Source organism: Mercenaria mercenaria, chromosome 12 (assembly GCF_021730395.1).
Source record: "Mercenaria mercenaria strain notata chromosome 12, MADL_Memer_1, whole genome shotgun sequence".
In the NCBI taxonomy this organism is placed as follows: Eukaryota; Metazoa; Mollusca; class Bivalvia; order Venerida; family Veneridae; genus Mercenaria; species Mercenaria mercenaria.
Window position 1 is genome coordinate 34,654,221 of NC_069372.1, and position 70,348 is coordinate 34,724,568.

Sequence of the window (70,348 nt, forward strand, 5' to 3'; positions counted from 1 at the left end):
ATGCTAAATAATGAACTATTGCATTCTATCAGAGAAATAAATTCCATATCAGTCACTGGTTATCACTCACACTGTGGGTGATATAGCTCCGCCCCTTTTGCCACCGAATAAGTAAAAAAAAAATGTGTTTTTGTTTTGAATGGATATTGTATCTCTATACCGTATCCACTCGAAACAAACAAATATCCTCTATTTATTTAGGGAGAATCTAGAGTATGCAAGGCGCACTTAAAAAGTCAGCATCCTCTCATAACATTGCTGATGAAGCTGCAATTGTTGCAGGAGACTCGAGATATACAGTTTCCCAAATAGTTGCATCTGTGGGCATTCCATCTGGAAGTGTTCATGAAATTCTGACTAAACACTTGTTGTAGTTATTACAGGTGTTTGCAAGGTTGGCAAAACGCCAAAAGGGTTCATTGTTGCAAAAAAGCATTTGAATGAACCTCTCACAGGGAAAAGACATGGGTATATCATTTCGAACATATATCAAGGGCGGATAAACAACAAAGAGCGGTTTAGGAAAGGGTAGGAAAGACTAAGTATCGCGAAACAAACTCAAAGATGCAAACGGTGCTTTTACGCAATTTTCTTCAATTCCAAAAGCCCTATTGTACAAATTCAAGTTGCATATCTATTACTGGAAAGGTTCACAGGTTAAACGTCGCCCACAGACTGCATGTTTAGTGTTCAACCCGTTTACAGTTGGACACTACGCTTCCCTCTTTGATTGTGTCTGACGGAAGAGGGGGAGGACTCTATGATAAGCAGTTTTTAAATCCTACCAGGACTGAACTGTTTTGATATCTGTCTTCTGGCCTGTTTCGTCGGGCCCTTAAGGGTGTTTTCTTGTTGCTCTGTCTTCTGAAAAGGCATTGAGTACATACGTTTTTTGGTTCTAAAGGTTTGCTTTTTATATTTTTATACACGAGCATTTTTGTGTTTTACATGCCATGCCTTTTGTTTCCATTACGTGTGTAAGAGATTCACCTGGAGGGGATTATTTTTATTTACACTGTCCCGTGTCTTTGGAACATGGTGGGGGGTAAGAGTGAGGTTGGGTGCGCACCATAAACCGGTTTAAGCTCCCCAGTGGTGTTTTTGCCACTGACCGTTCCAAGGCGGTGCCCCACTCTGTTCCTTTGTTTGTTCGTTTTGTCCTCTTGTGTGGGCTTTGTGTGTGTGCGCGTGTATGTGTGTGTGTTCCTTTGTTTGTTCGTTTTGTCCTCGTGTGTTGGCTTTGTGTGTGTGCGCGTGTATGTGTGTGTGTTTGTAGTGTGCACGTCTGCGTGCTGTGGGTTTCGTTTTGGGGAGGCTGCAATTTTGGTACGTGGCGTTCCCTGTTTGATATTTGTCTTTGTTTGTTAATGGGGCATATTCCTTATTCATGAAAATGTATCTGTTTACAAGAGCTATATTGTACAGCAGTGTAGCAGTATTTACAGGACCAGATGGTCAGTCAATTGTCGCACCCTCCTTACTTGCCCGACCTAAGTCACTGTATTTTTTCTCTCTTTCATTAGCTGAAAAACAAAATGCTGGCTGCGCGTCACTACAATTCCTGAAGCGCCCTTGATAGCGTAGTATATCAGTGTCTACACAGTATACCAAGGGCAGACTAGTCTGTGGCTTTCAGGTCATGAATAGCCTGGATGAAAATGTGCGTTTCTGTTAAGGCTAAATATTATTAGGGACTGGTGTAAGCAATATGCTAAGAGTTACCTTCCGTAGAACTACATACATTTACACCTTTTCAGACTATGCAAAAAGCAATTGTTAGATTTAAATTCAATTTTATTATTTTGTATTCGCTTATTTTTCATGGAGTATCCAAACCTATTTTAGAAAATGAAATTAAGTATGGTATTTCAATATCGCAGGGTCATGCCATCGTAGCCCATCGTATACCAACGCAGGCTATTTAGATTGCTTTGACGATGTGTAAAACATAGATGATAGTTGTTTGTTTCAGTTTAAGATTGAACTATCCTTTACAAGTGAACAACATCAGATGCAATATTTACACTAGTTGCATACCAACGAGAGAAAATATAAGATATGTTGTTCGAGAGTGAAGCTATTTTGATCTAATATGTAAAACAAACATATTTTCGTTTTATTTCATGTTTTTACTAAATTTACCCATGTGAAAATTCCAGATATATTTCACTCTAAACTTTCGATAATTCACATATAAAAACTTTATTCCCATCGGTGAATATGTAGGGATAAATCCTGGATTTAGGTCTAAAATAGCCATGTCGGATAAAAGCACCAAACATTCCATAATAGTACTGATGCACTGTAGCTAAGTTTTAAATGGATCCCTAGAAGTCTATATGGACAATAGACGATAGTATATGTACTTAAAACAGTTCAACCTAGGTGAGTGAAAAAGAAACGAAACAAAAGAATAACATACAACCATACAACTGTCATGATACTGAAACTATATTTATTAACGGAAACTTACCACTTAACATCAGCTAAACTTAAAATAAATAATGGATATTCAAGAGTTCAGAAAGTAATCGAAACAACGGCACATTTTAAAGTTACGGAAACACGAGCTACTACTTTATTTAGTCTTCTTTTTTTTTTTTTTTTTTTTTGCAGTTTTTGTCTCGTTTACTTCTTGGTTGTAGAAACACTATTCACATAAATGTACTTCACTCGTATCAGAACAATAAAATGAATGTACATAGCATCTCTCACATTGGTTTTCAAGTAATTATTAGAAGTTTCAAACTTTCCAGCAAAAACAGCACCCATATAAGCAAATCCGAACATACTGTCGAAATTTAGTTTCTGTTTGAACCGTTTCGCGTTTTCGTCTGACAATCATTCTGTATCTCGTCATTTGATCCTATATCTTTCCAATATGGTATTACACGACACAATATAGTCTTATCTTTGTTCAAGTGTATTTACATAATATCATCACATTAAAGAATGAGATATATGAAATTTATCAATAAGTTAAGATCTTACTTTCACCTAATGTATTCCACAAAGTCACACAGAAATAGAATTGTTTCTCTGAGTAAGAGATTTACAATGTCATCTAAAAGTATATCAGACAATTGTTTATCTTTTTTTATAACTTGTGTGTAAATCATCACTGATTACTCTAAGCTGATTAGAAACTCGTCGGTGTAAATGCTGAGGTTGAACTTCGTCTTCAATAGCGTCGTCAACATCTGAATCTTCCATGGTTACAGAAACTTGTATATTAAGTTAAATCAAAGTCAACAAAACATCACGTATCCAAGTTTGATCCGGGTATCATAGTTAGTTAACGGTTGTGTAAATATTTTCTCTCCAGTTTCGGTTTAATTCTTATTTTAGGACTTATCATCATTTAATAACTTTTACATAATAACTTAATTATACTGATCTATCTACACTGAACTGAACCTTTACTTCCTTTTCACATAAAATGCGCCTTGTTGTGGGGTAGCTTTCAATTACCACATTCAACATAGAAAGAAATGTTAATCTCATCTATATCTCTCGGTATACACGCCTTTGCCGAAATTGAAATTGGATGGTCGTCCATTTATTATTCTAATGAACTCGTATCGATCGTTTACTGCATGCGTTATATATTTTTTCTGCATATTTTACGGACAGAGACTACGCTTCTTACATATGAAAGAACTTTTAATTTTTTTTGAAAAATTGCCATGAAGTTGGAGCTGTATCCCTATAAATTCAGTACATTTTCGCGGATAAGATTATGCTGTTTAAATTTATGTGAATTATAGTGTCCAAAAGCTATATATACTAAGTAACGTAGTAATACAAAAGACAAAATACTATTAATTTGTAGTATATTCCAAATAAACAGCAAATTTAACAAATTGAATGTTAGGCACATTTTATTACTATCTCACACTTTATTGTATATTATTGATTCGCAATTGATGTTAGATTCAGTTTTGTTACAACTTTAGAGATGATGATTTATCAAAACCATGTTGCAACATTTAACGAGGACAAAACTGTATATGACTAAAGAGAACTTATGCAGTCTCCAGCTAGTGACCAATTATTCGTCTAATAGAAATGATCTTCATTATCTTTTAATATGATGCTTATGAAACTGATATATGTGACCAGTGAATTCATAATGATATGAAATAAGAGTTATACACTACAATTTCTTAATCATATACAAATGCGTACGAGCAGGTGATGTCAGAGGTGTTCTCCTTTCAATATTGGGCAGCCAATATGCCTTGCCTCTCCTCTCCTTTTAAGACAATTGTTTAAATTTGTGTTTTTGGTTAGTAGCAATTAGACTTAGTCATACATTATCCTTAAAAAACTTACTCGTATTCAACATTTCAGCTATTAAGTTTTTAAAAACATTAAAAATATCCATGGAATTGTTTTCATACCAAAATATAACAATTGCCAAATCATATAAAGTGTGTGCTTAAATACGATATCCGAGCTAACAGCCTTTGCAAAAAAAGTCATTGTGAGTCTGATTAACATTTCTTAAAGGCTCCTATTGCCTTTATCAAAATGTGACTGTTACATTTTCAGTCATGAACATAAAATACATAATGAGCAGTCTGGTCTGGATCCATGCTGGTCGCAAACTCACTATGTTGGTTTTCTCATGGCGCGGCTCAAATGCTTGTTAAATCCTACCTATGATAATTGCTTTCGTTAACATTTGTCAACGGTTTGAATATTGATTCATATACTAGAATGTTTTATTAAATATATTGTTGTTACAAGTTAAAGCATACCAAAAGCTCCTTCTAGGGCACATCTATATAAATATAAAATGTCCATCTTGTAAAATTTTGGTTGCAATGTCTGTTTTATACTGCCAAAAAAATACCAGGTAAGTATTTACGCTAGTTATTTAACAAAAATTGTTAAATCTAACAACAAATTAAATCTGTTACCTCTTTCAGTAGAGTGAATACGGCAATAAGACATTGACCCGGTTCATGTATTATGATTCGATGTGTGAATTCTTGCACAACATTAGAGGGTCACAATGGGGTTTGTTTTCACATATTAACCATGCACTTGAAGGTAACGATAATATTTGGTTGTTTACATTTAAATTTGCTGATATATGTCTATCTAGTGAATGTACATATGTTATGTTTAGGAGGAAATAAAAGAATCAATTAATCATCCTCGGGTTTAGTATTGTGTAAGTCGCCTTAATTGAGAAAGAATAGTTTAACGTCAGAGGCTATTTCTAAGGTCACGGAGTTTCATTGGCCAGCTTGTAATTACAACAGCTTTCGGTATCAGTAGCTCAGTCAAGTGTGACTTGTTGAACTATAATATTCCTTCTCAAGAGAAGGAATAATTACCGCCATTTATGGCTCTAACTATAACAGTTCATGTGTTTTTCTTTCCATGTAATTACGCACAACATCTATTTGGAAAGTTGATTGTTTTGTTTTTAAGATAAAAATAAAGCATAATAGACCTTTAACAATAAGTGGTTGAATGCGACAGTGTGTTTAAAGTACGCAGCACACGAAGAATTTTAAGTATACCTACCGATTTATCATTCATATATGTGTCTGTGGCATGTTTTAAGCAAAATATTAACCCTTACCCTGCTAAATTTCTATAATGAACTTGTCCATCTTTCAGTTTGGACAGTATCATTAACTGTTAAAAGGGGTGCTTACCAAAAAGTTACTGACTGAATGACGAACAGTGCACGGATGTGCAGGCTGATCATGATCTGCACTGGTCGCAAAGACAGATCACGCTTTAGACTAATCAAACAGTGAAATTAACGTTAAGCATGACGTTTGCAATATCTGAATATGACAATAGTACAATGTACTTTTTGTCAAGATTACCTAGCTCTATTTTTATATGTTATCTGATAACACATTAAAATGAAAATACAATTCATGAGTCATAACATTCGAACAAAGAATAACATAATGATATCTGATACAGCAATTTATCAAATACCACTGTTGTATCACATTACAGATCAACATATACTTAAAACGGTCTGATAAACACGCTTGAAAGTTGTTAGATAATCAGAGGATTTCCAAAGGTGTTTCCCTCAGTTTTCTTCTTACGTTTAAAAGTTATTGCTTGAAAACAGAAAAAAGTACTATAAACCACGACCACAAGGAATGGAATATTAAAAATGTACGGATAACTATTAACAACATGACTTCATACGTATGGCTGATATGAACGACGAGGTATTTGACACTGACATAAAAGTGAATATTCAACAAAAACTCAGACAACGTCGTGTTTCCTGTCAACTACAACCTGTCAGTGATGACATACAACAAACATACGACAGACAAAAAGAAGTGAAAGGTTTGCCAACACTTAGAGCTATATTGGAGGAGACTTTAAAATTCATTAGAAAGGGACTTGTAATCCTGTATAACTACAAAAGCAGTCTGGAATGAAACTCAATATAGGTGATCTGATATCATTCGCAACTGCTGATAGCAAGTTCAGTGTAGCTGAAATCTAAACTAACGTTTGGACAATGACAGAGAAAGATGTTAAAACTAGGAGTTATATGTGTTTAAAAGGACTTCTGTGATTTAACAAGTAGCTGTTACACGCTAAAGGTAAGATTGTGAATACGGATAAGAGAACATCAACGTTGATGCCGCCGGTGTAATGAAATATTTCGACCCCCATAGAATAATGACCCCCCGGTCCTTATTCTATAGAAAAAGTGACCCCCGGTCATAGTATTATGACCTCCAGATCATAGTACTATGACTCCCCCACGTGAAGTAAACTGAACCTCACGAAGAATATTGACTCCCATAAAAAAAACGACCCCCGGTCATTTGGTCATTTGGTCAAATTTAGTGATAACTCATGTATCTAAGGCCTAATTGCTGCATTTTATGCCCCCACTCGGGGGAGGGGGGCATATAGATTTGCCCTTGTCCGTCCGTCCGTCCGTCCGTCTTCCGTTTGACCATTAGCCCCAGATACCATCACTTGACACAGAAATCAGAGCATTCCGCAACGGGGAAAGGGATTCTGTTTCTAGACGCTATATCTTGGTGTATATATTTTTTTCAGGAAAATAACAATTCACAATACGTTCACAAAACACACAAACAATAATCCCTGCAAACTTCGGTATGAAGTAATTCTTCAGAAGAAAACTGCACAAGAAACTGCAAGCATAGAACGTAGTATTAATAGAAGTTGCAATACTTAGCAGTGGCAGTAAAGTACGGTAGCGGCAAAAATAGAAAGTAGTAGTAGTAGTAGTAGTGGTAGTAGTAGTAGTAGTAGTAGCAGCAGCAGTGGCAGTGGTAGTGGCAGTTGCAGTAGCAGCAGCAGCAGCAGCAGCAGCAGAGGAATAAGTGACAGCAACAACAGCAGCAGGAGAAGAAGAGGTAGATGTACAAGACGTATTAGTGGAAGCAGGTATAGTAGTATCAGTAGTAGCAGTTGTTGTAGTAGTAGTAGAAGTAGTAGTAGTAGAAGAAGAAGAAGTACATGTAGTATTAGCAATAGAAGTAGCGGCACCAGTAGTAGTAGTACAATCAAAATGTAAACTATTGGCAATGGAGGGTATTAGAGTTGTAGATCTAGTAAAATTGTCCGTTAGGTTTGGTGGGGACCACTTTTTAATAGATATTATCGTCGAAAGTCTTTTTAGGAGCCGGTGTTTTACATGGAAAGAGTAACTTTTTTAAATAGAATAATGTCCGGGAATAGATATTGTATGAGAGTTCGAATGTTGTTATTTCGGCAGTGAGTATTTTACATGGAAGGAGTCACTTTTTTTATAGAATAATAACCGGGGTTGTTATTCTATGAGATTCGAAGGGAGTCATCTTTAGGGAGTCAGTATTTTACTTGGAGGGGTCAGTTTTTCTATAGAATAATGACCGGGGGGCCGTTATTCTATAGAGTTTTCAAAGGGAGTCAGTATTTTACAGGAAAGGATTCACATTTTCTATAGAATAATGACCGGGGGGTCGTTATTCTATGGGGGTCGAAATACTTCATTACACCGGCAATCAAACCCAATTATTGTAACAAACAGTTGTCCATTTTGAGATCGGTATATTTCATATAGATTGATATTCAAATGACACAAAACCAATGAGAGCAATTACCTTGGAAAATATCCAAATATCTTAGTATAAATAAAAGGTACGTATGCAAACTGTAAACATATTTATGTAGTTTGTATTTTGTAGTACTTGTGCACTTTTGCAAAATGTAAGAATTTAACTGTACAGTAATTTAACTTTACTGTATTATATATATTTAGATATAAATGTATTTAAAGTTACTATTGCCATGAGTACTTTTCTAGTGGGAAATTATTGTTGATTTGCGAAATAAAAAGTCACATTTATATAGAATTATCCTCTGATCCACAAACTTCGTGATACTAAGGCAATATTTAGATCTAACACATACACAAGGATATAAATATATTAAAATTACTTCTTGCATGTAAAATCCAATCAATTTTAATCCTAATCATGCAGAAATATTCCACACAACAACACATGAATAGTCAATAAATACATTTTTATGTACCACTGCTACGTAATGTCCGCCATCTTGATATTCCAAACTTCGTGACGTCATAAAAGGTGCCTTCTACTTAAGGCCAGGCATATTAAACACAATAAAACTATCGGGTCTTGACATAAAAGAGTGAATATAAATTAACAACTTATGAACAGTAACGTCGTTTAAACAACTAACAGTTACAACAGTACAGTGTATCTGACAACAGTTTATTCCCCTGAAGGTGCAACACAGTGTGGGTAGTAAAATTTATCGTCTTACAAAGCGGACACTTCTACAATATTTCAATGAGTCCAGTGCTCACAATGTTTACTATTTTCTACCCCATCACATATAGCCAATTTAACAAGTTCATCTACCTCTTTCCTAACCAACTCTTCTGCTTCAAAGGTTGTATGCCAGCCTAAAAGAACAGAAAAATTCACTAAGTGTTTTGAAGAAATGACCTAAGGATATGGGTAACATCAGTCAAGTAATAAAAATACGCTTGGCCTCAAAACGCATCACTGACGACCTTGACCTTTTGGCAGAATGTAAGCAGTGCAGACGAAGAAGTATTTGGAATGATTTAACTATATTTAGGGGTCAAATTAGGGGTTTCTCGAACAGAATCATTTGGGAATAGCAGAATCAACCAAAATATAGAAGTATCACAAACCGACAAACGGGCCTCATTGTATCTGTAGTTTAAATGCAGGTATTGCATAATCGTTTTGTAAATTTTTGAGTTATTGAGGTAAATGTCTGATTTTACGCATAAAATACCTCTTATGTTTTTCTGTATTTCATAACTTAGATTTCCATGTAAATTTTAAAAAGTTGATATTCTACATGATTGTATTAACTTCATTAATTCATGTTTTTATCCCAAAAACCACTATAACGGGCCTTTAATTTCAATTTCAATCCGCGCCAAAGCAGTAAGAAAATGCAAATAGTCAGAGTACACGACTATTGCGTGAGTCCCATGAAATTTAGTATTCGGCGGGCCATTACCCTACAAATAGACTGGACTAGATATGCCTAGTGCACACCACTTTCGACATTAGATGAAGTTACGTCAAATTGATTTTTCTTGGTAGAAATTTATGCTCGATCGAGGTAAGAAGTTTATTTGTTAAATATTTGTATAATTTTTGAATTACGATTTTTATTTAGTAAATTTTTGTTCATTCTACAGAATTTTGTAACACGTTTACTTTTCGGCAAGAGATTAGCTAGTTTCGTAATTTATTAAATTTTTCAGACTTTTGTAAATTATTTCGAAAGAGGAATCTAAAATGTTTCGTTTATATAAGCTGTAAGATTTGTACTGAAATTTGTGTATCATGATAATTGTAAAGTACTCTTTGTCATAAACATATGCCAAACATTTTGTTGTTAATTATGGAACGCCGATACTGCATTGAATTGTAATGTTAAATCTATGTGGCAAGTCTAGTACCGTGTATGCAATATGCTATTGTAATTTGAAATTGTGTGCCAGTCTATAGCATATACATACAGTGTCCGTTTGTTTGAATGGAAATTGGTACTACACATTGCATTGTGTTAATTTGTAGTTGTAAATAATAGCCGCAGTTTATCATTTCCTTATCTATAATTTTTCATCATAAACTTTTCATATCTTTTCCATACTTTAACTTTAGACTTGTAAGTAATTAATTTCAGAAATTATGGAAGTAATAAGTGACGTATTTTAACCACGTGACGTAAGAACTTAGTAGCCCTTATATTTAAGTAGCACGTATTATTTATGGGAGCCTACGGAGGTATGGTGTACCCAAAGGAGCAGTTTTATGCCCTTACTTATTTGTTTTACTATGGTGCTTACCATATGTTATATATTTTAGCTTCTTCCACCAGACGACTTTTACCTGGTGATGATATCACAAGTACAATGCTCACGGTTCACTTGTCTTCACTCGCCTGGATATGATTTTCCCAGCGCTGAGCTTTCGTCACATGGTTGTGACGTAACCCGCAAAGACGATGATTTTGTGATCCACTGAAGTCAGCTCAGGGATGCAATCACCTACCATCATAGGGAGCCAAATTGGAGTCAACGTTTTCACGGTTTAGAGGGACTTTACTTGAAGATCTGTAGTTTATTTTTTGTGCTACTTAAAGTTCAAAGTTAACGGAAACATCTGCGTCATGGAACTGTCAGTGTTAGAACTTTATACTTGTTAAAAAGAGATACTGGGATCAGAATGTTTTTCTTTCTTTTTTTACAATAAGATTTTTTTCTCACTTTTCGTTTATTCATTGTAGATAATCATATTTTGTAAATAAATTTGTAAATATTGTAACTGGTGTTGATTTGTTCTGGTAGTTATTGTCCCCGGTACGTCTATCCTGTCACAAGAGGTATGGTATTTTTATGCCCACCATGAGTGGTGGGGGGCATATAGATTTGGTCTTGTCCGTGCGTGCGTCCGTCCGTGCGTGTGTGCGTCCGTCCGTCCGTCCGAAGTTCGTTACGCGCCTAGCTCAAAAAGTATTAGTCTTTGTCATGATATGAACTTGCGCACGTTCTATTTTTTGTCTGGTTCCGCCCCCTATTTTTAGAGTTATGGCCCCTGAAATAGTCAAAAATGCACATTTTCACCTTGTGACACGCCTGGCTCAAAAAGTATTTGATATAGATTCATAAACCTTGCATGAGTCTTAATCATGATGTGAACTTGCGCACCTCATATTTTTTATTTGGGTCCGCCCCTCCTTTTAGAGTTATGGCCCCTAAAATAGTCAAAAATGCACATTTTCACCTTGTGACACGCCTAGCTTAAAAAGTATTTGATACAGATTCATAAAACCTTGCATGAGTCTTAATCATGATATGAACTTGCGCACCTCACATTTTTCAGTTGGATCCGCCCCTTATTTTTAGAGTTATGGCCCCTGAAATAGTCAAAACTGCACATTTACACCTTGTGACACGCCTAGCTCAAAAAGTAGTTGATATAGATTCATGAAACCTTGCATGACTCCTAATCATGATGTGAACTTGTGCACCTTCTATTTTTCATTTGGGTCCACCCCCTATTATCAGAGTTATGACCCTTGAAATAGTCAAAATGCAAATTTTCACCTTGTGACACGCCTAGCTCAAAAAGTATTTGATATGGATTCATGAAACCTTGCAAGAGTCTTAATCATGATGTGAACTTGCGCACCTCTTATTTTTCGTCTGGCTCTGCTCCCCTGTTTTTAGAGTTGTGGCCCCTAAAATAGTCAAAAATGCACATTTTCACCTTGGAACGCGCCTAGCTCGAAAGTATGTCATATAAATTGATAAAACCTTGCATGAGTCTTTATCATGATATGAACTTGCGCACTTCCTATTTTTCGTCTAAGTCTGCCCCTTATTTTCAGAGTTATAGTCCCTGAAATAGTCAAAAATGCACATTTTCACCTTGTGACACAACTAGCACGAAAAGCATTTAATATAAATGGTTGAAAACTTGCATAAGTCTTTATCATGATATAAACTTGCACATCTCTTATTTTCTTGGCTGGCTCTACCTCCTATTTTTAAAGTTATGGCTCCTGAAATTGTAAAAAATGCACAATTTTACCTAATTATGTGCCCAGCTCAAAAAATTAGTTGATGTAAATTCATAAAACCTTGCTGGAGTCTTTATCATGATGTGACCTTGCACACTTGGCATTCTTCTTGAGAATCTTAGTGCTAGTTACAGAGTTGTAGCCATTGAAATAGCCAAAATAGTGGATATTTTGTTTGTGATGCGCATAGCTCAAAACGTATATGGCCTAGAATGACGAATCCTTTTCATAAAATGTTTGTTGAGGCTATACCCCATTAAGACTGCAAACATTTGAATTATTGTCCCTTATTTGTGACAACGGTACCGGTGGGGGCACACCCTGTGTCCTATAGACACATTCTAGTTCTAGTTGATTTACCTGCTTAAATGGCATTTTTTCACACGAAGTGAGCGTTTCTGTTTACATCACGTTTCCGTCGAAATCTCGCAACAAAATCTTGCGATAACCGGAAATGATGCGTTTGATGCTGCGATGTTAAACAGGTGCACGAAGTTAGAGGTATCACGAAGTTAGCGGGCCGACGATAGATAAAATGTTATTCAAAAAATTGTCTAACTGTGCCATTGTTCCTGGAGTCAACTGTTTTACATTCCAAGGCTAGTTATTTACTTTTACGTGCAACTAGTTAAAGGTAATACTGAAATTCAATTATATTAATGGTATCCTCGTGACTAGAGATAGTTGCTGCACTTCATTGTTTGACAATGATATATTATAGTCTACAGTTTAGATATATTTCATAAACAATATAATTACATGATTACAATACATATGTCCTATTAAAATCACTCTAAAACGTGCATTATCTTACAGTTATGCATTTTATCTTTCAGATGAGAGAATAATTAGGGCTTTTCTTCCCGTCAAACAATGTCATACGATTTCACCGCTTGCAGATGTATACTTCTATATTACCTTTAACACAGTATAATATTGCATGTGTATCTTATATTTAATATCGTGTTTTTGAGATTGATCTATATCAATGTCTATATATATTTTTGCAGGAAAGATATCCACATAACTTAACTAAGTAATTTCAAAAGTACATTTAATGACAGTGTTCCACCAAAATGAACGATCAGTAGATTGGAAAAGCTGTAGCACATTACCGTGATACTGAGGCAACTGTCTTGTAAAATTATAGAAATCCCAAAAGTTTAGAAATATTATAGCAAAATAAAATTAAATTCTCATGCCATAAAAATTAATTGAAACTGGCCGCTATAGAAATATAGAAAGGAAACAACAAATATGTTCTTTATTCAACTTAAATGTTTTGGAAGATAAGTTTCACTTTATGTTAGAATGTCAACTGCACACTAAGATAAGAAATAAGTATATTCCAAGGTTCTATACGAGTCGCCCTAATATGTACAAATTTGTATCTTTGTTAAACTCGAAAACAAAATGTTTGTTGACTAAACTGGCACTGTATTTTATTAAACTCAGAAATGATATGTATTATTTAAAGGGAATTCCTATAGTTTTTTATGCGCGTCTTTCTGCGCAGCCGACACTATCTATGGAAAATTGAAGTGAGGTCAACATTTGTTGAAACATGTGACAGATAATCTTAAATATGAAAAAAAAAGTTTTATTAGTTATCAAATGTTGATACTGGTTTCTGTTGTATTGACATATATCATGCCTGACATGTATCATGCAACTTGCCATTTTGGCTGTGTTTTTGACAGCGCATTTTAGTACAAAGACAGTACTGTTTATATAATGTTAGACAATTAACTTTGTATTGATAAGACAATATCTCCTTTCAGATCAGATTATTCAGTATTCAATTATAGAAAAAAAAAGATTTTTTTTTTTAATTTTGATTTTTTTTTTTTGATTCTAGAAGATATAATCAATTTGGTCAGATTCGCGCCATTTTTCGTCCGAACAGATGTTGTATTCAAGCGGTCATAATATAAAATTGAGCCTGGTGACCCATACATTTTTGGCCATTTTTATGTTCACAATACAATTATCTATACATAGGAAAAACAGGAAAAATATCTATGAAACAGATTTTTGTTTCAAAATTTAAAAACATATTCTTCACTTTGGGTATTTTTCGTCGAAAAAAGTTCACAAAAGTGAATATGGAATATATATGGAATATGGAAGATATTTTCATTTGTAACCATTATTGCAATGATATAGTATTACAAATATGACTATGATATCAAATAAGTATATAATAAAATCTGTAAAACGAATAAACCTTATTGTGCTGTCTTGATTCATATTTTGGTTGGTATTTATAAAAAAGCAGAAAATTATAAAAATGTTGAAAAATCGCTAGCAGTTTCAGCAACAGTGGGTGTGCTCAAAACAATTATTCACGAAAACAAGCCTTGTGACCCATTAGTTTTATTTGTTCATTTTTTTTCACCATAAATTTTCCTATCATATATTAGAATTTGAAAAACAATCTATGAAAGGAAAAAAAACTATAGGAATTCTCTTTAACGCTATTTTGAATGAGAATGTATATATTACCTGTATGTATCATTTATACATGATTTGTTGTGACTGTCTTATTGATATAAAGATGATGAGCTTGTATGCTTAAATCAATAAATTTTGTTCTGTTCTGTTGAAACCATTCTGTTTTTCAAATTCCTCTGATCGAACTCATAAAAAGCCTTACGACAGAATCTATGTTAATAAAATTACGCTGAAAGTTAAATTCAGACACTGTTTACTAAAGGACATGTATTGAAACAAAAATTCCTTAACAAAGTATTTGAAGTTAGCTTAGCAATATTATCATCAGTAAAAGTGTAACTTTAAAAGAAATGTCAAGTACTGTCATCTTCAATGAGTTAACACATTTGAATAGTCACTTAGTAACCAACGGAGGCTGTCATTTCAATAATTGTATATGTACGCGAACGTTTAGTAATTTCTATTACGTTATATTACTAAAAAGTGTCATATGTTGCTCATGTAATATGCACGTCGAGAACTTAAAATATACTAGTTAAATCTAGTTCACATTGAACATATATGTCTAATTATAGAATTATTGTTATCGTCTTAATTTTGCACCCAAAGACTTTAACTGAAATAAGACTGAAATCAAAGCTATTACACGTGTGTAATCTCAACTTCTTAGAAAACATTCAATCATCTCATGAAGTTCAAAGTCCTAGGCCAAAACATTTCCCAGTTATTGATTGGAAACTTTTCAGCATCGAGGTCACTGCGACCTTGACCTTTGATCTACCAATCCCCAACATATAAGCGGTCATCCACTGACCACAGACAATCATGCTTAAAGTTTGCCAATCTTAAGCCAACAATTGCCCAGATATTGACTTAAAACCGTTTTCATTATCGAGTGAACTGTGACCTTTATTATTGTTTTATTGACTCTCAAACAACAGAGATCTACTGACCATCAACATTCATTATATGAACTTAAATCACTGTAAGCCTTAATACCCGGAAACGGTTCTAGTTTCAATGGCATTGTGGCTAATCTACTAATTCCGAAAATGATACAGGTCATCTAGTGACCACGTGCAATCATCCTTTGAACTTCGGCTAAAGTGTTGTCTAGTTATTAATTGGAAACAAACCAAAAAAGAACCGAATGACCAACAAAACAGTATACACCCCCTCTAGTCTTCGTATGGGATGAGCAATAAATATTAATAAGTTACCGCCGATGATGTCATCGGATAAATCAGTCTTAAATTTATTATGTGTGTTATCACAACTTTTAGAATATCAACAAGTTTACATGTGTATATATTTACATATCATACGTATTTGTTATAATGTTATTTTTAAATTGGTATATAATCATGAAGTGTGTGGCGATATCTATTCAACTTTAACTGTTGAATGTTAATTACATTTAATTTCTGCTTTACACACGGCCATATCTGATTTTAGAAGTGAACTGAAGAAAAGAAATCACACGGTAGCACTAGTGACCTTAACTAAACAAAAAATGCAAACAAAGAAAAAGGCTGATTTGATCCTACTTCTGCGATATCTCTTAGGCCTCACTGCAATAATCTGTTTTCAATCCGAAATTATTATACCGTCCATTTGCAACGGAAGCTTATATCTTTTTATACTGACTTGTTTGAAATTGGTAAAACGCGGATGATATAAACCAGAACAAAAATTTTGCACAAGATTTGCTAATTGATAAATTCAAAACATTAGTAAACAATATCCGACAATACAAATACATGGTAGTTATCGTGTTTTACAATTCTGTCTTGATAATACTTTACCCAACTTTAAGAGACTTTTAACAGATATAAATGTGTGTGTTAGCGCAAGATCAACAACAAATCATATTAGGAAACAATGCTTTTTTAATAGATCAGTAATAATTGAAAGTTCCGTAGAATAAAAATTGTATGCCCGTTTTTAAGCACATACAACTCCAACATCTTCATCATGGCTACAATCTTCATCACCCCATAAGTTGTGTTTACACAAGAGTAAGGAGTACTCTAAACCAGTACAAACGACTTGATCCAGGTATGTTGGCCCAGTGCCTCGACTGACGCTGGTATCTGATCTTGCATGTGATCTAAAAGTAGAAAAATGTCTGGTCGTAGACACATATAAAGGTACATACAAGGTTAGTTTCGTACTAAAGCTAGCCTGCGGCCCATTTTCTATGATAACATTCAATATAACTGAGACTGAAATATCTGCGATATGCCATTGAACAATTACATTTATAAAGGAAACAACTTCCATTTATATATTATAATTATAATGAGCCGTTTTGTGTTTATATATTGCGAAAGCTGACCCTCAGCTTGCCAATGCATTTACAATTGCTCGCACAAAAACAACCTAAAAACCTCTTTGGTTTTTAAGGCTTAATGACTAATTTTTTCCATCTACTTGTTCCTCTGTTTTAACTTCTAATAACCTTGATTTCGATGTTACATGCACTTTTAAATAGCTGTTAAATTGTATTGCATAAAAATGACGTAACAAATCCGCATACAACATAAAAGGGTTCGGCTGCCTCTGCCCAAGCCCCCCACTTTTTTGACAGAAGATATGAATGATCTAAACATTCTCTATTGAAAGTTCTTTTTCAAACAGTTGATATGTTTATATCTTTTTAGTATGAAGCGGATAATGCGCCGGGTTTAGTATTTAAGATAGTTGTTTCTTTGTGAATTTTGTCGAACCATGACTTGTTTGAAATAAGATATAAAATATATATTTTAATAAACAGCTATACGGAAAAAAGTATTCCTTGTACATATTTTCGAAACGTTAACTATAGACTCTCTCTCTCTCTCTCATATCGCAATTTGATATTGAAAGTTTAAATCGATGACGTATTGTTGAGAATATTTCTGTGCCATTAGGTCTTGACCGAACTCTTGGTCGATAGGATAGAAATGGACAGTAATTTAAATAAAATATAAACACAGTCTTTAAATTAAAAAGCCGTGATCACGAATATATTTTACTCCGAGCACAGAAATCACCGCATCACCGCGTTCATTAACACGTACAAAATGAAAAGTAAAAAACAAAAAAAAAAACATACGTTGAATAACCTAACATTCTGCACACAACTTTAGCGGCGGCGTTATTAAATGCATCGTCACACACTGTACCCCAATCGCTACCGTCGATAGACACCTCTACGCGTCCTCTATGGGAAGTGCTGCCACCAACAAGACGAACATGCAGAGCTTTATAAAAATATAACAAGGTCGTCCAAAATAAGAATCATTCAGTCTTTTATGGAAGCATGGAGCACATACTGAAAACATGCTCTGAACATTTTCAAAAAACCGTAGCCTTTGCATGTTTACATAGTTATTTCAACTATACCTTTTTGCTTTACATACATAAAGCAGACAGTCTGAACTATCAAACAACAACTATAGAACTACTGTGGATTTACCAGCAGATAATCTTTGCTACGGTTATGAGCAGTTATGATCCTCATGTAAGAACTTTGGAATGTTAGACATAATTCCAAACTGAATTCAAACTACAAACAACAAGATTTGAACAGAAACAATGGACAAGTCCTACAAAAAGTCCGTTATAAATATAGCTGCATCTATTATATTCGAATGTAAATATTTTCACTTTAGAAATATGACATATTTATTATCAAAGGTAGAAAAAATACAAACGTAAACATTCTTCTATTCAATGTCCGAAAATTCAAGTATCAAAACCCCTTAATTGTTTTCTTTTTATTGTTTGATTACTTGTAGTTGTATTGGGAACTTAATAAAACATGAAAAATGTCATAACAGTTCTTACATGGCTGACACGATACTCCAACATCCTCGCCATTACCACAGTTACTTGAACCCCAAGATCGATGAGAACAGTCACCCAGGCTCATCTCTGAGCCGGAACACACTACGTCGTCCAATACCAGAGGCAATGCGCCTCGTCCAAAATGTGCTCCAGAGTAAACGTGTGCACCACTCCTGACACAAAAAAAGAATTTTAAATTTAGATATCTTATTGTCTTCAATTATTAAATATATTTTTGACAAGTATACTGGAGAGATCTGATATCTTTTCGGTCATAGATTAATAAAGGAGATAGAGTCTTTGTTCTGCCTTCATTTTTCTGCTTCAGAAGAGAAATTATAGATATGCTGCCGGTTACTTGAAGAATCGCAGGAACACAGTTAGCCTATGTAGTTGATACGACTAGAAACAAATACCTCAGGACGTTCGTCATAAAACTCTCGACAGCCAAGTCCTTTCTTTGAGGATCTACCACTGACTATATTTATGATAAAAATGAAGAATATAAAAGTGTACAATATTACAATATCTACGCGCTATATAATTATTTTATGAACTTTTAACTTTCTCATATAAAATAAATAAAAGTTACATTTATGTTAGAAACGAGCGTAAGGTTTGTATAGGATTTCTAAGTAGTTTATTGAAGTAAACGGAGCAAATGTGTCAAAAAAAAAAAGATATTAGAAATTATAATAAAAACACAATCTAAAGACTCGTGGTTTATATGTCTGCTTGGCATGGTTGTATATTTGGTTTCCTTTGATTATGTATATGTACATATCAGTTATATACACAGCTAATACTTAGGAGAGGTCGCATTCTTGAAACTCGTCATTTTCTTTTGAATCTTATTTAATACAATTATATTAGGATATTTAACATGGACCTATTCAATACAGCGCTATATTTTGACGAGAACCAATTCGAAGAAGCATACTGGTCCATAGATATTGGGAGTAAGGGACGCCCCACCCGTCTCGCCTTTCTTTTCCGCCCTTGACAAGTGTAAGCCAATGTCTTTTAGCATTTTAAAACGACCTGATCATAGGCGGAGAGGTTAGACAACGTTTTGTTACAATTTCACCATATTTTAAAAATACATGTTTTACCATCACTGCTCTAATGTTAAAAGACAGAACAGTGTGAAATTGACAATAAGAAGCAATAGTTGATTCAATTTTTACATTAGCACCTATTCGCGGTGGTATTGATGTATCATTCAGTCAAAAGACACAGGTCCTTACGACTGATATTCGGGTTTCTATAAGAAATCGGTACTTTTCATAAAATTAACCAATTTTTCTTTTGTGGAATATGCGAATGGATACCTGGTTTATGTATGTCATAAGCCGGCTGAACCTTAAACCACAATTTCTACCTACGTTTTCGTCTTTATTGAACGGCAAAAACATTACACGAGGCCAGTTATGTTTTAATTTCGGGCAAGCGTGATACAGAAAGTGTATCCAGTGCAATTCTTGTTTCATGCGTCAATTATGATCACCATCTATGCTCAGTTTGTTTTAAAATATTTTTTTTTTAAATTAGCAACAAATGTTGCCAATTTATTATCCCCGTACTGTGGAAAGTAGGGTCGGAGAGCCATCCAACACTTCCCCTTACAAAATCCTCTATATATGACAACTTATTATATCCTAATTTCCTAAATAATAATAAAGATACAGTTATTTTAACTTAATTTCAAATGTTATTTTTTTGTATCTTTAATATCATCATTTCACAATGTGTTTGTGCTTTTGTAGCTTAAGCTAACTGTCATGTATTGTATAGTATTCTTACTCTACATTTCAACATGTTTGATGTGTTGACTTAATGCAAATATCATCTATTTGTATATAATAAAGGCTTTTAAGAGTATGTTTCAGACACATTACTGAAGTTTCAATCTTTTAAGTCTAAGCTACAACTTTGCTACAGTAACTTTTTATTGAGAGAGAAGTTTCAAAACATTTTAAAGAAATTATAGTAACAAAATGTAACATTTTGTTTCAGCGTTCGAAAAGAGCTGGTATTTTTTTTTTTAACTAAATGACACTATGTACCAAAAATATGAACTCTATTATCTACATAACCTATTTTCAAACACAAATTAGCCCTTTTTTGTACTGAGTAAGAAATATTGTAACAAGCTCTTGTACAGAAACCATTTGGTATGGATGTAGTGTCTTTTTGAATTTCTTTTACCCTGCTGTATATAATTATTTACATTATGAACAATAGGATTCATATCTAATAAAGGTGCAAAATACTAGAAAACCTCTGCATTCTTAAGGAATATTTGAAACTTTTGTTATTATATTAGTCCCATTTATAACATTATACGTATATTAAAAAATAACAATATGTGTATACAAATGTATTTCTCCAGTCTGATGTTGAAATCTATTAGATTAAAAAAACAGTAATGCAACAAAGATAGTATGCTTTTGTACCTATCAGTCTACAAAAAAAACTTATAAAAGGCTTTCGGTGCAAACTACTAAGGTTTTCCTTTTCACTGTAAGGTGTTAAAACAAAAAAAAAAAAAAGGATGTACATACTGGTGGAGGACCCCATTGTAGTGGTGATGAGTAGGAGTGAAAGGCTTCATTTTTTTTCTAACTCGAGATCTGTTCTCGTACCGGGTGGTTATTAAAAAATAAGTTTGTAACTTTAGGTAAAGTTGCATCAAACTTTTCATATAGTATGTTTGTTGTTCTCATATTGCGATATTTCTATGGAGTTAAGTTTCTGTACTTTTCCCACGACTTTTCAAACTTTTCATATTTGAGAGTTTGTTTAGCAACATATTTTTCAATGTTATATGTGGCAACAATTCGGGTCTTAACATTTTCTAGACCAGGCCTTAATCTTTTCAAACTACTATAATATGTATAATGTTTCACATATAATATAAGTTTGTTTAATACATTTTCCATTTTTGTATTACCAAATATAATATCTGAAATAGTCCAATCTTCAAAATTCAGATAACATTTATATTTTATGTAAGATTGAAGCTGCAGCCAAAATTGTTTAGCTACTTCACAGTCATAATACAAATGAACCAACGTTTCTGGCTCACTCTGGCAAATAGTGAAAGAGTCTTCATTAATAATCTTCATTTTTTTCAGCAAATAATTTGTGGCAAGGATTTCATGATTAATCATAAATTGAAATCATATTATTTTTGGACCTTCTGTGAACCTATAAGCCATATCATATATTGAATTCCTCTGAGAAAAAACTCTGCTTCTGTAGAATTTCTTAGTTCATCCTTGAAGTTCCATTTTTGTAAAGAATTTAGATAATATCCTACATTCTGCATTAATTTATAGATTGATATACATCCATTTTTATCCTTATTTATTAATGCAAGACTTTGCGGAAAAGGCATAAAATAGTTATTTTTCTTTGGCAAATGTTGGATATTATTTACTTCAAGAAATTCATTTATTGCTGTTGACATACCCCTATATTCTAACATGTTACTTGTAATGTTGTTAGTGGCCAGAAATTCCTTGTATGTGTAGAATTCTCCATCTAGATTTAAAAGATCACCTAAAAAAAGAATTCCACCAGAGATCCATCTATCTATACAAACACTTGAGTTTCCAACTTTGATTCCAGGATTAAATCATAAATGAACAGAATAACATTGTTTACTATTTTCAGGTGTTACATTTAAAGAAAGAGCATAGTTACTGTAAAGAACTTCTTACCAAAACGGGTTAATATCTAAATGTAGTTTTGCTTTAATGTAGTTTGTTCCATACTTAGATATTTGCTTTACAAATGGACAAATGCTATATACTGACTGATTAAATTTGTAATTTAAATTAATGAGTCTTCATATCCATGTTGCTTTTAGCTATTCATAAAACTTTAAATCTATCATTTTAGCCCTCCAAACTTGTAATCCTGGGTTATAATATTTCTTTTGACTATTTTTCTAGAGTTATTCCACATGAAGTTGAAAAAAAGTTCTGTATAGTTACTGTATTAATTTTGGCTAGTGGTAGATTTGGTATACTCAAAAATACAAATGATTTTAATTTTGCAAGAGCAAGGGATTATATAATAACTAGCCTGCCAATTGGAGATAGAACTCTTTTAGACCAACTTGCAAATAGTTTCTTGATTTCTTCAATTTTTGAATCATAGTTCAGATCTATAATTTCAGATAGATCTGTGGTAAATTTAACACCTAAGACTGTTAGAACTTCATTATTCCATAACAAATTATACTCTGGACAAAGAATGGTAATACTACATTTTTTGTGATCCAAACCAAATCACTTTTGTTTTCTCCATGTTGATATTAAGGTCTGAAATTCTAGCATAAAATTTTACTGTTAACGTTGTGTTCTTAAGAGATTTGTTTGTACCATCCAAAAACAAGTGTCATCTGCATACTGGGAAATCTTATATTCTTTTTCATGGATTATTATTCCAGTTATATTTTGATTATTTCTAATTAATATTGAAAATAATTCAGCACAAAGAATGAACAGGTAGGGTGACAGGGCATTTCCTTGACGACAGCCTTTCTGTAATGAGAAACATTCAGATTTCAATACAGGATTCAATATTTGTGTAAAATAATTTGATCCAAGATTTTATTGAATCTTTTATTGAATGGCAAAAGTTAAGGAAGTCTAAAACTTGGTGCATAAAATTCCATGAGACAGCCGCAAAGTCAATCAGAAGTAGTGAACCAGGCAATTATTTTTTTCTGTATAGAAACGCAAATTATATAACATTCTTTGTTTGATGCCATTAGTCTGCCTGGTAAAAATGAAGTTTGATCTTCATTCATGATATTTACTAAGATGTTTTGATATGAAAAGCGATTGAAGTAGAGGCGATTTTATAAGCAACATTCAATAAGGAAATTGGTCTCCATTTTTTTAAGTAAAGTTTTTTAAGTAAAGCTTTTCATTATTCCCATTAGGTATACAGGTTTTTACTCCTTGTTTCTGGGTAATTGATAATTCTCCTATTGAATATGCATAATACATTGATCTTACTAGTGAGGTACCAGTATCTTTTCAAAAAAATGAATAAATAATCTACTGTAAAACTACCATTTCCAAGACTTGTATTGTTTGACATACGCTTCAGAGAGTTCAACATTTCATTGTATGTCAGAGCCCACTCAATGAATTGCTTATAATTTTCTAAGTTTAGGTACAAAATCACCTAATGTTTCAATTAAAGATATATTTTCTGTTTCTTTCACTTTATATAAACATTCATAATGACGCTTTGATTCAGCAAGAATTTCGTCTTGTGTTTTTAAAATAACACCTTTATCAGAAATTAAAGAGTTCATAAGTTTTGAAATATAGTTTCTGTTTTAAAGATTGCAATAGTAACTTGTAGGTCTCTCTCATTCATGTATCCATTTACCTTTTGATCGAATGAAAATTCCATCCATTTTTTTTCTTTCTTAAATCCACAAGTTCTCTTCTTTTATTGTCTAATAATTCATAATCTATATTTGCTTCTTTTTCAATTTTCTCAATTTCTTTTAAAACTTTTTCTTCCTTATTAATTTCTTCTTTTTCTTATGTGAGGCATGCTTATTGTTATTCCTCTGATATTCAGCAACATTATCTCGAATTATAACTGATCATTAATATTGAACCTTATTTCTTGAAGAGGTATATTATTTATATCCTCATTATTTTCTGGAGTGTCAATTACATACTGTCATTTTGATAATGATTCTGTAATGATTTTTTAAATTTCATTTATATACGTTTCATCCCTTAGTAGGCAATTATAAAATTTCCAGTAAGACAAACCATTTTTAAATTTACCAAATTCTAACGACATCAAAAATAATGAGTGATTAGTACGGTATCTAGGTAGAATTAAAATATTATCAAGGTTAGTATATAAATTATTTGAAATTAGAAAAAAGTCTAGACGTTTTTTTTTGGATCGGATTTTGTCTAAACTATGTATTTCCCCTTTTTTTCAATGTTGTTTTCTCTAGCAATCCATTAAGTTAAACTCTGACATTATACTGTGTAGCTTATCACGTGCATTTGGATTGTTTAAGTGTAAATAATTGAAACAATCTTTATCTGGATTAAGAATCAATTTAAGTCCCCAGCAAGAATATATAAAGAGTTTTCAAACTTTGACTTTTTCTCTGACACCATTTCCTAAGTTTTGGTTATCTCCATTAGGTCCATAGATATTTACTAAAGTGATATCTTTATCACAATTTTTTGCAGTTTAGAATAAGTAAGTTACTTTCATCATCTTGCTCTACATTATTCACTTTGCAATCAAGATTATTGTAGATAAATACTGCGACGTCTCGCGACTGACTAGTAAAATTAGAAAAATATGCCTCATAGCCCCAAATAGAGCGTGTATACTTTTCCTCTGAAATTGTAAAATGAGTGTCTTGTTACATACATATAGAGTACTTTTCACTTTTCAAAAACTTAATAACATCTCTGTGTTTACCTGTTACCCAAACCCACAACATTCATTTAAATTATAAAAACTTTATTTGTCATGGTTATCTAGAAACATTGAAAGTTGTCTAAAAATCACGGAGTGAATAACATATGATACATTTTTACATATTTCATGATAACATATGAGAACATTTCTATGAACATGTGTAGCATTTGATTTCAAATTTACTCTTTTTGAAAGACAAGACTTTACCCCTAAATTACAGGAGAGGCCATCCACCAGAACCCTATTATTATGAATTATATTTACAGATTCAATCTGCCGGCTAATTGATGAAGAGAGCTGAATGTTTAACTATCGCTCTACAATTTTATTTTTTAAAACAGTTTTTTGTATATTAAAAGTATCTTACTCTCTAAGTTCACTGAGGACTAACAGAAGTGTTGACTCATGAATTTAAAAGGGGTTAAACATAAATTAATACCGGATTATTGCAGATATTAATATATAAAAAGCAGTTGCTAAATATTTACACAGATGTGTCTAAATGTCAGTAAGTTCATAATAGAAAATCTCAAAATATCAATACTGGTTCTAGATACATGTTTCAGTATTAAAAGTTTGTCTACCCTTTTATCCAATCACATTCCTACACTTGTAATTCCCAACAGAAATAAATTGCACATACTGCAGTACATGTGTTTTTCCTATGCCTCTTTCAGTGGTGTTCAGATCTATACAGTTGTAAAACGATAAATGATATTGGCTTACAGATGGCAGAGGTGGAGGAAGTGTGTTTGCTTGGTCCCAACACCCTAATGTCTGTGTATCAGCTCGTCCAGTATGTTTTCGAATGGCTACGAGAGATTCGAAGTTGCAGCATCGTCCATTACGGAATATATCATATCCGGTAAAGGAATATGTTAGTCATGTGATACAAATGGCGAGAAAAACAGGGTACAGAAAATAATTTAATGCATAAAATTAAATGACAGAAACGTGTTCCCCCTATATGTTCTTCACCAATTGTACAATGTTCTGTGTTGTGCAATTTTAGATCACAAATCTTTACTATTGCTTTACGTTTTCTACTGTAGTACTATTAAACTTTATCAGAAATGATACTGTTACTATTAGGTATTACTTTTCATACTAGCAGTGGGTTTTGTAGCACCAAACACAGCATCTTCCTATATTCTTCCGGCGAAAAGTCAATAAAACATTCACAATGTTTTTGCAAAGTTGGCCATTACTGATACATGTATGGCCGTTTTAAGTGAAATGAACTGCCAAAGTAATTGTCCTTATTCAGGTAACTGGACCTACCTATTCTCGAACTTCATTAAACGTATTTCATCAAAATTTAATATATTTATTACTGTATTACAAAATAGATCCTTTAGTTACCATGGTAAGTTTAACATTTTACAAACTACTCGTGCTTCATCTCTTCCAAATCCATCATCACAGACAGTTCCCCATTCTCCATTGTGATACACTTCCAGTCTTCCTTCATACCTATGTGTTCCATTTACCAAGCGCACAGATGCTGCGGACATATAAATAAATTGTTCATCTTTTTACATTTAATAGAAAGTTTTTTGCTTTTGATAAAGGTAATGATTTAGAAACATTTGTGAAGGCAGGGCAATTCGATTTTCCCTCAATTCTATGGTCAAGTTTGGTCAATACACGTTCATTTGTGTTAAAAGGTAACTGCAATGTATTGTGTATTTATACAACAGCACTTCAACAAAAACAACCAAATGAGTTATATGTGTTTTAACGTTAAATAAATGTATCAGAGTGCTACAAGTGACTGATACTAGTAACAGTTAAATGTAAAATTCATATAGTATTAAGCTAATCATGGACTAGTTTAAAACGCGAAATTAACATGAATAAACGCAGAGACATTGTTCAAGATACAGTTACCTGAACAGGCAATGGTAGTACATATTCCAATTTCAAACGAATCTCCAGTGCATGTTTGAAGAAGTACATTTGACACAGTGCAGTTACGTTCTCTTCTTCTCAGACCAACGTCACATGTTACACTACAAGCATCCCATTCTCCCCATTCTGTCCATTTACCGCCTGACACATACAGTACCGATTTTAAACATGATCATTTTTCACATTCGAATGAAATTATACTTGATAAAACTACTGTGAAACCATCAGCTTAAATACCACTAATGCCATTAGAATGTATTGCTAAATTGTGTATAAGTAGAAAACTCTATAAAAATCGATATTAACAACTATTTAAAATTGTTTTTTTTTCAATGATTACGAAATACTTTGATGACTATCTGAACTGTATCATTGATGCATCCACATTTTTTTCTTTTGTTTCGGAATCGCTCTAGTTTTGTAAAACAAACAGCTGAATTAAATGATTTCTAAAAACTGCCCTCATTATTTTCTTCTACGGAAGTTTTAGTAAAAGCACTTAACATTGTTAGGACAAAATTATTTACTTGTGCACATATCATCCGCACAAACATCATAGTTTATGTTTTCACCGAAACAGTGGTCTCCATACAATGATGGGTATGGATCATTGCAGTGCCTGTCTCGTCTTCTTAATCCTATCCCACAAGACGTACTGCAGGTACCCCAGTCAGACCACGTGCTCCAGCCACCATGCACTTTTAAATTGCAAAGTCAAACTTTTAATATTTGGGAAGAACCAATAACTTGCTTAGGTTGTTCTGTACGTTCGGATCATTTTTTTCTACAATGTGCAATTTCATTAAACCCTAATATTTCAAAAACTTCTGACTTTACTCAGAAAGTTAGGCAAATAAAAAATTAGGGCCGTATGCTTGATTTTTTTTTAGATTGATTAAAAAACACTTGGACCTCACACAAGTTTTCATAATGGCAGTCTATGGGGAAATGGCAACTTTTATGACATTTTCGCAAACAGATTTCTATAACTTAAATTTAATGAAACTTATTACAATTATTAACTAACATACGGTCTATAATATGGTTAAATAAAATAAATAGGCTCGTATGCTTGTTTTAAGGCATTTGCTAATGATTAAAATTTTCGCACATTCCAAGCCAAATTTGAGTATTGCGAAACTGTGCAACATGTCAAATGTTTAAATAAATATCACATGGCAAAAGATACAGTACCGATTTCAAACTTGTTCTCATTCAAATAAATCATATTTGATAAAATTACTGTGAAACTACTACTGATGGAACTAATATAAATTTCTACATTGTGTATAAGTAGAAAACTTAAAAAACAACAACAATACAGCAACTTTTGAAAAAGGTTATTTTCAATGATTACAGAATACTCATTTTTTATTTTGTTTCGTTCTGTTTATTTGTTTGGGGTTTAACACGGCCTTCCCTCAGTATTTCAGTTTTATTTTAGTTATGTAACGGCAGGCAGTTAACCTAACCAGTGTTCCTGGATTCTGTACCAGTATAAACCTGTTCTCAGCAAGCAACTGCCAACTTCCCCACATTAACCAGCGGCGGAGGACGTATGATCTGAGACACAATGTCTCTTATTAAAGGGCTCGAACTCGCAACCCCGCGATCCGTAGACCTCGCTCTCCCTATTGAGCTAAGCGGGCGGGCTGCTTCGGCTTTGTAGCAAGCAGTCGAGTTTAAAATAGTTTACTCTAAAATACTGTCTTTCATTATTTTCTTTTACGGAAGTTTTCGTAAAAATACTTAACATTGTTAGGACAAAGTTATTTGCTTGAGCACATATCCTCAAAACAAACATCATATTTTATGTTTTCACCGAAACAGTGCTCTCCGAACAATGATGGATATGGATTATCAAAGTTCCTGTCTCTCTTTCGTTATCCTAGCCCACAAGACCACGTGCTACAACCACCATGTACATGTACTTTTAACTTGCAAATACAAACCTTTAATATATGGGAAGAAATATTAACTTCCTTCAGGAAGTTATGCAGGTTCGGATATTTTTTCCATAATGTAGAATTTCATTAGACCCTGATTGTTCAAAACATTGACTTTACTTTGAAAATTAGGCAAATAGATAAGACAGGATCGTATGCTTGATTATTTGCTAGACTGATTTAAATACTTGAACCCCTCATTAATTTTCGAATGACAGTCTGGGAAGATCAAAATTTTGATGACATTTTCGCGAATATATTTCTAAAATTTAGATTTTACTTACACTTCAAAGATGCGATATATATTATGTTGAAATATAAGAACAGGCATGTTTGCTAAGTTATTTGCCTATGAAAAAAATATCCGCACATTCAAGCCAGTTTAGAGTATTGCCCCTATGCGCAACATGTCAATTTTGTAAATAAATATTACATGGCAAAAAAAGCCAATTTTCTCAAGGATCTGTGATTTCAGCAATGTACAAAGACGTATTTTGCGCAAAATAATAGCAAGCAATGTATATTTTTCAGTTATTATAATGCTAGAAAAAGCGTAAGAATTTTAAAGTCATTTAGAAAATGTTTGTACGAGCAAAAAAAATGTATTTTTGTTCACAAACAAAATATATAAGAATAATTCCAACCTGGACAGCTGTCTGTTGAACACGTTGCTGAAGTTTCGAAATCTCCAACACAATTACTACCTCCATTTTGAGGCTTTGGACAAGCGCATTGTCTTGTTCGTATTTGAGTTCCATTCCCGCATGTGACATCACAGCTGTTCCAAGGACCCCATGAACACCATTTTCCGTCAGCTGAGGAAAAAAAGCATTCATGTTGATCTTCGTTGTTAACATGTGTGCAATACAACTCTATGACAAAATACAGTGCGATTCTGAATTCTTCAATGAAGTGAAGTTTATGTTATTCAAATGTTTTCTACTTTGCATTTGGCAAACTTCTAGTCCTTGTCCATTTCTATATGCACTGATAGGTTATGAACAGCAACCGTGTTGTAGAGATATTTCAGTATTAGCAATGGTATGCAATATTAGTATTTTTATGATTCTATTGTTATTTAATAGTTTTATTCATTTAAACAATTATCTGTATGGAAGGTGGTATATTTTTTCTATGTTATCCAGTTATGACTTGCGCATAATCAAATTTGATCATTTTATAATCTCGGATGTGTTCGCTATAATATCTAGTTACATATCGCAAAAATTGTAACACATGTGGGCACTTTTTATCCAAAATCGTTAGCAATTAGGTAATATAGCAGAGGTTTTTTTTTCACGAATCACGGCAAGATAACTTATGATAGGATAACAATTCTAGTTAATGAAATGTTTTAGCAGGTAAAAACTTAAACATTAAATCTAATGGAAAGGCAAATGCAATAATATCTGTTTACAAGTAATAATGAAATGCAGTTATACATTAATATATGTGAGATGTATATTGTTAATAAATTTTGAATATCATATGTAACCAAATGATCCATTAGAAATAAGCGCAAGAAAAACAATATTTTGTTAAAATGATTTATCTAAAAATTAATTATTCTTATCAAAACCAGTTAAAATCCAAATATTTTATCTTAACAACGCAGAAAAAAGCATCCCATGATTATTATGTTTTCATTTTGTTGTGCATAACGTAAGCCTCTTACAAAGTGAAAAGAAAAACAAGTTGTCCATTGGAAACAAAGTTATAATAATAGATCTCTAAATTATAAGAGACATTTTATCAGAAGTAATTTAAAAAAAAAATCGTGTGTCTTTTACAATTTGTATAATCATTTTATCATTTGTGTTAAACATATGCGCAAAAGTAAAATTTTAGGAAACTTTATCAATATATTTAATTTATAATAAAATTTATTTCATAGCTTGTTTCAGTTCTTGTTTCACAAATTTAAATACCAATTTGGAATTACATGTAGTCATTTATTTATCCTTGTACACCTTAAAACGAACTTGGTGAAATACTCTAATATTCGCTGAAGTTTATAGAGAAAATTTTATGTAAATATATCTAAAAGTTTAGAAAAATCAGCCCGCAGAGAAAAGTACTAGAACATGTCTTTAAATGGGTTCTTTGTCTTTTTAACACACTGAGTATTTTGAGGGGTAAATTCCGTGCCTCATTTTTAAATGTTTTAACATGGTAAGATCTCGCTATAGGATGCATTTCTTGGGAAGTGTTATTGACAGCGATGTAGGCAGCAATGTCGGCGAAAAACTGGACCCTGAAAGTATGCTTTTGGCAAGTCATTTATTTATAACAGAAAGAGCATGTAACCTAGTAACCTAGGTAAGCTTACCATTTGTTCTAAAGGATCTCATTCATTTATTCTGTGCATTCACCATAGAGTTTGGGGTAAGAACATTCAGTTTAAGAATTTTAAGAGAAATGTTGCCCTCGGTATCCCTTATTTTCAGGGAAAAGAAAATATCAAGGAAGCAAAAATATTTTATCTTCGAATTTCTGGACCATTCCTGGCGACCTACGAAGTTCGCTTAGTCTGTAACCATAGATATTCTATCGTAAAAGAAATAGGTAGAATTTGATAATTACACTTACTGACATTGCACAGATTGCAGTATTTCCTACAGATGGTTTTAGCTTTTGGAATGTCTGAGCAAAGATTGAGTGCTGAGTCAAGAAGTGGGCAATTTGCACCTTTACTGTCTTCACACCAACTATCTGTAACATTAATGATTTCATCGTTTTAGTCCAATGCATCGAAGTAACAGTACGAGTATAATTTTCACACAGACTTCATTTAATGTTTACGGCCTGCTTATTTTCCCGATATCTTCAAAATACATAAAATAGCATGACATAGCTAGAAACCCTTTTGTAGGTTACAGACAACAGTTGTAAAGAAAGCATTTTCTTAAAAATATATATTTTTAACGTCTTTATTACAGGTAGAAAACTCTACATAACAGATATCACACTTATTGTTGTAGATGCCGAATTTACCTCAGCAGATGCCAAAATTACCGTTGCAGATATCAAACTCACCATTACATATATCAAATTTGCAATATCCTTTGCAGTTGTCATACGCCCACGTGTAAAATGTATCATCAGTACAAAGATTACCAGAATCATATTCGGCACAGTTTGATAGTTTATTTTCACAAACTTGGTTCGCTGAAACTGTTGTATAAATAGGTCAAAACATTTTCTTGCAAAGGAAATATAATCTCAACAAGAAGCATTTCATGTTATTACTAAACAATGTATTAAGTTCTGTTTAAATTTAAAATTGATCTCAAGAAGGTCATCTCGTATCTGTAGTTGATACGGTTGATACGGTTGTTAAAAGTAAAGATTATAAATTATGTCTTAAATAACATCCTAGATATACTTGGTGGTGTACAAAATCCACAATATAGAGCACAGTGTGATTTTGCCCAGGCCTCATATGTCTTCTCGGCGCATGGTGTTCTTCCGTACTGACTGCACGTATCTATCGTGTCTTCACATACTTGAAAATACATAAGTTACATTAATTTTACATTTCTCCTAAAACCATTTACATTCATACTAAAAATAGAAAACTAAATGACACGGTTTGTTATTTATATATCATATGGTCAGTCAATAAATTTGCTCATGATCAAATAGCAAAATATTTACAAAGTCATATATCATAATTCAGTCAACTCCAAGTGTAAAGATTTACTTCTCATTTTGTGATGCATTTATGAATGATTCACTTACCAAGTGATGAAACCGTAGATGACGTATTTACGTACAATGTCACTGGCACTTTCGTAGGAACTAAAATAGCAATAAACTTGCTATAGCGGGATTGATTCAAGGTGCAACAGTAACTACGATCCATTTTTTACGAAAGACCCGTGGTGACATTTCAGCTTCATTATTTCACGATTTCTGCTTCCTGATTTCACGATTTCCACTTCATGAATTCACGAATTCACGATTTCTGCTTCTTGATTTCACGATTTCCACTTCATGAATTCACGATTTCTACTTCATGAATTCACGATTTCACGATTTCTGCTTTCTGAATTCACGATTTCACGATTTCCACTTCATGAATTCACGAATTCACTATTTCATGAATTCACTATTTCATGAATTCACGATTTCACAATTTCCACTTCATGAATTCACGATTTCAACATTAAACTTCACGAATTCACGATTTCTTGATTTCACGAATTCACGATTTCACCATTAAATTTCACGATTTCACGAATTCACGATTTCTACTTCAAGAATTCACGATTTCTCGATTTCACGATTTCATAATTATAGTACAATTTCAACTTTTCGCGATTTTATTAGTCACATGACTGATGTATGACGTAGAAAACCGCGGGTGATATTCGCTACATGTAAGATGGCGTGTTATATAATTGTACAACCAGGTTTAGGTACTGAAAGTGAAAACTGGCCGAAAATGCCTCAACTGATGAGGAAATAGACTTACAAATAATACTTTTAGAATGCATTATTGCTTAAAATGTGAAATTGTTCCAGTCCCTTTTTCGGTTTTAGTAAGCTCCTCATCATTGTGCTATTAAATGAAAAGCGATGCATCTTATTCACATGTAAGCTATTGCCACCTACTGTGTAAATGGTATGCAAACTGAGTTGATCAAGGGTAGGGCCGTTTAAAATGTAAAAAAGCCGCTTAGACGTTACAGGCGTGGAAAAGATATACATACAAAATATAAATTCAATCCATGCAAGCATTCTCTTTTAAATGAACAGAAACCAATGTGTCTACAGACGGAAAGACGGATTCCAAAATAACGGACTGACGGACGGACAACTGCAAGGCTTAATGCTCCGTCGCCATACATGGCGTGGGCATAATAAACATACTTATATATTTTGGAATTGTCTAAAACAGTAAAGGTACTTGGGCTTCTTATTTTGTTCATACATGTTTTAGTGTTGAAAGTACCCAATACTGTGTTGGTACAGGCACCAATATCCCTCCACATAGGAGTATGCAGGAGTACAAACTCATCCTCTTTAACCCAGACCATTCATTATGTTTACACTTCATTGAATGGAGAGTAACGGAATGGATAGGCCAAATAGAACAAGTGAAATCAAGAAATCATGAAATCGCGAAGTTTAATTGTGAAATCGTGAATTCAAGAAGTGGAAATCGTGAAATCAAGAAATCGTGAAATCATGAAATCAAGAAATCGTGAAGTGTTCTCGTGAAATAGTGAATTCATGAAGTGGAAATCGTGAAATCGTGAATTCATGAAGTGGAAATCGTGAATTCAGGAAGCAGAAATCGTGAAATCGTGAATTCATGAAGTGGAAATCGTGAAATCAAGAAATCGAGTACTCATGAAGTTTTTTCGTGAAATCGTGAATTCATGAATTCGTGAAATCGTGAATTCATGAAGTGGAAATCGTGAAATCATGAAATCGTGAATTCATGAAGTGGAAATCGTGAACTCGTGAATTCATGAAGTGGAAATCGTGAACTCGTGAATTCATGAAGTGGAAATCGTGAAATATGAAATCGTGAAATCAAGAAATCGTGAAGTTTTTTCATGGAATAGTGAATTCGTGAATTCATGAAGTGGAAATCGTGAATTCAGGAAGCAGAAATCGTGAAATCGTGAATTCATGAAGTGGAAATCGTGAAATCAAGAAATCGTGAAATCATGAAATCGTGAAATCAAGAAATCGTGAAGCTTTTTCTTGAAATCGTGAATTCATGAAATCGTGAATTCGTTAAATCGTGAGTTAACGAAGTGAAAATCGTGAACTCGTGAATTCATGAAGTGGAAATCGTGAACTCGTGAATTCATGAAGTGGAAATCGTGAATTCATGATAGGAAATCGTGAATTCATGAAATCGTGAAGTTTTTTCGTGAAATCGTGAATTCATGAAGTGGAAATCGTGAAATCGTGAATTCATTAAGTGGAAATCGTGAAATCAGGAAGCAGAAATCGTGAATTCGTGAATTCATGAAGTGGAAATCGTGAAATCATGAAGCAGAAATAATGAAGTTGAAATGTCACCACGGGTCTTTCGTAATTTTTATATAACATCTTGTTCGCATTACCGAAATGGCGGACATTTATATTCAGCAATCGTGAGGATGTAACTTTATATAGGTTGTGTAAATAAAAATACAAACTTCAAGTAGGAACTATCTATTTTAGATATATGTGTAGTTAACTGCATCAAAGTAGATAGACTGAAAAAAATCATTTTCTGAAAAAGAGTTTTTTGGGCTGAATAGAAATGATCCCGGGTAAAATATTTAGAAAAAAATGGAGACAACTCCCTACGACTTTATGTAAAGATCTAATAAGTTAATGCCCCGGGGAAAGTGTGACGTTTTCTGTGGTGTAATGTGTCAACAAACAGACGACTTTTTTTTTTGAAAAGGTAAAAACCCACAGAATTTCACAAGGTAAAATATGTTGAAAAGGCTACTGTTAGAAAGAGAATAATCTCTACTACCCATATATATGGGAAAAATATCAAAAAATAGGAGAAAAATCAAAGAAATCAATTTCAGGACTGTTAGATGCATGACTGTGTTATTATGCATAACATTTAACATAGATAGGTTACTTTTCCTTTGCACTGATATTACATGGACAGGATTAGGATTAACAAACGGTGTTCACTCAACAATTTCACTAAATAAACAGATTGTTTCCCTTGTGTAAAGAAGGCCTAGGGTAAGTCTCTACTTTAAATATATTGTTACATCATTATTAAGATTGATCTACCCTAGACACTGCTCATCACTAATCTTATTACTTTATATGAAAGCTGGTACTTACATCATATGTTCAACATGTGCAAATAGTGTAAAACAAAGAAATAGACTTAAGTAATTACTTTTTCAACTCGAAGATATTTAGCTTCTTCTAATGTATGTGTCGTTTTTTTTTGGTGGTTACCTGTAATTAATGTCCTGTATTTTACGTCTACGTTTATGATAGTTAGTACTTACGTCATAGATAAGACACGTAGCATGTACTTTCGTTATCTAGTGTGATTTAAGGTAGTTCTGCACGTTTGATAAACCGGAAGTGACGGTGTAACGTCATTTATCCGGGAAATATGGAACAAAGCCTGGATTCGGCGTACGGAAATGAAATTCATTTTATGAATTAGTAGCAACCTGTGAGTAAATTTATTACAATGACACTGATAATGTTTTCTAAAGTTAAACATGATATTAAAACATCTGACACGTCAAAAATTCAAAATAATGTCTTTAAATTAGCTTGGAAAGTGCGGTTCACTTTAATCATCGTCAAATATCTCAAAATGAAGCAAACGGACCTATACATTTTATTTCACCACATTATAGGCCAAATGTTTATTTACAACTGTGGGAAGTTTCATTAAATTCTACATTGTAGAAAAATTTCTATTCGCGAAAATGTTATAAAAGCTATGATTTTCCCATAGACTCCCATTATGAAAAATTGCGCGAGGTCTAATTTTTTCAAATCAGTCTAGCAAAAAATCAAGTATATTCTGAAGTTTTGAAAAATCAGAGTCTAATCAAATCCTACATTGTAGGAAAAATTTCGATCCAAACGTGCATAACTACCTTAACAGAATTATGTTACCAATTCTTGCCGTACCCATTATCTAGTGCGATTTTACAGCATTATATTACAAAATAATGTCATATCCTTTTCGAAATAATTTTTAACTTTCCATAAAAAAAAAATTTAGATGTCATTTGTTCAGCATAACTTAGTTTTGAATACAGTGTGATTATTCCATTGAATGTATTGAGCGTATATATTTACGTTTCAATGTTGAAAATACTTAAGATTTTCATAAAGTATGATTTTACAGAATAATTTCAAACCGAAATCCATATTTTTCGACAGAGAACGTATACATGGATGCACCAGCCAGTCACTAATTAATAGCGAAAATGAAGTATTACTGATATGTTATGTAAAAGAAAATATTTGCAATACCAAGAGCCCAATAAATACATATAAAAAACATTGAACAGTTTATATAAGCCATGCTATGTTACCTGTAATGGGATGGGATATCTATAGCCAACACAGACATGTGAACTATAGTGTCTGGTATTATTGTTTGTTGTGTGTAACGTCGCACCGACACATGGAGACTTTCCAGCTTTGATAGTAGAGGAAAAACCAAGCCCTCCGTGAATTTTTCATCACGAGCGGACACCTGGGAAGACTTATCGACCTTTCATAAGCTAGCTGAATGGCGTCCTTACATAAAGAAATCAGCGCCCCGAGTGAGGCTCGAACCGACAACGGTGAGAGGCAAGTGATTGTAGTCAGCGACCTTTACCACTCGGCCATGGAGCGCCTACCCCAGCCCCGCATATTAATGATCATCCTGTTTATTAACTGATAGATAATCACTGGATTCATTGCTCCCGTTTACAATGGCTGACATTCCTGTTTGAACAGAAAGGCACAGACTATTTCTACTTGACCTTAAGGAAATATTATGAATTATACAAAAATGTAAAATGACACGACACGGTAGAAGTTGTTTAAATTTTGCATATTGCTGTAACATTGTTTTGAACATTTAAAATATTCACCATTTTAACAAAAAATACGAAGTACGACTTTCAATTCTACACACCATTCATACCTGCATCGACAAATTGTGTTGTTCCGTTTTTCTGCAAAGTGTCTGTAATAGTTCCTAAATTGAACAAAATACGTTTATATATTGTTTTATATTGTTTCTACCCATTCAAATAATATTGAGGCTTAAAAAGCAAAGAAAACATGTTGCTTCAACATATTAGCCTATCATTAATCAATGGAAGTAAGAAACACTAAACTTATATATTTGACAGACAGCTATATCTTATTGATATAGTTGTGGCCGTATATTACCAAAATTGTGTGGTCTCCATAAGAAAGTAAAAATCAAGCAGCCAAAAACTGATAACAGTGAAGAATCATTTTATTCTCACAATATATATAACACATTTAAGATCAACAAAATAGAAAAACCTAGCAAAACAGCTCAACGAACATGCGAAATATAATTTCCATGAGTACTTACTAACTATCTTATGTACCTGCTTATATAAATGTCACCGAGATGAACACGTTTACTAAATTTAGGCGGCTAAGTGACCGAACAATTAAAGTTGCTGACTCGGAATCACTTGCTCCTCACTGATGTGGGATTCAAACTTCATTTTGTGTATAGAACTAAGTGTGGAAACCATCCATCTGGCATAAGGAAAGCCAGTGGTTCTAACCAGGTGCGCGTTATTGTCTGAAATAATACCTTGCAGGGCACCTGAGGCCCCAGTCAACCGAAAAATCTTTGAAAGGACGTCATATTACCTAAATTGTGTCGGTGTGGCTCTGAACTTAATAACAATAAACTTGACTAAATAATTCAAAATTTACCTTTTAAATCTACTGAAATACATTATTTAGTTCTTTCTTATTTAAAATTGAATGAATAAAGCCCGTGTAAAACGACGGTGTTTAATAGCATGTTGAGGCATAAAAACAATTTCCCTTAGAAGCAATGAAAACGTGTCTCACATACCTCCAGATGCTAATGTCGGATTCTGTTGAAAATCTGGTGAATTTGTTGTAGTATTGTCAATCAATAAGAAACCTCCTGTTTAAGAAATTTGTAAAATCAATATAGAAAAAGAAAAAACCTGAATCCTGTTTTCTAACACAAGTAATCCCGAGGTTAACGTTACATATATAAATCTAGAAGATATTATATGTTAAGATAATACAACTTAGATCAGTCATTTGATTAAATTTTGTAAAACACTGTTAAATAGTTTTCTCGACAATATTGAAACTTATGCTTAATATCACTTACCATTATTCAAGTTTACTATATGGTACTTACGTGCAAACAATGGTAGAAATACCACTGCTACAACAACTTCAAGGTATAGGGTATCTGAAATAGAATCGTATTTCAATAAAGAGTTTGAATGTTTTACTGAAGTATCTATATAATTTATGCATCAAAAACAGACAATATTTTTTCAAAAGAATGTGAGCCTTTCCTACCTGAAGTCATAATTCAGACAGCGATAGTTCGTGTTCAATTTTGTACGTGGTGCGTGCATGCTTCTTATATTAAGAATTCAAAAATAGCCCACACAAAAGTGCAAAGAAGAGATATCGCTGCCTTTGTTGAAAACCACAATCCCTTTTCTTAAATATATGCAGTTACAATAGTTTAGCACTGATACAAGCATAGGGCAGTACTTGATTATACGTCGGTCATTAGATAAGAACGCACTTGGTTACTTGCAGGTCTTGACGTACGAATGAAATTATTTCATTAGTTACACCAAGAAAAGAAAACATTAAAACTTTTATTAAATTATATAAGAGGTTGTAGAATTAAAGTATGAGGATCATTACTGCAAGACACAAGCATGTCACATCAGCTCCATTTTCCATTTTCTGTAATATAAGGCGATTTGTTTTTTTTCTAACTCATTTTATTTGTGATTCTATGTTATTCATGTCCTTTTGACATTTTACGTAAAATTTAAGTGCATGCAATAACCTCTGTACTTCTATTGATTAAACCGTCAGTAAAGATTTTGCAATTAAAACTTTTATTTCCAATCCACTGTCCATGTATGAACGGTGGTCAATAGGTTTCGATATTTTAAGAAAAAACATATGTTGTCTATAAAAGCAATAGTTTATTTTATCAAATCATTTCAAGTATTATTTCAAGAGCCTAACAGAGTAAGTACCGAAGCTGTTTAATTTTTTTTTAAACTTACATATAAAAAATAAAGTAGACTCGAGTGGTTTAATCACATGTTTGCTGTTCAGTATCGCTTTTAAATATATCATTGTTTACCAAAGGAGTACTAGGACTGTTTGTGACAGCTTTTGTCGAAACGTGCATAGAAAATATATATTTCTTTATAAAAAGTTTCTTCAGTGTCACTGTTTTTTTTAGTTTACTGACATTGGAGCTAAAATGATTTTTTTCTCATATACATGTAATTGCAGACGTCTTAGTTGTTTTGATACATTATTAGTATCACACATGTCTGGTGCTGAAAGCATGCTTACCTCCTAATGAATAACATCCAATATAAAGTTTGTATTTTAAATGATTGATGTGGACTTCTTTTTACGGTTTATTTTGGTGACGAAGTAATTGAGCCAGGTATTTGTATGAAAATACTGGCAAAATATGTCACATGCCATTATGCAATTCATATCGAATCCGGCACGATACTGCAGGCAGTTTCATTTTGGAAAGCTAGCTCTACTGACGTAAGTGCGTATACTGAGTCCCATGCAGGTAGTTTAATTTTGGAAAGCTAACTCTACTTGCGTAAGTGCATATTCCGTCCCATGCAGTAACTATATATATTTTCACCAGGCACAGACGTAGATCAGGTAACTGATGAGTGCATGTACAATTGGACTAAGCTTACTGATAGATAAAAATGCTCTTCTCCGTACAAACATTATTGTTCTTCAACCTAGCTGCATGGAAGCTCAAATTAGATCTTACATAAACTGCGTTGTTTCTGAATATAAAAGCCAAGCAAATTCTGCAAGATTTTAACTTTTTACGGTGATCCTTCCCCTTCGCAATCCACAGTTAATAGGTGGATATAGAGAATCTGTCATTGGTCTTCGGTTAAGATCAGAAAATCCCAACCCTCTGGCGCACCGCTCAAGTCTTAAACGAGGCTGTGCCGAGTTTAAGACTTGAGCGGTGCGCCAGAGGGTTGGGATTTTCGATCTTTACGAACACCAATGATGGATTCTATTTCTCATTTACCACAACAGAAACAATGAAAACAAGTATGAAAATATGGAACTATTTAAAACGCGGGAAATTGACGTCCGTAAGCAGAAGTGAGGTCATGACATTTCAGTGACGCATAATAACAAAGTTCCGCTTTAGTTTTATCGTTTGTAGCGTAACGGTACGTTCTTATCATAAAGTAACGAATTTTGAATCGATAAATACACTATAAGGAACGGAGAGAAAAGATAAAGGTACCTGATTTTTAATTATTTTACATAAATAATATGTATATTCAGTGCATGAAATAGTCCGTCACGGGAGTGTGGGATAACCCATGAGAGATAAGATTTTCCAGCATTTCTAAAAATAGAGATTTTTCTGAGAAAAGTGAGAAAAGCTTATTTATTTGATGCTAACTAATGAAATTTTGCATTCTATCAGTGAAATAAATTCCATATCAGTCACTGGTTATCACTCACACTGTGGGTGATATAGCTCCGCCCCCTTTGCCACCGAATAAGTAAAAAAAGAGAGAAGAAAATGTGTTTTTGTTTTGAATGGATATTGTTTCTCATCACGATGTGCAGAGCGCATGTTTTAAATTGCTCGCTCTCGTAAAAGCTTAAAATATTCTTAAAATGTTATTACTACTCGATGAGATATATACCATATCCACTCGAAACAAACAAATATCTTCTATTTATTCAGGGAGGATCTAGAGTCCTAGATTTACCTCATGTAGGGCGTCCTAAAAAGGTCAGCATCCTCTCATAACATTGCTGCTGAAGCTGCAATTGTAGCAGGAGACTCGGGATATACAGTTTCTCAAATAGTTGCATCTGTGGGCATTCCATCGGGAAGTGTTCATGAAATTCTGACTTAACACTTGTTGAAGTTATTACAGGTGTTTGCAAGGTTGGCAAACCGCCAAAAGGGTTCATTTTTGCAAAAAAGCATTTGAATGAACCTCTCACAGGGAAAAGACATGGATATGCATTTCGAACCTCAACGGCGGATAAACAACTAAGAGCGGTTTAGGAAAGGGCAGGAAGGACCAGTTATCGCGAAACAAACTCAAAGTTGCAAACAGTGCTTTTACGCAATTTCCCTCAATTCCAAAGGCCCTATTGTACAAATACCAAGGTGCATATCTATTACTGGAAAGGTTCACAGGTTAAACGTCGCCCACAGACTTGTTTACGGGGCATCTCCCTTATTCATGAAAATGTATCTGCTTTCAAGAGCAAAATTGTGCAGCTGTACAGCAGTATTTACAGGACCTGCTGGTCAATCAATTGCCGCACCTTCCTTATTCGCCCGACCTAAGTCCCTGTATTTTTTCTCTTTTTCCTTAGCTGAAAAAATTGCTTGCTGGAAGTTACTACAATTCCTGAAGCGCCTTCGCGTAGTGTCTAAATAGTGTACCAAGGGCAGACTAGTCTGTGACTTTCAGGTCATGGATAGCCTGTATGAAAACGTGCGTTTCTGTTAAGGGGTAATATTTTGAGGGACTGCTTTAAGCAATATGCTCAGAGTTACCTTCAGTGAAACTGCACGCACTTATATATTTTATTGACGATTTTCAGACTATGCAAAAAGCAACTGTTATATTTAAATTCCCTTTGTTTTCGCTAATTTTTTATGGAGTACCCAAACCTATTTTTAAAACGTAAAATTAAGTTTAGTATTTCAAATTCGCTGCTCACCGTATACGAACGCTGGCTATTTAGATACATTGCTTTAAAATATTGACGATGTGTAAAACATAGAGGATACCGGTATTTGTTTGTTTCAGTGTAAGATTGAAAAGTCGTTCACACTTGAATGCAATATCTACAAGAGTGGCATATCCAATAGAGATATGGTGTTCATGAGTGAAGATATTTTGATCTTACATGTAAAACAAACACATTTTCTTTTTATTTTATGTGTTAGACTAAATACACCCATGTGAAAATACCAGATATATTTTACTCTAATATTTCGATAATTCACTGAAAAACATATAAAAATTTAATTCCATCAGTGAATACGCAGGGGATAAATCCTGGATTTAGGTCTAAAATAGACATGTCGGATAAAAACACCAAACATTCCATAAGAGTACTGATGCATTGTAGCTAAGTTTTAAATTGTTCCTTAGAAGTCCACGGGACCAAGAGGTCTAGTTATTTTTCAGTAGAAGTAGTCATTTAAGGTATTGGACCCGTAATAGAGCACCTTCTTTTTGAAGAGTATTCAATTCCTACCATAAACCTACTTTGACTGCAATTTTCAGGGGGCGGGGGGGGGGGGGGGCGTAGGTTCAAGCCCCACTGGAACCAAATTCCCCCCCCCCCCCCCTATTTTCCTTTTTTTCATGTAAATTTTTACTTCTTTCAAGACCTATTATGAATGTATTGTACAAAAGTGGAAACTTTTCATTTTATAAGCGATTTCTTGCTGTTCAAAGTGAATTTACCTCTGAATGAGGAGGGGTAGAGTTAAATATCTTTAAAAATACTGAGTTACATTGCGGTAAAAGTTCTCTATTTTGCCGTCATTCTTTAGATTACATATTGTGGAAGAAATGCAGGTAGGTTTTACTTCTGCCCCAAGGTTATTTTTGAATGAAGTGAGCAAAATTCAAAACAGACCCACAGGATTCGACCTTAATTTTTCAATTTTGGAGTTAGAATTCTGTCTCATTAAATCTGATTACTTGAGGCACCCTAGAAAAAATGATATTTACAGTTTTATTTTGGGTTTTATGATTGTTTAACAATAGTTTGATGTTTCTTTTATCAAATTTAATGCTGTAATGAATTCTCTGCAAACGTGTTAGATAGTGGCCATCACATTGAAATTTGTCTCTGATTGAGCTTGAGGAAATACCATAAATTATACAAAATTAACAAAAAACGGCACGGTAAAAGTTGTTTAAAATTTGCAACACAGTGCGAAACATGGTCAACTTTAAGAATATACCAAGCAAATGCCATTTTTTACACATTACTATTAGGGGTCCAATACCTTAAAGAAACATATGGACAATAGACGATAACAGTTCACCCCAGGTTAGTGAAAAGGAAACGAAACAAAAGAATAACACGAAACTACACAACTATCATGATACGGAAACTATATATAGAAAGTTTCATATCATTGGCCAGTCCCACAACGGAGGCCGATTTCCATAACGATGGCCGATTCCGTATCGATGACCTATTTGTACATATATTTCCACAAAGTTTATAGACCACATTTGTAACTTTGTGTGTTTGCGTGCTTGGATATTCAAGAGTTCAGAAAGTAATCGAAAAGACGGCCCATTTTAAAGTTACGGAAACACGAGCTACTACTTTATTTAGTTCTGTTGTTTTTTTGTTGTTTTTTTTTTTTTTTGTGTCTCGTTTACTTACTGGTTGGCTTTTTTACAAGTAGAAACATTATTCACATTAATGTTTTTTTTAAATGAACGTTCACTCGTATTAGAAAAATAAATGTACATAGCATCTCTCACATTGTTTTTTTTTAAGGAAATATTAGAAGTTTTAAACTTTTCAGCAGAAACAGCACCCATATAAGTAAATCCGAATATACTGCTATTTGAATCGTTTTGCTTTTTCGTCTGACAGTCATTTTATACTTGTAGTATACACTTGCCACGTCACAGCGTTTTCTTTCCATCTGTATCTCGGCATTTGATCCTATACCTCTCCAATATGGTATTACACGACACATTATAGCCTTTTCTTTGTCCAAATGTATTTACATAATATCATCACATTAAAGAATGAGATATATGACATTTATCAAAATGTTAAGGTCTTACTTTCACCTAATGTATTCCACAAAGTCACACAGAAATAGAATTGTTTCTCTGAGTAAGAGATTTACAATGTCATCTAAAAGTATATCAGACAATTGTTTATCTTTTTTATAACTTGAGTGTAAGTCTTCACTGATAACTCTAAGCTGATTAGAAACTCGTCGGTGTAAATGCTGAGGTTGAACTTCGTCTTCAATAGCGTCGTCAACATCTGAATCTTCCATGGTTACAGAAACTTGTATATTAAGTTAAATCAAAGTCAACAAAACATCACATATCCATGTTCGAACTACTGGAGATTTCCTAAACGTTGGATCCAGGTATCATAGTTAGTTAACGGTTGTGTAAATATTTTCTCTCCCATTTATTAAGCTGCTCAGTTTCGGTTTAATTCTTATTTAGGACTTATCATCATTGAATAATTTTTACATTATAACTTAGTTATACTGATCTATCTACACTGAACTGAACCTTTACATCCTTTTCACATAAAATCCGCCTTGTTGGGGGAAAGTTTTCATTTACCACATGCAACATAGGAAGAAATGTTAATCTCATCTATATCTCTCGGTATACACGCCTTTGCCGAAATTGAAATGGGGAAAATATTTCATGATGGACCTGTCAATTCTTTACTTATGGGTGAAACAGGTCTCATAAGCGAAAATACGACTAGCTTCTACTGATTATAAAACATACCGTACGATTTGTTGTGAATCAACTGTTGTTGTACTTTTAGTAGTTCAACCGCCACCCTTGTTTAAGAGCAACATTTAAAAAACACGTTTTTTTTCATCCTCAAGTAATAAGTAAGTAGACTCGCCCAGTTTAATCAATCTAGACGCATAATCTACGTAGAGCGCTTACTTCACCCGATTTACATTCGGAACATTTTCACGCGTTTGGGGCTTTATCCTATGTTTAACATAATCCAAAGATGTTGGAAATGTCTCATTGTTTATTTTTTTTTAATAAAAATGTTACTGCTTTCATTGTCTACAACTTTTTTTCCACCCTTGCCTGAAAAAACAGTAATGAGTTTGTACACTGTTCAGACAATTGTGCTCTGTTGAAATTTAACCAAACACAAGTTTACCTGCATAAACAGAAAGCATGATATGTCACCATGCGCGGATCCAGATGTGGGTGGGGACCGGGGGTCCGGACCCCCTCTGGAAAATCTTTAAAAAAGGAAAGAAGACAAGAAGGAAAGAAAATGTTTTTCGAAAAAGGCAACATTAGGACTGCATGTAAAGTATATGCGGCTGCTGCTACATACGACCCCGACATAATTCATATTATTTATCTAAAAGAAACTAAGAATTTTACCTTCAAGAAAGCTTGATTTTATCATTTTCGCATATTTAACAGGTTAGTCCATAAAACTGTCCCAGAATGCAAAAAAATGAAGTGCCAAATTGCAAAATTTCCAGGGCGGGTGGGGGGTGGGGGCAGGGGATCGGACCCCCTCTGAAAAAATTGGCTGTGTCCGTGCATGGTCACTATACCTGTCCAGTACTGGACATTATGGTAAACGCTTCATTCCTGCACAAATGACAATTTCGCAACTTCTGTCCGGTTTGTACAAATTTCTGGCCGCGATAAACCATTTGACTTGTTATTCTAATGAACTCGTATCGATCGTTTACTGCATGCGTTATATATATATTCTGCATATTTTACAGACAGAGGCTACGCTTCTTACATATGAAAGAACTTTTGTTTTTGGAAAAATTGTCATGAAGTTGGAACTGTATCCGTATAATTTCAGTACATTTTCGCGGATAAGATTATGCTGTTTAAATTTATGTGAATTATAAAGTGTCCAAAAGCTTATACTTAGTAACGTAGTAATACAAAAGACAAAATACTATTAATTTGTAGTATATTCCAAATAAACAGCAAATTTAACAAATTGAATGTTAGGCACATTTTATTACTATCTCACACTTTATTGTATATTATTGATTCGCATTGATGTTAGATTCAGTGTTGTTTCAACTTTGGATATGATGATTTATCAAAACCATATTGCAACATTTAACGAGGAAAAAACGGTACATTACTAAAGAGAACTTATGCAGTCTCCAGCTAGTGACCAATTATTCGTCTAATAGAAATGATCTTCATTATCTTTTAATATGATGCTTATGAAACTGATATATGTGACCAGTGAATTCATAATGATATGAAATTAGAGTTATACAGTACAATTTCTTAATCCTATACAAATGCGTACGAGCAGGTGATGTCAGAGGTGTTCTCCTTTCAATATTGGGCAGCCGATATGCCTTGCCTCTCCTCTCCTTTTAAGACAATTGTTTAAATTTGTGTTTTTGGTTAGTAGCAATTAGACTTAGTCATACATTATCCTTAAAAAACTTACTCGTATTCAACATTTCATCTATTAAGTTTTTAAAACATTAAAAATATCCATGGAATTGTTTTCATACCAAAATATAACAATTGCCAAATCATATGAAGTGTGTGCTTAAATACGATATCCGAGCTAACAGCCTTTGCAAAAAAAGTCATTGTGAGTCTGATTAACATTTCTTAAAGGCTCCTATTGCATTTATCAAAATGTGACTGTTACATTTTCAGTCATGAACATAAAATACATAATGAGCCGTGCCATGAGAAAACCAACATGTGGGTTTGCGACCAGCATGGATTCAGACCAGCCTGCACATCCGTGCAGTCTGGTCAGGATCTATGCTGTTCGCTAACAGTTTCTCTAATTGCTATAGGCTCTGAAAGCGAACAGCATGGATCCTGACCAGACTGCGCGGATGCGCAGTCTGGTCTGGATCCATGCTGGTCGCAAACCCACTATGTTGGTTTTCTCATGGCGCGGCTCAAATGCTTGTTAAATCCTACCTATGATAATTGCTTTCGTTAACATTTGTCAACGGTTTGAATATTGATTCATATACTAGAATGTTTTATTAAATATATTGTTGTTACAAGTTAAAGCATACCAAAAGCTCCTTCTAGGGCACATCTATATAAATATAAAATGTCCATCTTGTAAAATTTTGGTTGCAATGTCTGTTTTATACTGCCAAAAAAATACCAGGTAAGTATTTACGCTAGTTATTTTACAAAAATTGTTAAATCTAACAACAAATTAAATCTGTTACCTCTTTCAGTAGAGTGAATACGGCAATAAGACATTGACCCGGTTAATGCATTATGATTCGATGTGTGAATTCTTGCACAACATTAGAGGGTCACAATGGGGTTTGTTTTCACATATTAACCATGCACTTGAAGGTAACGATAATATTTGGTTGTTTACATTTAAATTTGCTGATATATGTCTATCTAGTGAATGTACATATGTTATGTTTAGGAGGAAATAAAAGAATCAATTAATCATTCTCGGGTTTAGTATTGTGTAAGTCGCCTTAATTGAGAAAGAATAGTTAAACGTCAGAGGCTATTTCTAAGGTCACGGAGTTTCATTGGCCAGCTTGTAATTACAACAGCTTTCGGTATCAGTAGCTCAGTCAAGTGTGACTTGTTGAACTATAATATTCCTTCTCAAGAGAAGGAATAATTACCGCCATTTATGGCTCTAACTATAACAGTTCATGCGTTTTTCTTTCCATGTAATTACGCACAACATCTATTTGGAAAGTTGATTGTTTTGTTTTTAAGATAAAAATAAAGCATTATAGACCTTTAACAATAAGTGGTTGAATGCGACAGTGTGTTTTAAGTACGCAGCACACGAAGAATTTTAAGTATACCTACCGATTTATCATTCATATATGTGTATGTGGCATGTTTTAAGCAAAATATTAACCCTTACCCTGCTAAATTTCTATAATGAACTTGTCCATCTTTCAGTTTGGACAGTATCATTAAGTGTTAAAAGGGGTGCTTACCAAAAAGTTACTGACTGAATGACGAACAGTGCACGGATGTGCAGGCTGATCATGATCTGCACTGGTCGCAAAGACAGATCACGTTCAGCATGATAATGGCTAATAGACGCTATTTAGTTTAGTTGAAATGTGCAGCGCCCCTCAGGGTTCTAGCATGTAGGCCACTTATGGACGCTTTAGACTAATCAAACAGTGAAATTAACGTTAAGCATGACGTTTGCAATATCTGAATATGACAATAGTACAATGTACTTTTTGTCAAGATTACCTAGCTCTATTTTTATATGTTATCAGATAACACATTAAAATGAAAATACAATTCATGAGTCATAACATTCGAACAAAGAATAACATAATGATATCTGATACAGCAATTTATCAAATACCACTGTTGTATCACATTACAGATCAACATATACCGAAAACATTTCCTCAATTTTCTTCTTACGTTTAAAAGTTTTCACTAAAAGACAGTAAAAAGTACTTTAAACCCGATCAGAAGGAATGGAGTATTAAAAATTTACGGATAACTATTAAAAACGTGACTTCAGAAGAGAAAAACGTAAGCATGGCAAATGTGAACGAGGAGTTATTTGACGCTGACATAAAAGTGAATATTCAACACAAACTCAGACAACGTCGTGTTTCCTGTCAACTACAATCTGTCAGTGATGACTTACAACAAACATTCGAGAGACAAAAAGAAATGAAAGGTTTGTCAACACTTAGAGCTATACTGGAGGAGACCTTAAAATTCATTAGAAAGGGACTTGTACTCCTGTATAACTATAAAAGCAGTGTGGTATGAAACACAATATAGGTGATCTGATTACATTCGCAGTAACAGCTTGATACTGTAAATAGCATGTTTAGTGCAGCTGAAATCTAAACTTAATCAGTCGAGTAAACGGTTGGATCACGGCATAGCAAGACGTTAAGACTAGGATTTATAAATGATTAAAAGGACGTTTGTGATTTAACAAGTAGTTGTTACACGCTATAGGATACGAATATGAGAACAACAACGTTGATGCCGACAATCAAATCCGAGAGTATTGTAACAAACCATTGTCAAACGTGTGTGAACCATTGTAAGATTCGTAAATTTCAAATTGAATGAAATGCAAAGGACCCAAGCTTAATTATAAATATCAAGAAGCTTGGAAAATATTTAAGTGCAATTAAGAAGACTACGTGGATTTTGCAGTGTTTCAGTAAAACATAATATAGTTTGATATAGTACTTACTTACTTTTACAAAATTTAAGGTAACTACTGTCATGAGTATTTGTCTAGATAGAAATTATTATTGATTTGCGAAATAAAAATCACATTTTAGAACTAAATAAAAGGTGATTTAAACAATAAAACTGTCTAACCATTCCTTTGTTTCTGGAGTCAACCTTTACGTTCCTGGGCTAGATGTCTACCGTCACATGTAGTTGGTTAAAGGAATATATTGAAATTCATCTATATTTATGATTCACCTTGACTAGAGCTATTTGCATGATATTCCATGGTTTGACAATGATACATCATAGTCTACAGTTTAGATAGATTTGATAAACAATACCATTACATGACTACAATACATATGCCCTATTAAAATTGCTCTAACACGTGCATTATTTTATTTTATTCTTTTTTGGTTTGTCACACTAACACATTTATGGGGCATATGGCGACATTCCAGCTTTTCATTGTGGAAGAAGTCACCAGGTGCCCCTCCGTGCATTATTTCATTACGAGCGGGCACCTGAGTAGAGCCACCGACCTTCATAAGCCAGCTGGATTGCTTCCTCACATGAAGAATTTAACGCCTCGAGTGAGGATCGGACCCACATCTGTGAGGGGCAAGTGATTTGAAGTCAGCGACCTTAACCACTTGGTTATGGAGGTCCCTGTGTATCATTTTACCACTATGCATATTATCTGTCATCTCAGAAATAATTTTGAGTTGTTTTTTTCTCGTTAGACGATGTCATACATGATTTAATCGCTTACAAAAATTAAGACTTTTATATTGCCTTTAACACAGTATAATTGCAATAAAATCTTATACATGTTGTTGTGTATTTCAGATTGACCTTTGAATAATTCAATGTTTTTATATTTTCACATGAAAGATATTTACATTACTAAGTAATTTGAAAAGTAGATTTAAAAACAAGTGTTCAACCAAAATGAACGTAGATTAAAATCATGTCCCCAGGTGTACGACCAAAAATGTTGTTTCTTCAGGTATTAAGTTTACAGGTGAAAATAATATGAAGGTCAAGGTCATCTATTTATGTTGACCGTAGGACCAAAAATATTGTTTATTAAGGTTTTAAGTTTAAAGCTGAAGGTCATATGAGGATCAAGGTCATCTATTTGTAGGTTAGTTTGTAGGTCTTCCCACAAGAATTGTTGAGTGTGAGCATGAACTAAATCAGGTCATTAATGTAAGCTGTTGGCAATCGGTTCCTAAAGACGGATGAAGGTCAAGGTCATCTTTATAGTTTAATTTCAGTTTTGACTAGAACCCAGTTATGACCAAAGATTTTGTTTATTAAGGTTTTAAGTTTGAAGGTGAAGGTAATATGAGGGCCAATGTCAGTTATATATAGGTTAGTTTGTTTGTCTTGCCACAACGATTGTTGAATGTGAGTATTACTAAATCTGTTTATTAATGAGGGCTGTATGCAATCTGCTTTACACGGACAGATGAAGGTGAAAGTCATCTATTTATAGGTTAGCACAAGAATTGTTGAGTGCGAGTATGAACTAAATCCAGATCATTAATGTAAGCTGTAGGCAATCTAGTTCGTACAGACAAATGAAGGTCAAGGTCATCATGGTAGTTTAATTTCAATCTTGACTAAAAGCAAGTGATGATTATTATGACCAAAGATGCTGTTTATTAAGGTTTTAAGTTTGAAGGTGAAGGTCATATGAGTGTCAATATCATTATATATAAGTTAGTTTGTAGGTCTTGCCACAAGAATGGTTGAATGAGAGTATGAACTAAATCGGTTTATCAATGAGGTTTGTAGACAATCTGCTTTATACGGACGAATGAAGGTAAAGATCGTCTATATATAGGTCAGTTTTGTAGGTCATGCCATGAGGTTTATTGAGGGTAAATATGAACTAAATTGGGTCATCTATGTTGGCTGTAGGACCAAAATGTATGAGGGTCAAAGTAATCTATGTACAGGTCTTGTCAAAAGGACTAAATCGTGACATTAGTGTGGGCTGTAGGCAATCTGGTTCGTACGAACGGACAAACGGACAGTTCAATCGCTATATGGCCGGGGCATAACAAACTGCAGCACCTTTCTACGATTTTGAGGAAAATGTTTTAAATTCATTCTGTTTTTTTTCCTGATTTTTCAGAACTCATCAGAAATCTCAAAACAGAACACTTTAATGTAAAATACAGACATTGTATACTAAAATACAATAATTGAAACAAAATTTCCTTAACAAATTATTTGAAGATAGAATAGCAATGGTATCAAAATGGTATTAAAAGGATACGTGACAGTAATGGTCATCTGCGATAAATTTACATATTGTATAGCCATTGAGTAATCATAGGAGGCTGTCATTGCAAAGTGTATGTGTGTGGAAGCTTACACACTTTTTGAAATAAACACTAAAACTGTAGCTATGTGTAATTTTACTTTCAAGAATACAGTGGCCTTTACCATTGACCTAATAATAATAAGATAAATGATAAGTTTTGAAGTTTGGTGACCGTTAGCCGAAGTGTTCTCCGGACATTTTAGTATCAAGGTCACCGTGACATTAATCTTTAACTTCTTAAATAGGGTAAATTTACCGATCATAGGCATTCATGCTATAAGTATGACTATCTTTAAGGCCCAAACGTTCTTCAAGTATTGATAAAGAAACCGTTTTAAGTCTCAATATCCCTGTAGTCTTGATCTTAAATCCACTGACTCCAAAACAAAAAACAACAACAACAACAGAATATTTTATCTACTGACCGTTAGCAATCATCTTATGAAGTTTAAAAATCCAAAGTGATTGTGACCATGGCTTTAAATCTATTAACCCCCCCAAAAGGATAGAGATAATCTGCTGACCAGATGCAATCATTCTACGAAGGTCGAATAAAGCATTGTCTAGTTATTTATCGGAAAACAAAGTATCTACGGAACAAGCGACAGATGAACCGATTAACCAACAATAAGCAAAACAATATTATGCACCCCCTCGTCTTTGCATGGGACAGGGCGGGGGGGGGGGGGTGATAAATATTAATAAGTGGCCGTTTATGATGGGCCTTAAATAAAAATCATAACTTAAAGCGTGCGTTATTTGAAGTTTTTGAATATAAACAAGTTAGCATGTATGTATATTTAGATACCACACGTAATCGTTATAAAGTTATCTTTAAATTTGTATGTGTTTGTGACGCTATATCTATTTAAATATAGGTAATGTTAAACCGTGTTAAATAAAATCTGTAAAAAGAAGATAATTTACATTTCTGCCTAACAAACGGCCTGTAAACAATTATACTACAACACAAAACTTGATCTCGTCTTAAAATATATATAGTAGGTGGTATCTACATATTTAACATTCCATGTACATATGTCCGTAGTAGATGTTTTTAGCAGAAACAAAAAAGAGGCTCATTTTCCTCAGTTTTTACATAATTTGTTGTAGCCTTATGAAATCAGATGTCCGAATTTGAAAAAAAAGAAGAAGAGAGAAATGAAGGCTTAGCGGTCTTTCTCAGAAAAAAAACGGATGTCTTAGACAACATTTATTTTTCTCTCACAAACCTGAGACTTCAAAAGAAAACTTATTTGATATCATGTCATAATGTAAGTATAAAGTTTTAGGTTCTACTTTATATCGGCACCTCTATATTCAATAAAGAATGGATATTATAAAAATCAAAACATTTACAAAATATGTTCACGTACTATTCAATGCAACAGTAACTTAAGATCGCCTCGGCTCGCAATATTTCGTTTTCTCTGTGCCCTATTCATTTGACAAACACTAGGCAGAGGGTACGGTGTCATTACGGCACTTTATGGATTGAAAGATGGGTACTGTGTTCTGCACTTTTAAATGCTGTATGCCACTTGTTGCAAAGTTTAAATATTAGATATTTGAATAATGGTATCAGATTTCGGGTCCTCGAACATATGAAGAAACCTCTAACCAATGTACGGTTCAATTTTGTCATAAAAGATGATAATGATAAAGATATGGATGACACAAGTAAATCTCTAAGACTATTTAGATCATGACCATGCTGATAGGAGCAACTGCGATATTTTGAAACATAATTTTCCGAGTTAAAACAAGACCGCGGATTTGGTAACAAAAAGTGGGGTTAAAGAGGACGGGCCTCCGTTGCCTAGCGATTAAGGCCCTCACTGCTGTTGGTTCGAAACCTCACTTGGGGTAAAGGATTCTTTGTGGAAGGCATCCAGTAACTAACCCTTGTGCCCACCCACGCCTGAAATAATGCACGGAAGGGCACCTGGGGTTATACACGACCTGTAATTGTGTCGGTGTGACGTTAAACAAAGGGAAAACCACGTGGTTCTACCAAGAAAGATGATAATCAAAATCAGCCACAAACACTGCAATGTCACGACTCTTATTGGCAAGGAAAATATTATCTATGATACGAAATAAGCACGCAGTGTTTATATTGGACTAGAAGGAGCTTGAACTGAACAGTGTGAGATAAAGATGGAAATATCTTTCACGAGCGTTTTGACACAGACATTTATTTGTACCATTTACGGAAATAAAATCATCGAATACCTTACTTGCGATCTCAGTGTCATCTGGCAAGCTATATAATGACTTGATTTGTTTCCGTTTTGTATGAAAAAGTCAGTAAAGCATAATTTCAATTTAAAGTACTGCATATTGACATGCGTAAATGTAAATGTTGGCCATATTAATAACAACAATTTATATTAGCGAGCAATATTTTGCAAATATTATTTTAATAGATAAGAAATAATTGAAAGTGTTATAGAGTTGATACAATATTCCCGTTTCTAAGCACATACAACCCCGACATCTTCATCGTGGTGGCAGTCGTCATCACCCCATCGGTTGTGCTTACACAAGAGCAAGGATGTCTCTGACCCAGTACAGTTGACTTCATCCAGGAAAATTGGCCCAGTGCCTCGACTGACACTGGTGTTATATCGTGCATTTGATCTAAAAGTAATAAAGGGGAAGTGTCATATAACTGTACATATAACACTGTTGGAATTACTGAATGCATATTTAGCTTGTTTGTCCTGACCTACAATTCTGTTACAGCATTTTCTTTTGGACAACAAATAAAAACGAAATTTGATTGCACAGCAGTATTTATATTTCCCATATGTAGGGGTGTGTCGATCACATATGTCCTTGCTTATATTTTCAATATAAATCTAATTATTGATCATCTGTTAGTTTATGCTAATTTGATTTAGCTCGATTGTGATGAAAGCTTCAAGCTTATTGGAACCATTCTTTAGTCCGCTACCTAAATGTCATATGAGAAGTCATTGTCGTGCCTTGAGTGGGGTTGAACCCACGACCCCTGGATTGAGCAGCCGACGCCTTATCCACTAGACCACCACTCCCGACCTGAAAACATCCGTGGTATTGAAGGTTTTTTTCCTTCCCCTTTCATTTTCATTTTTGGCAAAACGATCATTAGTTTTTAACTATTTTTCCTATCTATATTTTACCCATTAATAAATTCAGACAACCTTGAGCTCGTTGTTACATGCACCTTTTTAAATTCGTTAAAATATTACATACAAAATGTCGTAACAAATCGCATACAACATTCCTATGTTCAACCGTCGCTTCCCAAGTGTCTTTTTTTGACAGAATTTCTGATTGCTCCAAAACTTCTCTGACTTACGGCTATAAATGTTACCTTTTTCATTTTTTGTCAATTATTACATTAAATACATGTACCCCTGTGACGTACTACGATTCTTATCAAAATATAATTCAATACAAAGTTATGCAGAAAAGAGTCTGGAACGTTTGCATGATCATGTTCCATGTGCATCACTACAGTTTCATATAAATAGTTACAACACATGTCGTGTTGAGGTATTATAGATATAATTGTGCCATCAAATCATAGCAGAATTGATGAGCAATACGATATACATATTTTTCAGGCTGTATTGCTTTAAATACTGAGAATTAGGTGGTAACCAAAGCTAAAATCAGTTTACATGCCGGAAACAGATAATTTCTTTAGTAATAGATATTCCAACTAAAATTAATATTTTTCATGATTCGAAAGCTTGAAAAGGAGACATTTCCGTCCACAAAAAGTCTTTAAATTGTCTGTCGAGAATTAAAACATAAATATGTCATTGAAGTTGCAATACATAAAACTAAAACAGCCGGTGATTTAAAGCCGTAATCACGAGTACATACACAAATGTAAATAACAACATACGTTGGATAACCTAACATTCTGCACACAACTTTAGCGGCGTTGTTATTAAATCTATCGTCACACATTGTACCCCAATGACTACCGTCGATAGTCACCTCCACGCGTCCTCTACGGGAAGTGCTTCCTCCAACAAGACGGATGTGCAGATCTTTTAAATATATGAAAAATAACTAGGTCGTTAAAATTTAAATTTATAATTTATTCATTTATTCTCACAGCATTGTTGAAAAACAAAGCCTCGACATGTTGTTAACGTCAAGCATAATAAAATTCAATGAACATTTCAAATTGTCGAATAAGGCTTCTGAAAACTTCTGAAAATTACTGACACGTGACTTTTGCTAAAATCATTGCTGATCCTATTGGAAAAATATTACTTTTCAACATTCTAGGAACCAACTAACAAAAGACAAGTTTTCCAATTCAAACTACAATATAAATTAAGATTTCAATTAGATCACTGAAAACAAATAACATGCAAATCTTGCACATAGCCAGTATAAAATCCAATAGTTTCTATATAATAAAATGCACAACATTTCACTTTATATAGAATACGACATATTAGTAATCTAAGGTAAAAATATATAAGCACGAACACAAAACCCATTTACTGCTACAGAATTTTATTGTCTAGATATAGCTGATTGATTATTCGTGGTATAAATTTAATAAAATTTGAAAAAAAATGTCATTAAATATTCTTACTTGGTTTACACGAAACTCCAACTTCGTCGCCGATTCCACAGTTGTTTGTGCCCCAAGAACGACGAGAACAGTCCTCAAGGCTCATCTCCGAGCCGGAACACACTACGTCGTCCAACAGTATAGGCAATGTTCCTTGTCCAAAATTTGAATCAGAGTATGTGTATCCGCTATCCCTGACACAAAATGAAATTTAACCATTTTATCATCTTAGATGATTAGATATATTCTTATAAGTGTATTGGAGAGATCCTCAGACATTTTATATGTCAAAGATTAACTAACGAGATACAGTCTTAGATCATTTTTCATTCTCTTTCTTCTGCTTTCAGAAGAAGGTTAAAGAGATGCTGTTGCATTGGGACGTTCGCCTGAAGACAGCCAGAATATCATTTTTATACTATCGACAGCCATTTCCTTTCTTTCAGTAACAACCGCTAAGATTACTTATGAAACAAGCGGCCCAAATGGATCTAAGTCGCTCACTTGTTGATGACCTTGACCTTTTGACATTGCTTCTGATCAAGTTTGGTGAAATTTTTTAAGCAGTTCATTAAAAGTTATTTAAAAATTGTTTTTTTCTGTAGCTTGCTGTGGCGGCCTAAAGTGCAAAACCAATAGATAAAAGTTGTTGATGACAAGAAGTTGTTTAGAGATTTTTCTGTTTTAGCTCTGGTGGCCCCTAAAACGGATCATGCGGAACTATTACAATGATGCTACAGATCTAGTTTCATGAAAACACATCAAGCGGTTCATGAGAAGAAATCGCTTAAAGGTTACACATTTTAGCTCTAGCTACCCTAAAATTGGCCAAGTGCCCTTATTTGAATAAACTTTGGAGAAGTTTATACAGCTACTAACCAAGTTGATTAAGATCTTTCAAGTGGTTCATCAGAAGTCATTTAAATGTTTCTTATATATACATTTTTAACTCTAGCGGCCCCTAAAACGGACCAACAAACCAATGTTAACATATTTTGGAGAAGACCTTACACTAATGCTAAAGACCAAGTGTGATGAAGAGCTATCAGGTGGTTCATGAGACGAATTCATTTAAATGTATTTGTAATGTTTGCTCTAGCGGCCTCTAGAAGGACAGTGTTCTTGGAAATTGCCACTTTCTTTTTAAATCCTACGTGCAATTATATTACGTTATCTAACATTGTTTTGTACAATACGGCGAGTATCAATTCGAGGTAACATATTGGAAGAGCCAACTGGGAAGTCCAATATGTTTTTCGAAAGTCTACGAGTCCAAACATATCCCGTATTGTACAGTACAAGTTTAAATAAACATTTTATTCTATACTTATTATCCCAGTAAAAAAAGGAAAATAGTCGGACGTACACGATTCCATCTTGTTTCGCGTCCAGCGTTAATCGGTGTTGATATTTCTGCGTAGTACAGCATTTTTTCAGAAATGACACTACATTGTATTACTATAAGGTATAACTATTCATACTAGAAGAGGTTTTTGCAACACCAAATACAGTCTTTTCCCTTTTTCTTCTATCGAAAGGTCAATAAAATATTTACAATGCAGTTGTAAAGCTAGCCCTTGCCGGTACCTATATGGCCTTCTCAAATGGAAAGAACTGCCAAAGTAATTGATCGCATTCAGACAACTGAACCAAACTTTCCCCGTATTTCTTGCTGTAGTAAAATGTACCGTGTTATATAATATTAAATATATTTTCATGAATATATTTATTATGGTATTACAAAATAAAACCTGTATTTACCACGGTAAGTTTAACATTCTACAAACTACTCGTGCTTCCTCTGTACCAAATCCATCATTACAGACAGTTCCCCATTCTCCTTTGTGATTCACTTCGACTCTTCCTTCATACTTATTGGCTCCATTTACCAAGCGTACAGCTGCAGCGGACATATAAATAGATCATTCATCCTTTTAAATTTAGTTGAAAGTTTTTCTTTTTATCTTTATTTATTCTATATCTATTTTATCTATCCAATCGCGAACATTCATTTGCAACACGTGACCGTACAATATATTACGGTATTTGGACGCACGTGCGTACAAAAAAATCCTGTATTTTCTGTATTTGGACGCACGCGCGTACAAAACATCCTGTATTTTCTGTATTTGGATGGTTCAACAGTCCCATGTTAAACATACGATAAAGCCCGAAACGCGTGAAAATGTACCGAATGTAAATCGGATGAAGTAGACGCTCTATGTAAAGAGTTTGATTATGCGTCTTGAAATCAGGATTTAATTGTCGTTCTTTTTTGTTTACAACACACAAAAACGATTCAAGTGATGACAATGCTATCTGATTTAGATATTAACACGTTCGTTAATAATCAAAAACCTAAAAATACAGTAAAAAAGAAAAACATCATCAGATGTTGGAACATTTGAAAAGTGGCTAAAAGAAGCCGTTCCGGACGAAACTAAGAAATTGGAAGAGATCGGCTGTCTGAATAGCTACCTCGGAAGTTTTTTTTAACAGTTAAAAACAAAATGGAGAAGATTATGAATTGCAGCGTACGGGCGGTCGACATCCAAAACATGTCCGCTCTCTAATTCAGTTTTCATCGGATCTTCACCAAACTTGCTGACAATGTTTGTGGTCATAACATCTCTGCCAATTTCGATAACCAGCCAAATTGTACCAGTCAATGAATTACTCGGAAAAAAACGGGGAATTTAGCCCTGGCCGCTCTCTTAAGTCGAACAGTTTTCATCCGATCTTCACCAACTTGCTGACAATGTTTGTTGGCATAATATCTCAGCCAAGTATTATAACCACCCAAATCGCCAAATGGCTGTTGTAGGGAGGTTGCACCATATAATTTATTTAATACCGATACGCAGAAAATCAACATTCAATGAACTACGTATATTACGTATGAAGTGAAATAAATATAGAATAAAAAGATTATTTAAGGCCTAACATTGTTCTGTATAATATATATTTGCATTCATACCAAGCTGGAAAATACAGAAAAGGCAGGAATACAATATTCAGTGAAACATTTTTAATTTAAACTTAGATAAAATAGATATAGAATAAAAAGGTTATTTAAGGCCTATCATTGCATTGTTCTGTATAATATATATTTGCACACATACCAAGCTGGGAAAATATAGAAAAGGCAGGAACACAATATTTAGTGAAACATTTTTAATTTAAACTTAGAAAAAATAGAATAAAAAGGTTATTTAACATTGTACTGTACAATACGAGATATATTTGCACTCGTACCCAGCTGAGAAAACCATATTGGACTCGCCTGGCGGTTCGTCTAGTATGGTTTTCTCAGCTGGGTACACGTCCAAATATATCTCTGTATTGTACAGAACAATGTTTAATAACCTAATATTATTTTATTCAATATATATATTGTTGTTGTTAAAAAGTAGATCTAAATGCAAAGTATTGTATATTTATAAAACAAAAGGGATAGATTCAACAAAAAGCTAAAATGAGTTATTGTAAATAATAGTGTATAGCGAAAATAAGTGCAGCTCGGAAAAAAATTGTTCCACGTGGCGACATATTCCAAACGGAAATAAGTTTATGAATATGTAACATGTATCGCTTTTAGGAACCGCGACTAGAAAATTTTATGACGTCGTAAATGTATAATACAATGTATAAACTATATATTATTTTAATCGACGCTTGTATTTGCAATGCTGTGGTATCATTTACGATATTTCCGATAGTAATATTTCGTACTATATGCATACACATAAAAGTAACAATACAGTGATGCATTGACTAAAAATGTTTTATTGCCGAAAACGTTCAAATGCTAACTCAATTTTGCCAAGCTAATTAGCAGCTTCAAATATAAGAGCATGAATTTACTAAAACATCATTTAAAGGCAGTGAAGATTGACAACAATTTATTCCTTATATCTATAATTATTATTCTCTTTCTTTCGCATGGATTAACTTGATCCAACGCTGTAACGATAAATCATCAAGCCAACTAACGGCGGCTGTTGAAATAGAAAACACTCAAACGTCTCATCAGAACGGACAATTTCAATGTGTAGCTTCCGGTCATATGCACGTTTTGCGACGTCATTTACTCAGGATTTAAGGAACCGCATTTGGAATACTGCTTTTATTAGCTTCGCCTGCTTAGAGATAAGTTAGAACTATATAGTATCTGTTTGAGGAGACAGGTGCTAACACATGCAAGTGAATGTGACTGACTTGCTCAAAACCATACCCGACATATAAACTGTCTAGTTAATACCTATGTTCTTCAACCGTGCAACAAAACCTATATGTATTTCAATTCACTAATATGCACTATTTCCACCAGAGCCACACAAGTATTTTTTTAAGAAGTGACACTAACGTATATTGCAAAACAAATACGTGTTCCTGGGCACAAAATCGCTTGAAATAATGCTATATAAAATGCACACATTTGCTCGCAATAGCATATCATTTTTATAATCATTTATCACACAAAGGCAATAACAGAAAACTATACTATACTAAACTATTTACTCCTAGAGGTAAAGTAAACCGTATGACATACGAAAACCTAAGTCGAAATTAAAACTTTTCGCAATAAAAACGTTTGCTTCTAACTTCAAACTTGGTTTCCACAGCACCAAACTAATATAACATAGCACTCCTTATGAATCATGTAGTTCCAATGCAAGGGCATTTTTCATTTAAATCGTGTCATTACTAATTTTTTTGGTGCTGTACCCTCTGCCAAGGCATTGAGTACATGCAAGTTTGGTTCATAATGTTTTTATCCGTATTTACATGAGCATTTTGTGTGTTAACATTTCATATCTATGTTACCATTACGTGTCTAATGGATATAACTAGAGAGCATAACATTTATTCATAGGTTTATGTGTCCTTGGCACTTGATGGAACGAAGAGTGAGGGCTCAAGCTGAATATTTGCAACAGACGGTTACACTGCGGTGTCGCATTTTGTTCCGTTGTCTGCTGGTTTTACTGTCTATACATTTTGTGTACATATCAACCATTGCACACCCATACAGACATTTTTGTATGATTTTATTTGGGATGGCAGGGGAGAAGTGTGTGTGTGTGTGGAGTAGGGGCTGCATTTTTGGAATTTATATTCGATTTCTGTCTGAGACATCAAGACAGTTTTATTACTATGGTATTGATCTGTGACTTCGAGACGGAGCTTGTAAATAAGTATAATAAATAACTGATAAAAGCTGTGTCGTAAGACAAGAATTTAACAGCTCTTGATTGAATAATTTTTGGGCTCAAGACTCATATCAGAAACACAAAACAGTCCGTAACTGCGTATTACCCCGGAGATTAACTGAATTTTTTCTCCTGAAAATTTTCTCCTTTTGCTGGAGATGTCCATTATGTTTTACCTTAAATATCAAAGTTATAAAGTGTGGTAATTATCTTACTTACAGCATATTCCGGAAAGGTGTATGTCAAAATTATTAAATTTAGAATGTTTCAAATAGATTAAAGATATTCAGATCGATGAGAAGACGAAATGTGAAAAAGGACTGTTTATCACTGAATCGTTGCTATCCAAAAGTTGCGATAAGAATAAAAATTACCACTTGTCGCATTGCCCGGTATTATAGAGACATATTGGTCAGAATTTGTCACATATTTTCGCAATTTCACATAATGGTATTGTAGGATAACAGCCAAGGAAAATTATACCGATTGTGTTTTTCTTTTCTGAAATTTATTTATTATTAATAATTTAGTAAATATATACCATATTTTTCCTACCAAGAATGATAGTTTTCCTTTGTTAAACTTTATCAATATTTTTCCATTTAGAAGTGAAACCTTTTCTTTAAAAAATTTAAACATCTATCATTTTATTTCCCATTATGCTATCAGTTAAGAAACAATCAAAATATCACCTTCTGTAAAAACAATAACAAGCATAATACTGATGTTAACTACACTAAAACTGTTGAAATGGCCACCATTTTGTTGACGTCATTACTCCGCCTAGTTGCGGATATGGAGATAGATTATTTCAACTATGACACATTAGAAGACAGTTGGGTTTAGTAACTACAGAGTATGACGTATAGAATCAACGTAATTTGATAATTAAGAAAAGTGGATGAATTTTGACATTATATTCTAATATAATTCACAAACTGGCTGTTAAACTATACGCCTATTTACCCAATTTCTTTAAATTACTAATTTTATTTCTTTTGTAATTTTCAATTTCATCAACCAGAAAAACTAAAGATCGAGTTTAAACTTATAAATATCTAGGCATAAACAATATTATTTTACATATTACATTAATAACACGGAAATGAGTAAGTTATACTGACTGTATGTATGTGGTTTATTTAAGAAATAATAAGTTCCCAAGTGTGGTTTATCGTAGAATAACCCGTGTTTTGAGTTCTTATGCGTAAGAATATATCATAAGGATATATTGTTTTGCATAAGAACGAAAAGTCTGGTTATTCTACGATAAATCACACTTGGGAACCTGTTATTTCGATTCTAACACGACATTCTAGTATCAACAGTGTCAGAGAAAATGGTAACTACTTTTTACGACTGTGCTACGCACCTGGATCGGATGACGTCTTTGCACTCGAGTGGTTTATTGTAGAATAACTCGAGATAGATTTTGCTCTTAGACTACATGTATGTAGGTTATTCGCTGGTCGTGTTAGAATTAAATTTAATAGTATTTTATTGTATTTGTTATTAGACATATATACAATAATATTATCACAAAAGTAACATATACAAATGGACTGGGCCACGAGTTATATCAGTCCATTCCACATGTGATTTATGTACAAGATGTATCAATAAATACTGTATAAACTAAAGCGAACAGTAGTAGTAAATAGCTAATCAAGCACTACATCCGGGCTCAGATAATGGCGAGAAAAAAAAAAAAGAAATCCTTTCTTACCTGTAAACTTTCATGGCATTTTCATGTTTTATGTAAGCCATTCTCTGTTTTTATTTTATTTTGGATCTATGCCTGACAATTTGTTAACATTTGCAAGTAGATTTTTGGAATATATAAAAATGTATACAAACCAAATTACATATGTATCCCTCTCTATATTTCAGCTGTCATTTTTGAAGAAGTTCCGTAGTGGTAACATGTCAGAAGATACATGACACCTACTTTTCTTGGTATTTTGTGTTGTTCAAAGGTCATTTAGAACATAAGGTGAGTAATTCTTATTCAAATGGGTCTGGCTATGCACTACAACTCAGAAGTTTTCATTAGTCTGTATAGATTATATAGGTTTTTTTTTACCACTGTACAACCTTTACTAAATATGTAATATTTACGTAACACTTCAATCAAAATAAGGAAAAAACAAACTTATTTGTTTTGAATTGATACTCTCACGGGAAATTAACATGAATACACGCAGAGACACTGTTCAAGATACAGTTACCTGGGCAATCAATTGTAGGACATATTTCAATTTCAAACGAATCTCCTGCGCATGTTTGAAGAAGTAAACTTGACACAGTGCAGTTACGTTCTCTTCTTCTCAGACCGACGCCACATGTCACACTACAGGCATCCCATTCTCCCCATTCTGTCCATTTATCGCCTGGCACATACAGTATAGATTTTAAACATGATCGCATTCTTGTGAAATTATATTTGATAAACTTACTGTGAGATCTTTAGCTAAGATTCCACAGAAGAATACTAAAACATAGTATAGAATTGTGAAAAGTAGAAAACTCTGTGAAAATAACAAGATGAACATGCAAGGATTTGTCGATATAGTAATAGTGAAAGGCTATTTTCAACGATTACGAAATACTTTGATGGGTATCTGGAATGTATTTATTTTATAAATGCATGTTGCATCCACATTTTGTCTTTGCCCTACGCTTTCTGAACCATTTCGGTTTTGTAGCAAGCAGTCGAGTTTAAAATAACACTAAAACTGCCCTCATTATTTTCTTCTATGGCTTTTTCATAAAATACTTAACATGGTTTAGGACAAAGTTATTTACTTGTGCACATATGATCCGCACAAACATCATAGTTTATGTTTTCACCGAAACAGTGGTCTCCAAACAATGATGGGTATGGATTATTACAATGCCTGTCTCGTCTTTTTAATCCTATCCCACAAGATGTACTGCAGGTACCCCAGTCAGACCACGTGCTCCAGCCACCATGCACTTTTAAATTGTAAAGTCAAACTTTTAATATTTGAGAAGAATCAATAACTTAAGGTAGTTCTGCACGTTCGGATCAATATTTTTCTACAATGTACAATTCCATTAAACGCTGTTATTTAAAAACTTCTGACTTAACTTAGCAAATAAAAAATAGGGTCGTATGCTTGATGTTTTGCTAGATTGATTTTAAAAAAAAACTTGACTTCACACAGGTTTCATAATGGCAGTCTATGGGGAAACCACACTTTTGATGACATTTTTGCAGATAGATTTCTACAATTTGAATTTTAATGAAACCTATCACAATTAACATACGTCTATACTATAGTGAAATAAGATATATAGGCCCGTTTCATTGTTTTTAAGGTATTTGCCTATGATTAAAAATACCCGCACATTCCAACCCAATTTTTAGTATTGCGCAATAGCGAAACATGTCAAAATTGTAAATAAAACCAATCTGTTCAAAGATATGTTTTGCACAAAATAATAATTCTGTTTGAAAAAAGTTAAATATCGGTAGCAAACAGTGCATATTTTTCAGTTACATGTGTAATCAATCTGATCTTTTTCCGAGTTGTGTTGGTTTAGTAATAATACGCTTAAGTGACCCTTGTCCTTTGATTTTATGGACAAAATGCAGGAAAACATGAACGTAATTATAATAATAGAAAAAACGCAGGAATTTCAATGTCAGTTAGACAATATCTATAAAAGAAAAAGCAGATGTAAGTTTGTTCACAAAGAAAATATATTAGAATAAGCATTTTTCCAACCTGGACAGCGGTTTAGTGAACACGTATCTATATTTAAAAATAGTACGGTGTACTTTTTGTCAAAACCTATTTGTTTTGATTACCTAACTTTATTTTCATACTTTATCAGATAACACTTTACACTTTTCATGACTCATAACATTCGAACAAGTAATAACATTATGATATATGATATGGTAACTTAAAGAATACCACTCTTGTATCTGGTAACAAAGAAACATATGCCTAAAACGGTCTAATAACACGCTTGAATGTTGTTAGATAATCAAAGGATTTCCAAAGGTGTTTTCCTCAGCTTTCTTCTTACGTTTAAAAGTTATTGCTAAAAAACAGAGGAAGTACTATAAATCACGACCAGAAGAAATGGAATATTAAGAAAGTATGGATAAGTATTAACATGACTTCAGAAGAGAAAAACATAAGCATGGCAGATATAAACGACGAAGTATTTGACGCTGATGTAAAAGTGAATATTCAACACAAACTCAGACAACGTCGTGTTTCCTGTCAACTACAATCTGTCAGTGATGACTTACAACAAACATTCGAGAGACAAAAAGAAATGAAAGGTTTGTCAACACTTAGAGCTATACTGGAGGAGACCTTAAAATTCATTAGAAAGGGACTTGTACTCCTGTATGACTACAAGAGCAGTCTAGAATGAAACACAATATAGGTGATCTGATATCAATCGCAACTGTTCATAGCAAGTTACTGTGGCTGAAATCTGAACTAACGTTTGGACCATGGCAGAGAAAGATGTTAAAACTAAGAGTTATATGTGATTACAAGGACTTTTGTGACTTAAGAATTACACGCTATAGGTAAGATTGTGAATGCGGATAAGAGAAAAACAACTTTGGTGCCGCCGGCAATCATACCCGGGTATTGTAACAAACCGTTGTCCATTTTTGAGATCGGTATATTTCAAACAGAATGACATGCAAATGACACAAGGTCAATGAGATAAATAACCGTGAACAATATCCAAATATCTTAGTATAACTAAAAGATATACAAACTGTAACACGTATTTATGAAGTTTGTATTTTGTAGTACTTATTCAGAATGTAAGAATTTTACTGTACAGTATTATATATATTTAGATGTAAATATATTTAAAGTTATTATTGTCATGAGTAATTTTCTAGTGAGAAATAATTAATTAGTCACATTTATATGGACTTAGATTAAATGTTATTTAAAATTTGTCTAAAGGTTCCATTGTTTTTGGAGTTAACCTTTACATTCCTATGCTAGTTATCTACTTTTACATGCAATTGGTTAAAGGTAATACTAAATTCAACTGTATCAACGGTATCCTCGTGACTAGAGGTATTTTCGTGAGTACTTCATTGTTTGACAATGATATATGATAGTCTACAGTTTAAACGGATTTCATAAACAATATCAATACATGATTACAACACATATAGCCTAATAAAATCACTCTAACACATGTATTATTTTACCACCATGCACATAGTCAGCTGAGTAATAATTAAGAGTTTTTCTTCCCGTTAAACAATGTCAATCGTTTTGACCGCTTGCAAATTTTAGACTTTTATATTACCTTTAACAAATTACAATATTGCAATTGCATTTTATATTTGTTGCCATGTTTTTAAGTGACCTTTGAATATTTCAATGTTTTTATATTTTCACAGGAAAGATATTCACATCATTAAGTAATTTAAAAAGTACATTTAATTCCAGTATTCCATCAAAATGAACGATCACTAGATTTGAAAAGCTTCAGCACATTTCCGTGATACTGAAGCAACTGTTCGTTAAAATTATAGAAATCCCAAAGTTTAGATATATTATAGCAAAAATAAGATTAAATTCTCATAACGTAAAACATTGAAACTGGTCGCCATAAAATTATAGAAAGGACTCAACGAATATGTTTTTTATGCAACTTAAATGTTTTGGAAAATGAGTTTCATTTTATACTAGAATGTCAATTGTATACCCAGATTAGAAATATGTATATTCCAAGTTTCTATACGACTCGACCTAGTTTGTACAGTTTTGTATCTTTGTTAAACTCAGAAAACAAAATGTTTGTTGACTAAACTGGAACTATATTGTATTAAAAGCTTCAAATTCAGAAATGATACTTTGAATACGTAAGAACGCATGACTTAAATTTGATTTTATATGACCACTCTCGATATGTATCATTTAATGTTATTTACTGTGATTGTCATATTGATGCTTGTATGCTTAAATCAATAAATTTCGTGCTGTTCTGTTCTGTTAAAACCATTCTGTTTTCCAAACTCCTCCGATCGAACTCACCAGAAGTCTTACGACAGAATATTTTGATAATAAAATAACGTTGAAAATAAAATTCAGACACTGTTTACTAAAATACATGTATAAAAGCAAAAGGTCCTTAAAAATAATTTGAAGTTAGAATAGCAATAGTATCATGAGTAAAAGTGTAACTTAAAAAGAAAAAGGTCAATGGCTGTCATCTTCAATGAAATAACACATTTGAGATCGGTCATTGAGTAACCAACGAAGGCTGCCATTTCAATATGTGTATGTGTACGCGAACGTTTAGTAATTTCATTCACGTTATACTACTAAGTAAGTGTCTGTTGTTGCTCGCTTCACGTAATATACACGTCGAGAATTTCAAATAAAGTTTAATTTAGTATACATTGAACATACATATATCTAATTACAGAATCATTGTAATTGTCTTACTTTTGGAACCATAGACTTGTACTAAAATAAAGGCTGAAATCATAGCTATTACACGTGTGTAATTTTAACTTCCAATACAATAGTCAATCATGTCTCCTTTGCCACAACATTTCCAAGTTATTGACTGGAAACATTTTTCAGCATCGAGGTCTCTGCGACTTTGACCTTTGATCTACTAGTTCCCAACACGTAAGGGGTCATCCACTGACCACAGACAATCATGCTTTAAAGTTTGGCAATCTTAAACCAAAACATTGCCCAGATATTGACTGGAAACCGTTTACATTCTCGATGTAACTGTGACCTTTATTATTGTTTTATTGACTCCCAAACAGCAAAGATCATCTACTGACGACCAACATTCATTATATGAACTTAAATCACTGTAAATCTAAACGGTTATAGTCTCAATGGCATTGTGACTTATCTACTAATTCCGAAAACGATACAGGTCATCAAGTGACCACGTGAAATCATACTTTGAAGTTCAGCTAAAGCGTTGTATAGTTATTAATCGGAACCAACCAAAGAAAGTACCGATTGACCAACAAAACAGTTTACCCACCATCTCGTCTTCGTAGGGGATGAGGAATAAATATTAATAAGTGACCGTTCATGATGTGTCATCAGAGAAACCAGTCTTAAATATATTTTGTGTGTTATCACAATTTTTAGAATATCAACAAATTTACATGTATCATACATAATCGTTATAATGCTATTTTTAAATTGGTATGTATACATAAAGTGTGTGACAATTATCTATTCAACTTTAACTGTTGAAGGTTATTTACATAAATTTTATTTCTGCCTATACACGGTCCCATCTAATTTTGGACTCTGGCTGAAGAAAAAAATATCATGCTGTAGTTCAAATGACCTTAACTAAACAAAAGAAAACGCAAACAAACAAAAAGGTTGACTTAGGCCTCACTGCAACAATCCGGCAATATAGTTTCAATCCGAAATAATTATACCGTACAAATATGAATGTCGATTTGCAGCGGAAGCTTATCTTTTTTACAATAACTTGTTTTAAAGTGGTGAAATGGGGATGAAAACAAGTTGGCATTTTGACATATAGTTTGCATCAGATTTGCTAATTGATAATTTCAAAACAATAGTAACAATATCCGACAATACAAATACATTTTAAATCAATAGTTTTCGTGTTTAACAATTCTGCATTAATATACTCTGCGTAACTGAAAAGTTACCACCTAATATACACCTCTTTACTATTTTATACAATATCGACGTCACTTTTTCATGGCCTGTGCGCGCTCTATTACTCATAGACCCTGTCTGATCATGTCTCCTAACCCATTTCATGACTGTCAGGTGAGAAAAGCACATACGACGTGCAATTTCGCGACATGAAAGTTCGGCGTCAACCATGCCAATGGCCTGATGGCGTTGATCGTGCCTTAAACGTGGCATTCTTAGCAAGGATATTCTAGGTTTTTTTTAACGTATACCTTTTAGTATGTCGCCTAACTTTCAAGTGCGAGGACTGATTTGCGATAAAAAATTCGTACATGTTGATATTGCTGGAAAAAGTCATTTTGCACGTGCAGCCCGTGCCTCAAATGGATTTAATCGAATATGACAAATCTTTACACCAGTGACGTCTCAGTTGCGTCAAAGATGTAGTCGTGTTATGCGTTTAAGGTATTAGGCCCCTAATAGTAATGTTTAAAAAATGGTATTTGCTTTGTATATTCTTACAGTTGACCGTGATTCGCACTTTGTTGCAAATTTTTAAAAACTTTTACCGTGCCGTTTTTTATAAATTTTGTGTAATTTATGGTATTTGCTCAAGCTCAAGTAGAGACAAATTTCAAAATGATGGCCTTTATCTGAAGCGTTTGCAGAGAATTCATTACACCATTATTTTTTATGAAAGAAACATCAAACTATTGGTAAACAATTATAAAACTTAAAATAAAACTGTCAATATCATTTTTTCTAGGGTGCCTCAAGTTAACGGATTTAATGAGACAGAATTCTAACTCCCAGCACCGTAAAATTAAGGTCGAATCCTGCGGGTCTGTTTTGAATTTTGCTCACTTCATTCAAAAATAACCTTGGGGCAGAAGTAAAACCTACCTACATTTCTTCCACGATATGTAATCTAAAGAATGAAGGCAAAATAGAGAACTTTTACCGCATGTAACTCGGTATTTTTAAAGATGTCTAACTCTATACCCATTCTGTTTCAGAGGTAAATTTGCTTTGAACAGCAAGAAATCGCTTATCAAATGATTT

The 70,348-nt window shown here is 33.5% G+C and overlaps 3 protein-coding genes across 4 annotated transcripts; all 3 read right to left on the minus strand.

Moving 5' to 3' along the window:
- Positions 1–16,445: 16,445 nt before the first annotated feature.
- On the minus strand, positions 16,446–38,876 carry LOC128547308 (scavenger receptor cysteine-rich type 1 protein M130-like). 2 transcript variants are annotated; one of them, XM_053519602.1, is made up of 15 exons: positions 38,811–38,876; positions 38,644–38,697; positions 38,323–38,397; positions 37,399–37,452; positions 32,493–32,552; positions 32,137–32,256; positions 31,788–31,925; positions 31,341–31,463; positions 29,396–29,566; positions 27,333–27,503; positions 26,785–26,946; positions 26,257–26,398; positions 18,406–18,578; positions 17,672–17,819; positions 16,446–16,684 (listed from the first exon to the last, which is right to left on the minus strand). In XM_053519602.1, the coding sequence occupies exons 1-15, from the start codon at positions 38,818–38,820 to the stop codon at positions 16,519–16,521; spliced, it is 1,767 nt and encodes a 588-aa protein (XP_053375577.1). In that variant the 5' UTR covers positions 38,821–38,876; the 3' UTR covers positions 16,446–16,518. The 2 variants fall into 2 exon arrangements, with proteins under 2 accessions (XP_053375577.1, XP_053375578.1); XM_053519603.1 differs by lacking the exon at positions 37,399–37,452 and having other exon boundaries at positions 38,811–38,838.
- A 15,377-nt stretch (positions 38,877–54,253) lies between these two features.
- LOC123534265 (neurotrypsin-like) lies at positions 54,254–56,680 on the minus strand. Its single transcript, XM_053519606.1, has 3 exons — positions 56,419–56,680; positions 55,711–55,858; positions 54,254–54,452 (listed from the first exon to the last, which is right to left on the minus strand). The coding sequence occupies exons 1-3, from the start codon at positions 56,501–56,503 to the stop codon at positions 54,287–54,289; spliced, it is 399 nt and encodes a 132-aa protein (XP_053375581.1). The 5' UTR covers positions 56,504–56,680; the 3' UTR covers positions 54,254–54,286.
- A 1,473-nt stretch (positions 56,681–58,153) lies between these two features.
- On the minus strand, positions 58,154–64,325 carry LOC128547310 (CD5 antigen-like). Its single transcript, XM_053519607.1, has 2 exons — positions 63,839–64,325; positions 58,154–58,297 (listed from the first exon to the last, which is right to left on the minus strand). Exons 1-2 carry the CDS (start codon positions 64,035–64,037, stop codon positions 58,155–58,157), a joined length of 342 nt encoding a protein of 113 aa, XP_053375582.1. The 5' UTR covers positions 64,038–64,325; the 3' UTR covers position 58,154.
- Between the last annotated feature and the right edge of the window lie 6,023 nt (positions 64,326–70,348).

Coding starts and splice junctions, on each gene's coding strand:
- LOC128547308 (XM_053519602.1), bottom strand. Junction 29,567..31,340: donor CTGCAATCTGTGCAATGTCA/GTAAGTGTAATT, acceptor TTTTTTCCTCAG/CTGACGGAAAATGGTGTTCA. Junction 27,504..29,395: donor TTCAACAGACAGCTGTCCAG/GTTGGAATTATT, acceptor GCAATTTAAAAG/TGCATGGTGGCTGGAGCACG.
- LOC123534265 (XM_053519606.1), bottom strand. CDS start 56,503: ATGAGCCTTGAGGACTGTTCTCGTCGTTCTTGGGGCACAAACAACTGT. Junction 55,859..56,418: donor TGGAGTTTCGTGTAAACCAA/GTAAGAATATTT, acceptor TATATTTAAAAG/ATCTGCACATCCGTCTTGTT. Junction 54,453..55,710: donor AGAATGTTAGGTTATCCAAC/GTATGTTGTTAT, acceptor TATTACTTTTAG/ATCAAATGCACGATATAACA.
- LOC128547310 (XM_053519607.1), bottom strand. CDS start 64,037: ATGCGATCATGTTTAAAATCTATACTGTATGTGCCAGGCGATAAATGG. Junction 58,298..63,838: donor TCCTACAATTGATTGCCCAG/GTAACTGTATCT, acceptor TGTCCGCTGCAG/CTGTACGCTTGGTAAATGGA.